General features: G+C 39.4%; 1 protein-coding gene across 1 annotated transcript; it reads left to right on the top strand.

Moving 5' to 3' along the window:
- The first annotated feature begins 4,741 nt into the window (after positions 1 to 4,741).
- LOC111153385 (defensin beta 134) lies at positions 4,742 to 7,735 on the top strand. Its single transcript, XM_022512383.1, has 2 exons — positions 4,742 to 4,799; positions 7,593 to 7,735. Exons 1-2 carry the CDS (start codon positions 4,742 to 4,744, stop codon positions 7,733 to 7,735), a joined length of 201 nt encoding a protein of 66 aa, XP_022368091.1.
- The last annotated feature ends 53,213 nt before the right edge of the window (positions 7,736 to 60,948 follow it).

Here is a 60,948-nt window from a genome sequence, read left to right as displayed (position 1 = left end):
GTAAACATGAATTTTATAAAGGCTTACACTTTTTTCACGTGTGTGCTTTTACATTAACTTCCTTCCTTTATCTCCACCACCATGTGCTGTTCATCTATAATACCATATCCCAGCCCCATGAAGTACTGCCTGACCTTGGGCAAGTTCTATAGTCTCTCTCTATATCAGTTTTCTTGTCTACAAAATGAGATAACAATAGTACCTATATCATGGTGTTAGAAGAATTATACTAGGATATGTGAAGTTCTTAAGCAGTGCCTGACCCCAGTGTTAGCTCCATGTTAACTGTAATTTCATGGGACCACAGAATGTGATCTGTTCTCTAGTTTTTTGGAATTTATTGAATCATTCCTTGCAATCTAAGTTAAAATTGATATTTGCTAAAATTCCATGTGATCTTGAAAATAAGGTATATTTTCTATTTGTGAGATATATAATCTTATATAAAGAATATGTTTATTCAACACTATTATATTTCAATAATCAAGGACTTCAACACTGGTAGTGAGGACTAAGAAGAAGGAAGAGATTCAGGATGCATTTCAGAAGTAGGGTTGACAGAATTTAGTGGCCATAGGACATAATGAGAAGAAGGTATGAAAGATCATACTGTGATTTCAAAGCTTGCAAAGAGATGGTTAGCAATACAGCTCACTAAACTAGATAGGCCAGAAGAGAAAGTAGGTTAGGAGAAGGGAGAAAGTCAATAAGGAGATGTTTCAGCATAATGGAGTTATGCAAGGGATATGAATATCAGATCACTGGACACATTTGCAAAAGTGTAACTTTGTTTTTTTTAATAAATGAACATAATTCCTATTATGAGCCTCATTCCTCCTGGTCATAGAACTTTAAACTTGGTGTATTCAGAATTGCTTCTTTTCTCTAAATTATTTGTAAGTTCAAGAAGACTTAAGCAGTGGTGAGGCATCTGGGAGAGCCTTGATTATGTTAACATTACAAAGATAATCATCATTCCTGCTTGGTCTTCAGTCACTAGCCAAAGTATAACTGCTAAGTTACTTCTTGTTCTTAATAGAATTCTTAACCTCTGGGTGAGTGAATGGGATAATTCTGCCACTGAAGCATCCTTCTAGTTTACCATAAATTCCAGTGGGAATATCTATTGCTCCACCACATCCATGTGATCTCAATCATACAAGGATTCTACTATTACTTTCTTCCCATGCTGGGAGAACCTGTGTGAGGGAAGGGGGACCAATGCCATGAGATGACTTCAGATCTATCTACCAAAGAAAACCAGTCAATCAGTGCTATGCTATGTATGATCTTGCCCCCGCCCTGAGCTCCATTCACATGAGGAAACACCAGTGCACCAAGCCACCAGACTTTAACCAGAGTTTCTATCCTCCATTACTTCCTCCCATTTCCCTTCTCTCCCACTATATGAAACCCAGGACTAGAGATAAAAAAAAAAAAAAAAAAAAAACAGTGATACCCCTCCCCATACTATCTGTACTGTTCATCTTCCTTTACTCCTATTCTATCCCTCTTCCTCTTATTCAAGACTTGGTTTAGGGAAGGAATAAACTCTTAATTTATCTGTACTCTCCAAAATCTATTTTAAAATCTGAATCCAAGTGTTCCTTTCAGTGCCCTAAAGAATGTAGTCTTCTTTTTTTTAATTCAATTTAGCTAACATGTAGTATATTATTAGGTTCCAGAGTAAAATTTAGTGATTTATCAGTTGCATATAACACCCAGTGCTCATTACATCAAGTGTCCTCCTTAATATTAGCCCATCACCCAGTTGCCCCATCCCCCTTTCTCCTCTCCCCTCCTCTCCAGCAAACCTTTGTTTGTCTCCACCCCATTTGGGACCATCCCCTGCCTGCTCTGTTCTCACAGGTCTGTGCCACATCTGTAATTTTTTCATGCTTCCAAAATGTACTGAACTGCTGTGCAGATTGCTCACAGCACAACCCTAGGAAGCACCATTCACAGAGGCAATGAGGTGCATTGCACATCGGTACATAACAGCTCAGTGGGCCCCTTCCATATTTCATACACTTTCTTTGTCATGTCAGAGTCCCTCAGAGACTTCCCTGAGTTGGCACCTCTGATTTCCTTTCTCCGTTTGTGAGAGAGTCTTGCACAGAGATATATTTCTCAATTATAAGAAAAAAAGTTCCTTATGACAAATGTATGTCTCAGTATTTAGAGAGAAGCTTGAGGAATGGTGAGGAGAGGGGAGCCATGGAGTATACAGGCCTTACATGAAAGGTAACTTCTACTCAGTTCTAGCAGATTCTTGCCATGCAAGGGATGCCAAAGGAATGTTGCTGATTATACATCTATATATCTATATATCAGATTTATCTATAAGTATATATATGAGATATATATCAGATTTTAGTATATATAAGAAATATATATTTATATTTCATATATGAAATATAATGGGTAAATATAATGGGTATATATGAAATATAATGGGAAATATATATTTCATATATTATATTTCATAAATGAAATATAAATATATATTATATATAAATATATATTCATATATTTCATATATCTATATATACATATATCAGATTTTCTTTACCCATTCATCTGTCCACGGATATCTGGGCTCTTTCTATATTTTAGCTATTGTGAACATAGTCTTTTGACATGCAGAAGTCTGCTCTTTGTTTCTCTCTTTTCAATGGGAAATAGTACACATTGTTCAGAATATGATAATGATGAATTGTTTTAGACTTTTGAAAACAGGATAAAAAGAAGATGAAGTATGTTTTTTTTTAAATATTCTCAAAATCAAAATCTAATAAATTAGTAAGAAATTCCCAAATAAAATCCAGGTGTAAGGTAGGCAACTTCTAAGATGGCTTCCAATGATTCCTGGGTCCTGGTATCCACGCTTTTCTATAATCCTTTCCTGTTGAGCCAGTCACTTCTAATGGATCATACAGCATTGACTCTTGACAACATGGGTTTGAACTACATGGCTCCACTTAACACACAGATTTTTTTTTTCAATAAATATATTGGACGGGCACCTAGGTGACATAGTCTGTTAAGCATCCAACTCTTGGTTACAGTTCAGGTCATGATCTCAGGGTGGTGAGATCTAGTCCTCATGGGGCTCTGTACTCAGTGGGGACTCTGCTTGGGATTCTCTCTCTCTCCCCTTCTTCATACCCCTCCCCATGCTCTCTCTCAAATAAAAACAAATCTTTAAAAAAAAATGTGGTATATATACATTAAATATTATTCAGCCATAAAAAGGAAGGAAACCCTGCCATTTGTAACAACATTGGTAAACCTAGAAGATATTATGCTAAGTGAAAAAGCCATATATAGACAAATACTGTATGATCTCACTTATGTGTGATATCTCAAGGAAGTCAAATTCACAGAACTAGAAGGTAAAGTGGTAATTGCCAGAATTTGGAAAGTAAGGGAAATGGGGAGATGTTAGCCAAATCAAACTTTCAGTTATAAGATGAATAAGTTCTGATGCTCTAATGTATGGTATGGTGACTCTAATTAATAAAACACCGTATATTTGAAATTTGCTATGAAAGTAAATCTTACATATTCTCACCACAAAAAAATAATTAGAACTATTTGAGGTGATGGATATGTTAATTAGTTTGATTGTGGTAATCATTTCACAATGTATATGTACTTCAAATCATCACATTTGACTGCTTAAACATAAGCAGTTTTTACTTTTTAATTATACCTAGGGGCACCTGGGTGGCTCAGTCATTAAGCATCTGCCTTCAGGTCAGGTCATGATCCCAGAGCCCTGGGATTGAGCCTTATATTGGGCTTCTTGCTCAGCAGGGAGCCTGCTTCTCCTTCTTCCACTCCCCCTGCTTGTGTTCCCTCTCTCACTGTCTCTCTGTCAAATAAATAAAATCTTTTTAAAAATTTTTTAAAATTATACCTCAATAAACCTGGGGAATAAAAGTCATAAAGAATGGTTGGGGTAACAGATATGTTCACTATCTTGAATGTGATGATGGTTTCATAAAAGTATATGTGTCACAACTTATCAAATGCTTTAATGCTTTAATATTTAAATTTTTATGTCATTTATATCTCAATAGTTTTTTTTAATAGTGATAGTTACAAAAAATTACCTTGATGGGATATTATGCAGCTTTGAAAAATATCACTTATGAAGAGTCTTAATGAGACAAAAAATACTTATGGTATATATCATGTTACAAAAGCAGGACATCTGAGTACAAGTATATGGTTCAGAACTACTCATAGCAAAATATTAAATAATAAACTAGGTACACATAAATTTTTCTTAAGAAATACACTGATTGCTTCTGAGAAATGGAGCTCGTGTTAACTCTTCCTTCTTTGCAATTTTTAATAGTTTATAAATTGCCTAAAATTAGCATTTAATTTTCATAGTAACATAAAACAAAACAAAAAAGTTTTATTTACTTAAGAAAAGAAAAAGTATAGTTCTCAGTTCTCCATTAGTACCTTTGGAAAATTCAGGTTGGGGAGCAGTGCCTCTGTCAATAGGAAAAGCTGTCAAACAGGAAAGGGCTGTCAGTTTTTTCCTCACATAAGCATTGCCAGCTCCTTGGCCTCAGGGAAGATCAGTGTAACGTATCTACCTGGAGCAGGGCATACCCCAGACCTGAGAGGTTTGCATGGGAGGGTGTGCTCAACCTTCCCTTGCTGCCCTCTGACAGCCAGAGTCAGACACTGCCACCAGCCTCCTCAACCGAGGCTCCCAGCCATGAAGCTGCTCTTTGTCATGCTTGCCTTGCTCTTCTTTTGGGACCCAACGCTGGCAGGTAAAATGGGAATTTGGGGGGGAGGGGAGTCATTTGTCTAGAAAAGCAATTCCACTAAGCAAACCTATAAATGTCTTACCACCGCGGACCCTTCTATTTTCAAAGTGGAAACAGCATCAACTGGTCTGACGTTAGCAAGACCTGAGCTTGAATTTTGGCTCTCCAATTTGTGTTAACTGTGCAGCTTTAGGCAAAAGTCTAATCTTCCCTGAATCTTAGTTTCTTCATTCACAAAGTGGCAATAATACTAACCTCAGTCTTGCAAGGATTAAGTGTGATAATATATAGAATAGACCTGTACACCACACATATGGTACCTGACTCATGAGAGTTATCATTATATAATCATTAGTAATACCCCAACCTCTTTTGGCACTATTGTTTTGTCCCTAAGTGAGGAACATGTCCAGCCATAATAGTCAAAACCAGCAAATAGTGATAACTCAATTTGTTAAGCTTTCTAATTTGCTGAAATTGCTTATAGTTAATTTGTTATTCGTAGATGTCTTAGATACATGGAGAAACAGATTTGGAACGGCACGTTCCAAGAGAATTAATAAGCTTTATGTGCTAAAAGAAATGTCTGATCAGATGAGATAGCAGATAGGGAGACATGAGAGAGAGTACTGACTGGTCTCATAGTTTAGCTTACCCATATTCATTACTGACTTTAAAAACTCCTTCTTGAATATTCTCTTCACTCAGGGCTATTAAAGCAGCTCAAATTCAGATATTATAGGATCTCATTTAATTTCTCATCCTCCCTCAAGTAATCCCTAGGTAGATGAACCACATTTTGGAGTCATGTGACTCAGTAGGCTGGATTTAAGAATCCATACAATCCAGGCCTCTTGAAGCTGTTGATGGGACCAATCCCACTTTGTTTTATGGCAATAGTTTCATGGCCCCTAGATCGCCAACAAAATAGTATACAATATTGCCTTTAGTGTCTTATACCTTCCCAAAGCTCATCATTTCCATAGGAATTCCTTATCTTATTATGTAGACCACTACACTTCATCTTCTCAGGCTTTCATCCTTTTTTTTTTTTTTTTTTTGCATGTTAGGAACACCTTTCATATTTTCATACTGCCTTGCTTTTTTTTTATTATTAACATATAATGTATTATTTGTTTAAAGGGTATGGGTCTATGATTCATCAGTCTTACAAAATACACAGTGCTCATCTCAATACATACCCTCCCCAATGTCCATCACCCAGTCACCCCATCCCTCCCACACCCTCCACTGTAGCAACCCTCAGTTTATTTCCTGAGATTAAGAGTCTCTTACAGTTTGTCTCCTCTCTGGTTTCATCTTGTTTCATTTTTTCCTCTCTTCCCCTATAATCCTCTGCCTTATTTCTCAAATTCCACATATCAGTGAGATTATATGATAATTGTCTTTCTCTAATTGACTTATCTCACTTAAGATAATACCTTCTAGTTCCATCCACATTGTTGCAAATGGCAAGATTTCATTTTTGATGGCTGCATAATATTCCATTGTAGATATACACATCTTCTTTATCCATTCATCTGTTGATGGACATCTGGGCTCTTTCCATGGTTTGGCTATTGTGGACATTGCTTCTATAAACATTGGGGTGCAGTTGCCTCTTCAGATCACTACATTTATATATTTGGTGTAAACACCCAGTAATGCAATTGCTGGTCATAGGGTAGCTCTATTTTCAACTTTTTGAGGACTTTCCATTTTCCAGAGTAGCTGCACAAGCTTGCATTACCACCAAGAGGGCTCCCCTTTCTCCGCATCCTTGCTCAGCTTTTATCTTGCCAGCTAAGTAACCCTGATCCTTTTCTCTCCTTATAGGATAATTATCTTCCAAAGCATGATAACTTGAACAGGATGTGGTGGCTCAAAATTTCTACAGATGACCAAGTATTTGACACTCTTTTCCTTTTAAGACCTACTTATGAATATAAATTTAAAATATTCATATTTTGATAATTCTACAGAATAGCTTATCTATAAAAGTGTAAGTTTGAAATACCTTGGACCCCAATAAGACATATTAAATCTTCAAAATAGATTTCATCCTCCTCTAAACTCATAACACCATTCTATGCTGCAAATGCTTCACTGCACTTGTCATCTTTTCTCCTCTCTCACAGATATTTTGTGTTTCTTCTCTTTTTTTGTCTAGACTGAAAATCCTTAAAGTCTATATCATACTCAAATCTGTACCCCAACAGCACCTGGATTTATGAAAACTGGTTTGGGAATGAATACAGAATTAAATAATGAGCAAATGACTACATGCATAGGTAATCTGGTTGTTCCAAGTATATTAACTGACCAGTTTGGGCAGACTTCCAAGTTATTAATTGTCATAGTTCAGACTAACAAAACAAAATACTGAAGATTGTGTGGTTTAAATAAAATGTATTTCATCACAGTTCCGGAGGCTGGAGAGTCCAAGAGCAACTGCAGGCTGATTCAGTCTCTGATGAGAGCTATCTTCCTGGCTTTTAAACAGTCAACCTCTCCACCAGTCCTACAATATCAAGACCCCACACTAACAACCTCAATTAACTGTAATTACATCTCAGAGTCCCTTTCCCCAAATAGAGTCACATTGGAGTTTAGAGTTTCAACCTATGAATGGAGGGGGAGAGGGAGGAAAGTTGTATTTATTTTTTTTTTTTCAATTACAGAACCAAACATTATAATCAAGTCTCCTTGGAATGCAGTTTGATAAAAATGGAAGTACCAATTCTATAGTCCAAAAAGACCCATAATGAATTATTTATTCATTCATTTTCTTTCTAGGCTTGAATCCACTGGCAGCAGAAATACACAAAAAATGCTACAGGAATGGTATCTGCAGACTTGAGTGCTACACAAGCGAAATGTTAGTTGCTAACTGTGGGTTTCAGCTGGAATGCTGTGTCAAAGGAAACCCAGACCCCTGACAAGAGAAGCCAGAGAACACCAATGAACTTCAAAGTCTTTGACACCCTCTCCACTGTCTTTCACACAGCGAGGGAATTTCAATTACACTGTGACCCTGTCGTGTGTCCATGGCTGTGGGTTTTTAGCATTTTTTAAAAGTCATCAGAATCAGGATTTTGTATTTGAAAAGCTGAGCTGCTGCCTTCCTAAAGACAGCTAAGCTTCTCATGAAAACTTAGGATGTATTTTATCATTTCAAAATGATATCCATGTTCTTCTCAGTGCTGATTTCTCTCTTTCCTCATAGAAAGGAAGTTTTAAGTATTTATCAAGGCCTCAAGTTACAGAAACATCTTTTTACACTTGGGCTTTACCCTACCATCCCTTTGGCTCCCTGTTTACTGTCTCTTTGGACTGTGCATCTTAGAGAAACACATCTGCTCTAGCCCCCTGATGACCCTGTATGCTTCTCACATAGACTGCATAGACAAGGCATAACTGCAGGCTGGCCCAAGTCTTGACTGAGTCTGACCACACAGTTCTTCTTGAAACACAGCGAAATATCATGTTGTAATGGGCAGTCTTTAGCAGGTTCTCAGCCACCTCCTTTCAGGAAGTGAAAGCACGGAACTTTCCATCTCAATCACCTTAGGTTCAGCTACAGTTATCAGACCACTTGGCTATCGTTTACAGCTGACTCCTCAGCAGCACAGTGGCCCAACATCTCTGCTACCCATCATCTGGTCCCTTTGGTTGGGTTCATCTGTAGCCCTAGGAGCTAACACCAAGCTGATCTTTCTTTGATGTGTAAGTAAGCAATACATTTTCTCAGCTCATTTAGACTCACCATTTTCTTTACTGGTCAACATTATGAAGGTGTGGTAGGCAAACCTACAACTTTTCTTGTGGTGCTCATTATCCTACTGACTACAGCGATGCTGCTGCATGTCTGCCTAACTTCTCAATACCATCAACCCACATACAGTTGCATGAGTGTGGCGTTCTGCACATGCAGTTCAGCATGAGGGTGCGGTAGCAAAGGGGGTAGATTCTGGGCGTGGAGCAATTCTCTTTAACCTTAGTGTTGAATCCAGCTTGGACTCTGGCAATTCTGAAAAGGTGGAGCTCTAGCTGCAAATAGCTGATTGCTGACCTGGTACATGGCTGAGGAAACAATACCTAAGTCCTGGCTTAAAATGACAGTACCACCTTTGGAAGCAATGAAAAGAGAACAGTAAATGAGAAAGATGAGGGGTTGTGAGAGGTCCTATCCACTCAGATGCTCTTCAGCCTTTGATTAAACCCAGTGTTGGAATCTTTAGGGAGGAAGATGTTAAAAACACAGTAGAGTGTGTCCTCCCCTCAGAGACCCGAACTTTCCTGTGGAGTCAGTAGGAGATGGTTTAAATGGAATGGCATTAAAGATGGTCTGGAATGGCAGTCATGGTTATTAAGCATCCAAAGTAAGGAATACATCCACACAGGTCCCAGGAAAATTCTCAGACTTTGAAGGAGGTGGGAGAGTCCTTCCATGAATGGCACTGAATCTTACGGAGCTGTGACCTTATAGCATCCAGGGAGGCTTAGGCTTGCTTCTCATTTGACTCTTTCACTTCAGATGTACATTCTCTATACACACAGATAAAATAAAATCTGAAAGCAATTCAGTCTGCTGACTATCTGAAGAGCCTCTTTTTCCAAATGGGTAAAAGGACACTGTTCTCCCATCAGAGAAGTGATCTCCAAAACAATGGAAAAAAACTTGAGTTCTCTCTGCTGAAACAAAATAAACTCTCTGGAATCTGGTTAAGTCTTGGACAAACAGAACTTCCCACTACTACAAAAAAACAAAGATGGATGTAGGCCAACACTACACTTTCCTTATCTTACTGTTCATAAACCCAAAACTCTATATCCATATACCATGTGAGGAAATGAATTCTGTTATTAACAATGGTAGCTGCAAACTGTTTTATTCTTTTGATGCAAAGTGTTTATGTAACACAAGCAACCTGTAGCTTTTCTGGGCTTCTGTAAATATGGAACCTGAAAGGAAATTGGCTAACTATAGCTAGTCTCTGTACCTGGAGACATCCAAAAGAATCTTAATTCTAAAATCAAAAGCCTTCTTTAAAATAATGTACTTACCAAATATCTCAGTAAAGCAACAAAACATGGAAGGGCATTTTCACAATTTAGAGCTAACTTCCTTCAGAATTCTTTTTGGATATCACTCCCTGACATCCCACCTATCCAGTGACAAAGTTGCACTCTAAAAATAATACATGGTTGGGACGCCTGGGTGGCTCAGTTGGTTGGACGACTGCCTTCGGCTCAGGTCATGATCCCGGGGTCCCGGGATCGAGTCCCACATCGGGCTCCCAGCTCCATGGGGAGTCTGCTTCTCCCTCTGACCTTCTCCTCGCTCATGCTCTCTCTCACTGTCTCTCTCTCAAATAAATAAATAAAATCTTTAAAAAAAATAAAAATTAAAAAAAAAATAAAAATAATACATGGTTTCCATCAATAAATGAATGGATAAAGAAGATGTGGTGTGTGTGTATAAAAATGTATATATTATTATATATTATAAATAAATAGTGTATATAATATATATAATGTATATACCATTTCCTATATATATAAAAATATAATAATTACACTATATATGTTATATATGCACTATATATATATATATATATATGTATACACACACACAACAGAATATTAGTCATAAAAAAGAATAAAATCCTGCCATTTGTGGCAACAAGGTCGACCCTAGAGAGTATTATCCTAACTAAAATAAATCAGGCAGAGAAAGAGAAATACCATATGATTTTACTTATATGTGGAATCTAAAAAACAAAACAAATGAACAAACAAACAAAACAGACTCTTAAGTACACAGAACAAACTGGTTGCCAGATGGGAGGTAGGTTGGAGGATGGGTGAAATAGAGGAAAGTAATTAAGAGATACAACTTCCAGTTAGGGGCCCCTGGGTGGCTCAGTTGGTTAACCACCTGCCTTCAGCTTAGGTCATGATCCCTGGAATCAAGTCCCACATTAGGCTCCCTGCTCAGCAGGAAGTCTGCTTCTCCCTCTCTCTCTGCCTGCTGTTCCCCCTGCTTGTGTGCTGTCTCTCTCTCTCTGTCAAATAAATAAATAAAATATTTTAAAAAGAGAGATATAAATTTCAGTTATAAAAGAACCAGAATAGTGGAACAAATTAAAAATAAAAGTTGTGGGACGCCTGGGTGGCTCAGTTGGTTAAGCAGCTGCCTTCGGCTCAGGTCATGATCCCAGCGTCCTGGGATCGAGTCCCACATTGGGCTCCTTGCTCATCAGGGAGCCTGCTTCTTCCTCTGCCTCTGCCTGCCATTCTGTCTGCCTGTGCTTGCTCTCTCTCCCTCTCTCTCTCTAATAAATAAATAAAATCTTTAAAAAAAAAAATAAAAGTTGTTTCTTTGAATTGGGGTGGGTTTCCCTCCTTTTTTTTTTTTTTTTTTTTTTTCCAGTTGGCTTTCTGGGGGAGGGACCTGCCCTGCGGGTTTTCAGGCAATAACAGTCCTAGAGTTAAGTCCTCCTGTCCCCATCAAGGGGTGGGCTCTGAGGAAACTGTTTTTCAGCCTTTTGTTCTCTGGAGGTTTTTTTTTGTTTGTTTGTTTGTTTTCTCTCCCCTTGGTGGCTTTTGATAGTTTTTGGAGGTTTAGAGTAAAGCAAACTGCACCCAGAACTCCCTTTCAGAGAGAAGCCTCAGTTTCTTCCCCTCTGTGTGCTCCAGAGCACAGAAATTCCCCATCACAACATAAGTTGCAGAGATGAAAAATTCAACAGAGGGAATATAATCAAAACATTGTAATAATGTTGCAAGATATCTGGTGACTACACTTATCATGGTGAGCACTGCGCAATATACAGAATTTTTTAATCAATATGTTGTACACCTGAAGCTAATATAACATTGTATGTCAATTACACTTCAATAATAAATAAGAAAAAATAAAATAAAGAATAAAAATGACACTTTTATTCTAGAAGCTGGAATAGAGATTCTGAGAAGACTTGAGAGCAAGTAAAAGCTCTGTTTTTAAGGAAATTTGACAAGATACAATGTCGTTCCTGATTAAAACACTTCAAAGTAGAGGAATAGAGGGAACATTCCTGAACTTCATAAAACCTATCTATGAAAAACCCACAGCGAATATCATCCTCAATGGGAAAAAGCTGACAGCCTTCCCTCTGAGATCAGGAACACAGCAAGGATGCCCACTCTCGCCATTCTTGTTCAACATGGTACTAGAAGTCCTAGCAACTGCTATCAGACAACAAAGAGAAATAAAAGGTATCCAAATTGGCAATGAAGAAGTCAAACTCTCTCACTTCACAGATGATATGATACTTTATATGGAAAACCCAAAAGACTCCACCCCCCAAACTACCAGAACTCATACAGAAATTCAGTAATGTGGCAGGATACAAAATCAATGTACAGAAATCAGTTGCTTTCTTATACACTAACAGTGAAAATATAGAATGGATGGGAAATTAGATAATCGATTCCATTTACTACAGCACTAAGAACCATAAGATACCTGGGAATAAGCCTAACCAAAGAGGTAAAGGATCTGTATTTGAGGAACTACAGAACACTTATGGAAGAAATTGGAGAAGACACAAAAAGATGGAAAACCATTCCATGTTCATGGATCAGAAAAATAAACTTGTTAAAATGTCTATACTGCCTAGAGCAATCTATACTTTCATTGCCATCACGATCAAAATTCCACCAGCATTTTTCAAAGAGATGGAACAAACAATCCTAAAATTTGTATGAAACCAGAAGAGACACCAAATTGCTAAGGAAATGTGAAAAAGAAAAACAAAACTAGGGCCATCAAGTTGCCTGATTTCAAGCTTTACTACAAAGCTGTGATCACCAAGACAGCATGGTACTGACACAAAAACAGACACATAGACCAGTGGAACAGAGTAGAGAGCCCAGATATGGACCTTCAACTCTATGGTCAAATAATCTTTGACAAAGCAGGAAAAAATATACAGTGGAAAAAAGACAGTCTCTTCAATAAATGGTGCTGGGAAAATTGGACAGCTGTGTGTAAAAGAATGAAACTCAACCATTCTCTTACACCATATACAAAGATAAACTTGAAATGGAAAAAAAAACCTCAATGTGAGGCAGGAATCTTTCAAAATCCTAGAGGAGAACATAGGCAATAACCTCTTTGACATCGGCCACAGCAACTTCTTTCAAGATATGTCTCCAAAGGCAAAGGAAACAAAAGTGAAAATGAATTTTTGGGACTTCATCAAGATCAAAAGCTTCTGCACAGCAAAGGAAACAGTCAACAAAACAAAGAGGCAACCCACAGAATGGGAAAAGATATTCGCAAATGACACTACGGACAAAGGGCTGATACCCAAGATCTATAAAGAACTTCTCAAACTCAACACACACAAAACAGAGAATCACATCAATAAATGGGCAGAAGACATGAACAGACACTTCTCCAATGAAGACATACAAATGGCTCTCAGACCCATGAAAAAATGTTTATCATTAGCCATCAGGGAGATTCAAATCAAAACCACATTGAGGGGGCACCTGGGTGGCTCAGTGGATTAAGCCGCTGCCTTCGGCTCAGGTCATGATCTCAGGGTCCTGGGATTGAGTCCTGCATCGGGCTCTCTGCTCAGCCTGCTTCCCTCTCTCTCTCTCTGCCTGCCTCTCCATCTACTTGTGATCTCTCTTTGTCAAATAAATAAATAAAATCTTTAAAAAAAAAAAAACCACATTGAGATACCACCTTACACCAGTTAGAATGGCCAAAATTAACAAGACAGTAAACAACAAGTGTTGGAGAGGATGTGGAGAAAGGGGAACCCTCTTACACTGTTGGTGGGAATGCAAGTTGGTGCAGCCACTTCTTTGGAAAACAGCATGGAGATTCCTTAAGAATTAAAAATAGAGCTACCTATGATCCTGCAATTGCACTACTGGGTATTTACCCCAAAGATACAGATGTAGTGAAAAGAAGGGCCACCTGTACTCCAATGTTCATAGCAGCAATGGTCACAGTCGCCAAACTGTGGAAAGAACCAAGATGCCCTTCAGCAGATGAATGGATAAAGATATGGTCCATATATACAATGGAATATTATACCTCCATCAGAAAGGATGAATACCCAACTTTTGTAAACATGGATGGGACTGGAGCAGATTATGCTGAGTGAAATAAGTCAAGCAGAGATAGTCAATTATCATATGGTTTCACTTACTTGTGGAGCATAAGGAATAACATGAAGAACATTGGGAGATGGAGAGAAGTGAGTTGGGGGAAACTGGAGGGGGAGACAAACCATGAGAGACTGTGGACTCTGAGAAACAAACTGAGGGTTTTGGAGGGGAGGAGGTGGGGGGTTGGGTGAGCCCAGTGGTGGGTATTAAGGAGGGCACGTATTGCATGGAGCACTGGGTGAGGTGCATAAACAATGAATTTTGGAACACACATACAAAAAAATTTTAATTTAATTTAAAAATATAAGTAACAAAAGAAGAAGAAGAAGAGCAATTATGAAGGCCCTGAATCAGGAATCAGTGTGGCATATGTAAGAAAACAAACCACTGTGGCCAAATTACAGAGGAAGGGGACGACAGAGAAGAGAGTCTCGGGGAGATGGGCAAGGGATACCACCAATTTTGTGATTCTGTGTTACAGCAACCATGGGAAACCAATTCACCAAATTAAACTACCTCTAGAGGCCTCTTAACATCTCTCTAAAATTTGCTTGTCATTGTTACTGCCCCTAGAGAGTTGAGCAAAGACACTGGTATGGACCTGCTTGCCTTTGTCTTTGTGTTGAGATAAAGCTTGAACTCCCCACTAAATTAAATATCACTCTCACTGCTGGGTTAGGAAAATGGCGGTGACTTTTTCACTAGATATTGTGACTGATTAAAGAGATTAAAGAAATTAAAGACTTTGTACAGTGAAAGGTCAGGTCACAGTCCTGGAAAAGGATGAGCTAAAGAGGAATCATAGTTGCCGTAAGGAAATAATAAGAGCAGGAGCCGATGCTAATGAGATGTTGTGGACTAACCGCACTGAAGTGATGACTCCTTTGTGGATGGTTTAAGAGAATTTGTAGGAATAGTTTAGGCAGCGAGAATAGATATTATGAGAATAGCCCGTGCTGGTTGAGAGAAGTGAACAGACTTAATGAATGTGCAAATATCCCATTAAGTCTCTAAGTCCTTGACAGCAGTATCTTTCATCTGTTCTCAAAGGTAAAATGCTGCTGTGTCAGTGTGAGTAGTAGGTACTTAAGTAACAATAACTTGAAGTGCATGAAATTATAGCTAAGAAGGTTTAGGCAGATGAAGCCTTGAAAGAAAAAAAAAAGCAATTTCTTTCATTTTGTTACCAAACATAGTATATATTGCCCAAGAAGAGCTAAAAAGTACATTTTTATTGTTCCCATAAAAATTAAAGGAATTTTTTGGGCACCTGTGTGGCTCAGAGGGTTAAGCCTCTGCCTTCGGTGCAGGTCATGATCTCAGTGTCCTGGGATGGAGGCCCAGCTAGGGCTCTCTGCTCAGCAGGGAGCCTGCTTCCCCCTCTCTCTCTGCCTGCCTCTCTGCCTACTTGTAATTTCTCTGTCAAATAAATAAATAAAATCTTAAGAAAAAAAAGAAATTAAAGGAACTTTTTTGGAAACATCATTAGTATATAACTATGGGCTTTTGGCAAAAAGAAAAATAAATATAATTGAATACCAAACATTTCCTTGATACTATACAAATCAATTATATAACAATATGCACTGAGTCCAAATATTCATAAATTTCATATGCATTCATTTTCTGCTCTATGACTATAAAACACACTGAGCTAGAAATACTTAAAATAATTAACCAACCGCTATAATTAAGAAACACTGAATATCATAAAACCAGAAATCATAAGTGTAATAAAGAAAGCTTGACCCCTACCTGTGTTGTAATGTTTAGTGCAGTATCGTAGATCTTTCTCTTCTTTCAGCAGAAATTGGGGCAAATTGAGTCCTTCAGCTACTTGTACAGGTGCCTCATTTTGCCATTCAAAAATGAGATCATTCATTGTGTACCCAACTAGGCAAAACATAATAAAAATATTTATAGCAAAAAGGGCATTCAAAGAAATCAAATTTCTTTTAAAAAGCTGGTACATTTCACATAGGGCAGGATGACCAGCGTCATCTTAACTCAAAATATTGAGTTATGCATTGCACAATTCCATCTCACCAAAGTCTACTGAACTCTATTCACATAGAATACTCATCAAATAATGTAAGAAAATGTAGTAGGTTAATAAAAAGCATAACATGGCATACAGAAACTTCAAAGGACAGGCATATACATTCTTTCCTCGGAATGGGCAGCTCCTGAATTAGTTCAACAATTCATTTTGGTTCCACTCCATTAGATATCCCCTCACCTTCTCTCAAATCATTCAGGGCTCTTTCAACAAAAAGTAAAATTGTCACTGGTTAGGAAAAGACCTAAACTACAATATCTGTGGGGGAAAGCACCAAGGCTTTTATCTTGCTTGATTTCATCATTAACTGTTTTAGTTTATGGCATCTGCTTCTATGTTCCATATCCTAAAATGAACAAAATGATATTTTAAATAGAAATGTTAACTACTCAGCGGAAATCAGAGTACAAAGAAAAAACCATGTGGAACCATTTGTGGAGGAGGAAACTCTTACACATACTATCAGTGAATTCAGGATAGAACTAGCTAACATATTTTGTAATAAAAAATCAGCATCTTTTAGTAAATGGAAAATTCATGTTTATACAGGAGAGGTATCTAAGAAAAGCAAGATTTCATCTTTTTTTTTTTTCCCTCCTCTGAATGAGAAGCTATTGAAATGTACACCCAAAGGCTGCCAGAGGGGAGACAAAAGCAAATGGTACTTGAGGGGGAAGACTATTGTTACAATGTACAACTACCCTGGAGGTAGAGAGAGAGGATACAGGACTGGCTTTTGATCTAAGTCAACTGGGCCGATTAAGGAAGCAGAAGCTCTAGACTCCTGAAGAAACAAACAAGGGAAATTGTCCCAAACATGTTATCCTGGAGGGAACTTGGTATTGTTGGAAAGAGGCTGTTTAATGTCTAGAAACAGCTGGCGTAGAGCAGATATGGCTGGACAGAGCTATGTGTAGGGAAGGCATGATATGTGAAATTTCATCCCAATTTAGACAGACCAATAGAGAAACTTCATTTTGCTTTTATATTCTAAGGTTTTTTCAGTCTTCTGTGAAAAGAAATGAGCTCTCTGAGATTCCCTCAAAGACAAGCTTTAGTCTCTAATGCTAGCTATAAGCAGTATATTTAGCTTCCTTGCTGCTAAATAATCATCCACAGTAAGTGATTTAGGTACGGGAAACTCTTAATCACACTAGGCTACTTCCTTACGGTCCCTAAAATAGTTGTTTAAAATCAGAAAGAAGGTAGTGAGTTGGCATGGGTAGGGGGTCTTTTGTTCTGAGTAATTTACTTGAACGGTCAAAAAAATAACTAAAAAGAACTAAATAACTAAATAGAATATATTTAATTAATTAATAATTAGTAATTAGTAACTAATTATAATAAATAATTTATTAATAAATAACTAAAAAGAGACTTGTGGACTCTGAGAAACAAACTGAGGGTTTTGGAGGGAAGGGTGGTGGGGGATGAGGTGAGCCTGGTGGTGGGTATTATGGAGCACGTATTGCATGCAGCACTGGGTGTGGTGCATAAACAATGAATTCTGGAACACTGAAAAGAAATAAAATAAAATAAAAAAGAAGAAACAAAACAGATGAACATAGGGGAAAGGAAGGAAAAATGAAGTAAGATAAAGAAAAGGAGGCAAACCATAAGAGACTCTTTAGAGAACAAACAGGGTTTTTGGAGGGGAGGTGCGTGAGGGGTGGGGTAAATAGCTGATGGGCATTAAAGAGAGCACTTGTGATGACCACCGGGTGTTATATGCAAATGATGAATCACTACATGCTACTCCTGAAACTAATAATACACTATATGTTAACTAAATTGAATTTAAAATAAAAATAAATAAGTGCCTTTATATACATGTAATTAATTAATTAATTAATTAATTAATTTAAAAATGGGAAAAAAAGAATATTCAAATATTCCCCAATATAATACTATACAGCATTAAGAATGAATAAACTATAATTGCTTCAAACAATATCAATTAATGTCATAAAATAATGTAAATTAGAAGAAGCCAGGGGCACCTGCGTGGCTCAGTGGGTTAAAGCCTCTGCCTCCGTCTCAGGTCATGATCCCAGAGTCCTGGGATCGAGCCCCGCATTGGGCTTCCTGCTCAAATGGGGAGTGTGCTTCCCCTCTCTCTCTGCCTGCCTCTCTGCCTACTTGTGATCTCTGTCTGTCAAATAAATTTAAAAATAAATCTTTAGAAGAAGCCAGACACAAAGGAGTACCTAGTATATGATTCCACTTATATAAAGTTCAAAAATAGGTGCCAGGGTTTATGGTATTAGAAGCCAGGCTAGGGATTAACCTTTGTGAAACAGGGACCAGTAGTGACCAAGGTGTTGTAATATTCTCTTTTCCATCTGGATGCAGGTTACGTGGATGCATTAAAGTCGTGAAATTATTAATTGATGATCAGTGTATGATCAGTATACTTCTCTGGTTGTATCATACACTTGAAAAAAGTTTTTAGGGCATGTTTAATAAGGAATAAATTAATGAAAAGAAAAATCGTGCAGACAAAGAATTTAACCATGAGATTATTTCCATAGAAGAGACACTAAATTGCTTCTAAATAAAGAGAAACAATGCAGACACAGAAACACAGGCTAAACCATCATTTTAATGGGTTAGTACAACTGAGAAAGATCTGGGTCCCCAGAGCAAATTATCAGGAGCCCCAGATACTCAGATACCTATTTTCCAATTTCTATAGGTATTTTTTTGTCAATGCAGCACAGATATGCACTACTACAAAAAATATTATATTCTTCTTTTTTTCCACATGATTTCCTGCAAACTCTTTTGGTTCCCCAGCATATAGAAAAGACTCTTCTTAAATACATATTCAGTCTACTTCTAACTGTCAACAGAAACAAGGGTCAATGCACAGAGTTCTGCAGGGTCGTGATACCATGGATAAATCATAACGAATCAGATTATGTTTTGTTACTTTTTAATGGTAAATTGGATGAGATCAAAACATCCCAGTCATGTTATAGCTGAGTGCGTGCTTCTCAGTGGCTCTTACTTTCCAAAGCACCTATTTATTATAAGTCATCAGTTCCCATGGTCCCCACTTACTTGAATCACTAATCAACTATATGCAGGTACCAGGGCCCAGCACATTCAGCTTGGGACTCTTTGCCATGGAAAGAACATTAGAGTAGTCCCAGGGATCTGCAGAGGTCCTATACCAGGAAGCATGCCAGAATCTGTTACATAGTACCAAGGCAGTTTGAAATCACCAAAGTATCAGCTTGAAGAAGAAAAAGATCACTGACCTGGAATTAGAGAAGCCCATGCTTCTAGCCCTGCATCCCAACAGCATTCTGTGTGATTTTTAGCCAAGTACCTTATTACCTGCCTTGGCTTTGCCACTGGGTACTTGAAAGCATGACATGGGATAATGAGTGTGAAATGGTGTGCAATACCTGAAACCCATTCTTAAATCTTTTGCTAGTGTTTTCCCCAACCCTAAGACTGGGGTACCTCCGGAAGCTAAGGGGTGGAAAGGGTTAGTAAGAAGGTCTCTCCACTCAGCAGGTTCATGGAATCATCCATTGGGCCTTTGCAGTATGAGAATAATCCATGCAGTATGACCAAAGTCCACTGGCAAGCAAACTTGCCTGCCATGTGCCCGTTAGTCCTGAGGCACCCTTCTGGGCACAGAAAAGTCCAGCAGCAATACAGTGCACCATGTCCTCCTACCCAGGACAGCAGCAGTCTCAACACAATCCTCATCTGGGCCTGTCTTTTGAGTATTTCACACTTGACCTTTAAGTGATAGCTTTTGAATATGAAGGTCTGGGCAGCTTTCTGCAGACCCCAGCAAATGACGAGCAAAAAGTGTTTGCGAACCTCCACTTCAGTGACTTCAGTAGACCTTCTTAGTATTACCAAGTTGCTAGTTTCTGTCCAGAGGGTGTAAATTCAGACCCCTCCCACGGATGTTCCCAAGGATCCCATCATGCTGTAAGTTAAAACTTTGGAGCAACCAGCTTGGTTTGTTAATTCTGCTCCGTATCAAATCTGCTTAGGCTTCTCAGTGTGAGAAAAGTAATTCAGGTAACGGACTTAGGAGTGCAAATTCTAAGAGTCCTGAAGGAATGGTCTCCCTCAGACTCCCAAATCCTACCTGTCTTCTAAAAGTCTTGTGCTTTTTCTCTGCCCCACTTCTGCCAATATCATAGGTCCAACTTTCCTCTCAAACTTCACAGACTCCCCAGACCAAAATCCAGAACCATCTTCTTCACTGGAGAGAATTACCTTTGCCATGTGTCCTTTAAGGGTGTCTTCTCTCTATTTTCTGGAACAGCCCAAAGTGTCCATCTCTGTTCGCATGCCTTCCTGTTTCAGCTTCCTTCATCCAAGTCCTGCTTTCTTCTCATCCCCTCTCCTTTCATTGTTTGTAACTGCACAGGGAGAATATTTCATTTTACCTGGTAGAACACAGGAAAGCAAGACAAGGACCACAAGGACCATGAGTAAGCTCTTCATAGCTAAACCAATCAGGAAAGAGAAAACTGGAAGGTAAGAGAGAGTCACTCTATATGTAGCTCTCTAGACATGGGGACCTGCATGGCTAGTGAACCTTTCAGGAATAAGAACATCTCACCATTAAAATCTACTTCCTTAGTGCCACTTACATGCTGGCAACGGAACGCACACTGTGTGAATAGTCCTAGTGTAGCCCTGGTAGGATGCTGTGTGAGTATCTTTGTATCTTCACTGTACATCCATTTAATAAGCACCTGTAATGTGTAAGAACTGTAAGGCTGCAAAACAAAATGTTTTGCAAAACAAAATGAAAACAAAATGTTTTCAGAGGTTGTTTTTAATCTCTCTCTCTCTATCTCTTTCTCTCTCTCTCTCTCACACACACACACACAAGTAGCTATTATTTTCCCATTTTATTTTTTTTAAGATTTTATTTATTTTATTTGACAGGCAGAGATTACAAGTAGGCAGAGAGGCAGGCAGAGAAAGAGAGGAGGAAGCAGTCTCCCTGCTGAGCAGAGAGCCCGATGCGGGGCTCAATCCCAGGACCCTGGGATCATGACCTGAGCCAAAGGCAGAGGATTTAACCCACTGAGCCACCCAGGCACCCTATTTTCCCATTTTAAAAGCAAATAACATGCGTTTCAGGTAGAATAAATGACTTTCCCCAGTTGACACAGATTGTATATGGCAACAACATAATTTTTCCTGACTCCTGTCTACAGAAGAATTAAAGTATTGCCCAGCCCACTTCTACTGTAACATTATCTATTTAGAGAATATAAGAGCTTCCCAGAGAGCATGGGCAAATCCCTCTAACACCACCAACATGAATCTAGAGAGTACACTGCATGCTACGGCTCCCAGTGAGCACACCCTTTGTCCTGGGCAACGTGAGATACACAACGTGAGATTTTAATAGAATTCCTGCTTTAAGATACTGAAGGTCAAGAGTGCTTGACAGTTCACAAAGCGTTTTAAGCTTTACAAAAGCTCTATCAGATATTATACAAAGAGTACAGAACCCAGAATCAGAAATTCGAGTTCTGATCTGGACTCAGATTCATGAGTTTCTAATAAGGCACCTGCTTTACCTCTTCAAATGGCAGTTTTCTCACCTGTAAAATAGATCTTACACCGTCGGTGCTACCTATCCCGAAGGCTTGCTAAGAGGTCAGACGAGGCAATTCTTGTGAAAAGTCCTTTATAAAATGTACATTTCTGGTACAGTTAGATCCATATAACAGAAGAAGACATTTGAAACTGGAGATAGTAGAGATAGTGCTCCTCCAACTAGTGAGCAGAAGAGCCAGAACAAGAACCAAGTTTTCTGTTACTCTCATGGTTTTTCACCATAGTGCGTGTGTGTGTGTGTGCGTGTGTGTGTGTGTGTTTGTGTGTGTGTGCGTGTGCGCGCGTGCGTGTGTGTGTGTTTGTGTGCGTGTGTGCGCGTGTGTGTGTGTGCGTGTGTGTGTGTGTGTGTGTGTGTGTGAGAATCACTTCACTTCAAAAAGTTTCTGATGTGATTAAGATCATAGATCTGTGGAGGACTCCTAAAAGAATTACAAAGCAAAAAATCAATAAGTACAGAAAGAATAGAAAACAGGAAACCCCACAGGGGAATGATCAAGCGAGCATAAAACTACTAAAGGACACTCTCCCAAGAATCACCTTCTAACCTGGAGCATTAGCTACGCTAGACCTACATTCTCTCACACCATCCTCCCGTTACCTCCTCTTATCCAACCAACCTACCCACCATCTAACTTCACTCTTTCCACGGTGCCCTCCAGAATCTCAGTTTCTTCTACTTTACATCTTTTCCCCCAACATACCTGTCCACCTTTGGGTCCCAGTAAAATGCTGGGCTCTCCTCTGAGGACACTACTTACTAGTAGCCTTGGTAAAGGGAGGCAGTTCATCTGCTGAGGCTCCACATACCATAAGACAGGCAAGCAGCATTTCACAATCTCCTAAGAGCCCCATGTTCTTTCCAGAACAATAACAGGCATGCCCCTGACACCTCCTTTCCCTCACCCCACCCACACCAAATCTTACCAATTCTATTCTGACACACAGCTCACACCCAACTATTTCACTCCATCTCCACTACCGCCATCAATTCAAGGCACCACCATGATTAAACTAACTAAATTAATTAAATCCCCCTAACTGGTCTCCCATATTATTTTTACATATTTACTATTCAGCATTCCTGCAGTAGCCAGAATAACCTTTATAAAGGGTCATGAAATTGGGTCATGCATTTGCCGTGCCTAAAACCTTTTATTGGCTTCCAGTTGGGCTAAAATAGAAAGTGCTTACATGGAGGACAAGGTCCACCCTGATCTGGACCCTGGTTGCCTCTCCCAGCCCAACTCCTTTCATTTATCCACTCCCTCACTATCTTCCAAGCTAAAGGACTGTGCTTTTTTTCAAATATGTCTACCTAACACTTTTCATGCATGTTATTCATACATCCTAAAAATATGCATCAGCCTCTCCTCCTACCAATTTTCACCCAGCATTTATTCAATTAAAGGGATGGCTTCAGCCTCTTCCACAGAATGAACTTTCTTCTACTTGACTACAAGCTCAGTAAGAGCATGGACCATGTATATCACATATATATGACATTACATCCACCAAACCCAATTTTTTTTTCTAGGATGCTGTATTAATTTCCAAGGACTGTCACAACAAATTACTGTGAACTGTGTGGCTTAAACAACAGAAATGTATTGTCTCACAGTTCTGGAGGCTAGATGTCTAAAATCAAGACGCATGCAGGATTGGTTCTTTCTGAGGACCCTGACAGAAGGATCTGTTCCAGGCCCCTCTCCTAACTTTAGGTAGTCTCAGGCATTCCAGGCTGTGTGAGTGGATAGTGTAGATAGTGTTCTCTGTGTCTTCACATTGTCTTCCCATTGTATGTGTCTATGCCTGTGTCCAATTTTGCCCTTCTTCCTTCTTAGAAGGATACAGTCATACTGGATTAGGGTCCACCCCAATGACCTCATCTTGACTTGATCATCTGCTGAGACCCTACTTCCAAATAAGGTCACACTCATAGGTGGAGTGGAGGTTGGAATTTCAACATCTTTTGGAGGAACACAGTTCAATCCATAGTAAGTCTTAATCTTCCATCTTTCTGGGTAATATCTATGACCCAAGTGATATCATATCAAATAATTTTTTTGAACACTAATTCTCATTTTTCTTCCAACACACTACACAGATGAAAAGTCCTCCATAAAACTGCTTCTACTCCTGGATTTCTGAAAGCCGTTGGAGAACATCACACAATCCTGCACTCAGGTCGAGTTTAGAAATTAGGTTATTCCTTTTATGTATCCTAGTCAAACTTAGATGTTAATTGCTCTCACCACCCACCAGAGGCCGTCCTACCCTCAGCAGATGATTTTTCTTTGTATTTCAGAAAAAAATAGATGTCAGAGGGTTTAAATCACCAAACTTTACACTCTTTTCCTACCCAACTCACCCAACAAGCAAGCATCTACCCATAAATGCATATGTACTTTCCTTTTTTCTTTCCACTTCCAAGGAATAAGTATTGATTCTCTTCCCCAAATCTTATCCTCCCCTCCATGTTGTTAACACACTCCCCCCCATCTCTTAAGGTATATTGCTTTGTAATTAATCCCCTCTTAAAAAATAAAAATAAATATGTTTGTTGTAAAATATACAACACATTTACAAAAACACAAAACAAATTTGATGTTTCACAAATTATTTTAAATTAACCCCACAATAAATACCACCAAGATCATAAAACAGAACTTTGCAGCCACCCCAAAAACCACTTCCATATTCCCATCCCAATCATAATCCCCCCAAGTTACTATTTTTTAAAAGACTTTTTTATTTGTCAGAGAGAGCAAACAAGCCCAGTAGGAGAAGCATCAGGCAGAGGGAGGAGCAGGCTCCCTGCTAAGCAAGGAGCCTGATGAGATACTTGATCCCAGGCCCCTGGGATCATGACCTGAGTTCATGAGTTCTCATGACCTGAGCTGAAGGCAGATGCTTAACTGACTGAGCTACCTAGGCATCCCTCCCAAGTTACCATTACTCTGATTTCACCAAATTTTTTAATAGTTTTTTCAGCCAATTATGTCTCCTTGCAAGCTAAAATTTCATCTTGCCCATTTTTTTTATTTAATTTGGTGGGGGGATATCTTTTTATCTATATGTTCTCCCTCCTAATTTCTTAAAATTTATCAGTTGATAAGCTTTGGACATTTAACCTGCAGAGTCACCCACAACCTGGATTTTGCTGATTTTACACTCACTTATGGTACAGTTTCACTTGTATGTCTGTCCTAATATTTTCTGAAAATTGGCAGCTAGTTCCTGAGGTTTCATCAGATTCAGGTTTAATCAGTTTAGCAGGACTATAGGTTTTCTTGTGTGTTTTCGTCAGAAGGCTCATAATACCTTGTCTCTCTTTTTGTGCTTTCAGTAACCATTGCTACCCAAAGCCTAGATCCATTCATTCATCAAGAGTTGCAAAAGGGTGGTATTCTTTTTTTTTAAATTTCTTTCCAGTGTTTCAGAATTCATTGAAAAGGGTGGTATTCTAATTCTCAATGGTATTTTTACAGAAATAGAAAAAATAATACTAAAATGTATATGAAACTGCAAAAGACATCCAATAGCCAAAGGAATGCTGAAAAAGCACAAAGCTAGGAGCATGTCACTTAGTGATTTCAAACTCTTACAAAGCTATAGTAATCAAAACAACATGGTACTGGTATAAAAACAGACACATGGACCAATGGAACAAGTTCAAAATCCCAGAAATAAACCCAGACATTCATGTTCAACTAATATTTGACAAGGAAGTCAAAACATTAAATTGAGAAAGGACAGTCTCCATTATATGTTAATAAAAAAAATAAAATTTAAAAAAAGAGAGAGAAAGGACAGTCTCTTCATTAAATAGTAGTGGGGAAAAAATGTATATTCACATGTAAAAGAATGAAACTAGACCCTTATGCCACTGACACAAAATTAATAGGAAATGGATTAAAGACTTAAATGTAAGGCCTGGAACCATAAAACTCCTAGAAAAAAAAAATAATAAAAGAGCTTCTTCACACAGGTCTTGTCAATGATTTTTTGGCTATGACACCTAAATCACAAGCAAAAAAAAATAGATAAATAAAAATAAAAAAACATGTGGAACTACTTCAAACTAAAAAGCTTCTGAAAACGAAATAATAAATATTTAGATCCTGGGTGCCTTCAACAGCAAGACATGAGTTCCCTGGCCCACCAGCCCAGGTCCAGGTGCCCTCATCTCCACAGCCCATGGAGGAGAGCACGTGGCACCCACACAAAAGCAGTGGGGAAGCCCACTCAGCAGTCAGACCTGACTCTACTTGAGACTCACCTGGTGGCTGTCCTGCCTCTTCCCCTGTCCTCTCCCACTTTGGAGTTCTAGCCCCTCACTGCACAATGTCTTACTCCCCCAAACCCATCTCCAGTTCCTGTGACCTCAGCGTCCCCGCTTCATACTCATCTGCCACTACCATTTCTTGAGGCTTCTGGTCCCTTTGGGCCTCATTTGCCTCAAGGTCCCATCTCTTTGTGCCTCAGCCCCCCATTCTCTCCAGACCTTGTGTCTCAGGACTTGTGTGTCTCAGGGTTCCCCTCTGCTCACAGCATCCTTCACCCTGCTGCCTCCTTGCTTTCTCCTCTCTCCCTGGGTTTCTCACCTCCTCAGTGGCCATTCTCCACCTCTATCTCAGGTGGCTTTGTCCCACTTCCTCCTAACCGGGACACCTCCTTTCTACCCACCCCCCTGCTTCCTGCCACCTTTCTTGGTGGCCCATTGTTCCCCCATGGGAGGCAGTGCTGGTTGCAGGCAGTCTGTGAGGGAGGGCTGGAGCCAGACCCAAAGGCTGGCCCTCTCAGGAAGCACAGGAGGTCTAGGCTGGCCCTCTCAGGAAGCACAGGAGGTCTAGGGTGGGCCTCTGGCTGAGGGCAGTGGGTGGGAGCGCAAAGAACCCCTGAAGGGTTACCCTGCCATCTCTGCAAATGTGATTCTGTCCATTTCGGTGTTAACAATAAAACACAATACACAAAACAAAAAAGAAGTAAGAGCCGCATTTCCCCAACTTCTGTATTTACTTCAACATGCTTGGAATTGAGGCATCATGCCAGTTCTTCCCACATCCCCACTTTCTCCTCCTTTTTAAATTAAAAGCAGGGGCACCTGGGAGGCTCAGTGTGCGAAGCATCCGAGTCTTGATTTCAGCTCAGGTCATGATCTCAGGACCAAAAGGTCGGCCCCAGATGGGGCTCCACACTCAGGCAAGAGTCTGTTTGTCCCTCTCCCTGTGCCAGCCACCCTCCTCCTTTCTCAAATAAATAAATAAAATCTGAAATAAATAAATAAATAAATAAATAAATAAAATGAAAAGCACACCCAAAAGCACTTATCCTGAATCTTGCTCTGATGCAACAGCTTAAGATGTAAAATCTCCTAGGCAACAGAATGTTAATTGAAACTTGTTTTGGGAAAGTGTCTTCAGTCTAAGGCAAAATGCTTTGGGTCCCATTGATATGTTTCAAATTCAAATATATTTATATATAAGTTGGCAAGATTATTGGCAATTTTCCACCCTGTCATCTAATAGTAAAACTTACAATTCTTAGTGACAAAGAGAAAATCCTGAAGGCAACTCAGGACAAGAAGTCTGTAACATACAATGGTAGAAATATTAGATTGGCAGCAGACCTATCCACAGAGGCCTGGTAGGCCAGAAAGGACTGGCATTGATATATTCAGAGCACTAAATGAGAAAAATATGCAACCAAGAATACTATATCAGCTAGGCTGCCATTGAAAATAGGAGGAAAGATAAAAAGCTTACAGGACAAATAAAAATTAAAAGAATTTGCAAACACGAAACCAGCCCTACAAGGGAATATTGAAAGGGGTCCTCTAAGCAAAGAGAGAGCCTAAAAGTAGTAGACCAGAAAGGAACAGAGACAATATACAGTCACAGTCACCTTGCAGGCAATACAATGGCACTAAATTCATATCTTTCAATAGTTACACTGAACATAAATGTTCTAAATGCCCCAACCAAAAGACACAGGTTATCAGAATGGATAAAAAACAAGACCCATCGAGGGTACCTGGGTGGCTCAGTAGGTTAAAGCCTCTGCCTTTGGCTCAGGTCATGATCCCAGGTCCTAGGATCGAGCCCCGAATTGGGCTCTCTGCTCAGCAGGGAGCCTGCTTCCCTTCCTCTCTCTCTCTCTGTCTGCCTCTCTGCATACTTGTGATCTCTGTCTGTTAAATAAATAAATAATTTTTAAAAAAGAAAAAAACAAGACTTATCAATATGCTGTCTACAAGAAACTCATTTTAGACCCAAAGACACCTCCAGATTTAAAGTGAGGGGGTGGAAAACAATTTACCATGCTAATGGACATCAAAAGAAAGCTGGGGTGGCAATCCTTATAACAGATAAATTAGATTTTAAGCCAAAGACTATAATAAGAGATGAGGAAGGACACTGTATCATACTTAAAAGTCCTGTCCAACAGGAAGATCTAAAAATTTTAAATATCTATGCCCCTAACATGGGAGCAGCCAATTATATAAACCAATTAATAACAAAGTCAAAGAAACACCTTGACAGTAATACAATAATAGTAGGGTCTTTAACACCCCCTCACTGAAATGGACAGATCATCCAAGCAAAGATCAACAAGGAAATAAAGGCTTTAAATGACACACTGGACCAGATGGACATCACAGATATATTCAGAACATTCCATCCCAAAGCAACAGAATACACATTCTTCTCTAGTGCACATGGAACATTCTCCAGAATAGATTACATCCTGGGTCACAAATCAGGTCTCAACCAATACCAAAAGATTGGGATATTTTCTGCATATTTTCAGACCACAATGCTCTGAAGCTAGAACTCAATCAGGAGAGGAAATTTGGAAAGAACCCAAATGCATGGAGGCTAAAGAGCATCCTTCTAAAGAATGAATGGGTCAACCAGGAAATTAAAGAAGAATTGAAAAAATTCATGGAAACAAATGAAAATGAAAACACAACTGTTCAAATTCTGTGGGACACAGAAAGACAGTCCTGAGAGGAAAGTATATAGAGATATAAGCCTTTCTCAAGAAACAAGAAAGGTCTCAAATACACAAGCTAACCCTACACCTAAAGGAGTTTGAGAAAGAAGAGCAAATAAAGTCTAAACCCAGCAGGAGAAGAGAAATCATAAAGATCAGAGCAGAAATCAATGAATAGAAACCAAAAAACAGTAGAACAAATCAACAAAACTAGGAGATTGTTCTTCGAAAGAATTAATAAGATTGATAAGTCCCTGGCCAGACTTATCAAAAAGAAAAGAGAAAGGACGCAAATTAACAAAATCATGAATGAAAGGGAGAGATCACAACCAACACCAAAGAAATACAAACAATTATAGGGACATATAATGAGCAACTATACGCCAGCAAATTTGACAATGTGGAAGAAATGGATGCATTCTTAGAGATGTATAAACTACCAAAACTGAACCAGGAAGAAATAAAAAACCTAAGCAGACCCATAACCAGTAAGGAGACTGAAGTAGTCATCAAAAATCTCCCAATAAACAAGAGTCCAGGGACAGACGGCTTCCCAGGGGAATTCTACCAAACATTTAAAGAAGAATTAATACCTATTCTCCTGAAACTGTTCCAAAAAGTAGAAATGAAAGGAAAACTTCCAAACTCATTTTATGAGGCCGGCATTAACTTGATCCCAAAACCAAACAAAGACACCATCAAAAAGGAGAATTATAGGCCTATACCCTTGATGAACACGGATGCAAAAATTCTCACCACAGGAGTAGCCAATAGTATCCAACAGTTCACCACAACCAAGTGGGATTTATTCGTGGGCTGCAAGGTTGGTTCAACATCTGCAAAATCAATCAATGTGATACAACACATTAATAAAAGAAAGAACAAGAAACATATGATACTCTCAATAGATGCTGAAAAAGCATTTGACAATGTACAGCATCCCTTCCTGATCAAAACTCTTCAAAGGGTAGGGATAGAGGGTACATACTTCAATATCAACAAAGCCATCTATGAAAAATCCACAGTGAATATCATTCTCAATAGGGAAAAACTGAGAGCTTTTCTGCTAAGGTCAGGAACATGGCAGAGATGTCCACTATCACCACCACTATTCAACATAGTACTAGAAGTCCTAGCCTCAGCAATCAGACAACAAAAAGAAATAAAAGGCATCCAAACTGGCAAAGAAGAAGCCTAATTCTCACTCTTTGCAGATGGCATGATACTTTGTGTGGAAAACCCAAAAGACTCCACTCCAAAACTGCTAGAACTTATACAGGAATTCAGTAAAGTGTCAGGATATAAAATCAATGCTCAGAAATCAGTTGCATTTCTATACACCAACAACAAGACAGAAGAAAGAGAAATTAAGGAGACAATCCAATTTATAATTGCACCCAAAATCATGAGATACCTAGGAATAAACTAACCAAAGAGGTAAAAAATCTGTACTTTGAAAACTATAAAGTACTCATGAAAGAAATCGAGGAAGACACAAAGAAATGGAAAAACGTTCCATGCTCATGGATTGGAAGAAAAAATATTGTGAAAATGTCTACGCTACCTAAAACAATCTGCACATTTAGTGCAATCCCTATCAAAATCCCATCCATTTTTTTCCAAAGAAATGGAACAAATAATCCTAAAATTTATATGGAACCAGAAAAGACCCCAAATAGCCAAAGGAATGTTGAAAAAGAAAGCCAAAGTTGGTGGCATCACAATTCCAGACTTCAAGCTCTATTACAAAGCTGTAATCATCAAGACAGCATGGTACTGGCACAAAAACAGACATGTAGATCAATGGAACACAATAGAGAACCCAGAAATGGACCCTCAACTCTATGGTCAACTAATCTTTGACAAAGGAGGAAGGAATGTCTAATGGAAAAAAGACAATCTCTTCAACAAATGGTGTTGGTAGGGTGCCTGGGTGGCTCAGGTCACAATCCCAGGGTCATGGGATCAAACCCCACATCAGGCTCTCTGCTCAGATGGAGGCTGCTTCCTCCTCTCTCTCTGCCTGCCTCTCTGCCTGCTTGTGATATCTGTCTGCTAAATAAAATCTTTTAAAAAATCATAAGAAAAATACATTTATTTTTAAAAATGATGTTGGTAAAATTGGACAGCCACATGCAAAAAAATGAAACTGGAAAATTTCCTTACACCACACAAAAAAATAGACTCAAAATGGATGAAAGACCTCAGTGTGAGACAGGAATCCATCAAAATCCTTGTGGATAACACAAGCAGCAACCTCTTTGACCTCAGCCACAGCAACATCTTCCTAGAAACATTGCCAAAGACAAGGGAAGCAAGGGCAGAAATGAACTATTGGGACTTCATCAAGGTCAAAAGCTTTTGCACAGCAAAGGAAACAGTCAACAAAACCAAAAGACAACTGACAGAATGGGAGAAGATATTTGCAAATGACATATCAGATAAAGGGCTAGTATCCAAAATCTATAAAGAACTTATCAAACTGAACACCCACATAACAAATAATCCAATCAAGAAATGGGCAGAGGACATGAATAGACATTTATAAAAAGATATTCAGATGGCCAACAGACACATGAAAGAGTGCTCCACATCACTCGGCATCAGAGAAATACAAATCAAAACCACCAGTCAAGGGGTACCTGGGTGCCTCAGTGGGTAAGCGTCTGCCTTCAGCTCTGGTCATGATCTCAGGGTCCTGGGATCAAGCCCCGCATCGGGCTCTCTGCTCGGCCAGGAGCCTGCTTCCCCCCGACCCTGCCTGCCTCTCTGCCTACTTCTGATTTCTCTCTCTCTGTGCCAAATAAATAAACAAAATCTTAAAAAAAAAAACCCACCTGTCAGAATGGCTAAAAATTAACAAATCAGGAAATGACAGATGTTGGTGAGGATGCGGAGAAAGGGGAACCCTCCTACACTGTTGGTGGTAAGCAAGTTGGTGCAGCCGCTCTGGAAAACAGGATGGAGGTTCCTCAAAAAGTGGAAAATAGAGCTACCCTATGACCCAGCAATTGCACTACTGGGTATTTATCCTAAAGATACAAATGTAGGGATCCGAAGGGGCATGTACATCCAAATGTTTATAGCATTTATAGCCAATGTTTATGTAATGTTTATAGCCAAACTATGGAAAGAACCCTTGATGTCCATCAACAGATGAATGGATAAAGAAGAGTGGTATACACACACACACACACACACACACACACACACACACACACACACACTGGAATACTATGCAGCCATCAAAAGAAATTAAATCTTCCCACTTGCAACAATGTAGATGGAACTGGAGGGTATTAAGCTGAGCAAAATAAATTAATCATAGAAAGACAATTATCATATGATCTCTCTGATATGAGGAATTTGAGAGGCAGGGTGGGGGGTTGTGGGGGTAGGGAAGGGAAAAATGAAACAAGATGGGATAGGGAGGGAGACAAAGCATAAGAGACTATTAATTTCATATAAAAAACTGAAGGTTGCTGGGGGGTGGGGGGAGGGATAGGATGGCTGGGTTATGGACATTGGGTAGGGTATGGGCTATGATGAGTGCTGTGAAATGTGTAAGCCTGTTGATTCACAGACCTGTACCCCTGGTGCAAATAATACATTGTATGTTAATAAAAAAAATTTTTTTTTAAAGAAGTAACAACTGTGACAGAGGTCACAAATTAACTTGCTCATTTGAGTGAAAAAATAAAATCAGATCTTTTTTTTGAAGGAAAGTAAGGTTAATTAAGCTGATTCATTTGATTACTTTCTTTTTTTAATTTAAATTCAATTAGCCAACATATAGTACATTATTAGTTTCAGATGTTGTGTTCAATGATTTGATTAGTCTCTATGGTAGATATCCTCCATGGATAAATGAGCTAAAGCTGAAGTTCTGAGTTTCAATGAAATGCATTTAAATCACATGATAAGCTAAAAGCAGCTATCAAAAAATCATATTGGCAAACATATATAGAAGTTAACAGTATTTTAATTTCCCAACTCTTTATGAAAACAGAGGGTTAAATGGGATGACTCTAAGTAATTCAAAGCCTTTTTGGTAAACTTAGAAATTAAGAAAGCAATGACTCTAAGGCCTGAATAATAAATTTGTTCGTAAGTCAGTTGTTTGTAATTCTTTCATTTCAGCAAAATTGAGCAGAGACATAATTACTTGTCAACTGATATGGCATTTTTAAAAATTTTAGATCACTAATAATTTTTTGGCAGATAACTCAGAATTCAAAGAATTGAAAGACAGTGCTATCACAAGACTCCTATATCCATCCACTCATTTTTCAAGCAAGATTTTTTAATGAACTTCATCTAAAAACAGGAATGGAACTCATTGTAAAATCTTACTCTAGTAATAAGAAATATTTATCTAAAGATATGTGAACCAATTGAAAAAAAAAGTTTATCCATCTTATTGGATATACATTTCCAATCAAGTTTTACTTTTAACTTTAATCACCTATCAAAATCAATTTTATATTTATATTATTTTCAGTTGAACACAAACAATAATGATAATGACCACTTGGTCCAGAAAACATTTTTTTTTTTTCAGAAAACATTTCTAACACTAGAGCCAGACACAAGAAAGATAAAACATTTCTGTCCTAGCTCACCTTTCCTTTTCACAGGCCAGTTTCTGAAAAGAACTGTGTCCATTTGTTCTTTACTTTTTCACTTCCCACTTACTACCATCTGTTCTTTGCATCATCACAAAAAAAAAAAAAGTCACCAATATCCTCTTTCTACCAACTTCAATAAACATTTTCTCCAACCTCATAGCAGTATTTACCAATATTGATTATCCTTTCTAACTACCTTATCTTGATCTTTGATTACTGAAACTACACTTATGGTTTTTCTCCTGCCTCTCAACAATCTGTCTTAGATCCCACTGCAGACTCCTCTGCTGCTGCTTGTCCTTTAACTGTCAGAATTCCTCAAAATTGTCTTCGAGGCCTTGATTCTAATTTCACTCAAGAGAATTTCCACCCTCATCTTTTGCCCCACAACTTCCAAAGTCATACCACATATCCCAGTGTCGTTCCTGATTGTCAGCCGGCCCATCTGCTCCCTGCCTTTTGTGAAGAGTCTGGGCATTAAACAGGCTATGTTGAGGGTAAGACTTACCCCCAAAATAATGTTTGTGTCCCAGATAAAACCACTTTATCCTTCGGTACTTTCAGGTATTTTTATTTTATCATTTAGAGAGGATTATTTTTTAATTCACATATAATGTATTATTTGCCCCAGGGGTACAGGTCTGTGAATCATCAGGCTTACACATTTCAGAGCACATACCCTCCCCAATGTCCATAACCCAGCCAAACTATCCCTCCCCCTCATCCCCCAGCAACCCCCAGTTTGTTTCGTGAGATTAAGAGTTTGGGGGGAGGATTATTAAAGGATTACATAAGATGATGTTGTTGAGGCAAAACTGCTAGCACCATGGTCAGTGTCCTTAACATTAGCTATTATGATAACCATGGTTTGTATGAAGTCCAAAACAGAACTAACTTCTCCCTGTTGAAAACTTTTGCTCCCCTGCCTCCAATCAATGAATGAACCATTATCCATCCACTCAATCACCCATGCTGGAAACTTGAACACTGTTCCCAAGTTTGCCCTTTTCCTCACTCTTCCCATTTTAAGTCAAAACCCAAGCCCTTAAATGTCTCTGGACATTGTCCACTTGGGGTTTTTTATTTCCACTGTGCCCTACCCTAGCCCAAGCCATGAGATCTGCTTCCTGGATTACTGCAGCAGACTCTAATGAGTTTTCTTAACTCCAACCTTGACCTCCGCAGCACAGTCTCCAGCCACAGTGATCCCTTTAATACATCCAAATACTTTGCTTCTTGGTCCAAAGCCTTCAATTGTGTCCTACTGTCTGTATGACAGAGCAAAATTCCTTCTTTAGAAAGATGAACAAGAGCTCTACCTGACCTCCCTTCACCTTCGCTCACCCAAATACTCCATACCTTCTTCCTTCTCTGAGTTTACACATACAATGCCTCTGGGTGCAAGTGGTTTTCTCCCTACCCTCACAATCATCATTTTGCTTGTCCAAAATTTACCTTAAAACTCAAATTTGAGTAGCAGGTTGGTGATGCTTTTTTAAGACTCTCCCGCCCCTTCCAGACTCTATCACCCACATGGTTAGACAATGATCCTTTATATTTCTGAAGCAGTCATATAAACCTCAAACAATGTACTTACCCATCGTATTTTAATTTATTCTGTCCCTATCAGCCTGATAGCTCTGAACCATTCCTTACCCATGATAAAAGCTCAAGAAATAGTTGAAAAATGAATAGGTAGAAACTTTTTGTACTATTTTTGCAACTTTCTCATACATCTAAAATATTCTAAAGATTGATACTGGAAAAAAAATTAATTAAAAAAAAAAACTTTTTTCTTGGGCTGCTTGGCTGCCTCAGTCCCTAGAGCATGTGACTCTTGACCTCAGGGTTGTAAGTTTGAGCCCCATGCTGGGCATGGAACCTACTTTAAAAAAAATTGTTGGATCTTTACATATTACATTACGTGCATTTAGAAAGAGACAGAGCAATACTGATTCCATGACTATAATGAACTTATTATCTAGTAAGGGAGATAAAATAAATGGAAATCATTCCTCCAGAGTTATATGAAGTCATAGACTTTAGGAGGTGTAATGTGGTAATCTGTATGGGACCTGGAATGATAAAGAGGCCAGGAGGAAGGGAAGACAGAAGGCAGTAAGCTGAAAATTTTCCATACTGTTAGGTAGATTGTTGAGGTGACTAAGAATTGAAATGCAAACCAGACTGACAAAACATACCCTGACTCACAAAGCACATAAGTGAGAGTGAACTCAGCAAGATGGGGGAATTGGAGCTCCCCTGCCACAGTCATCCCACAGCAACAACAATTTGGCAGGCAGGCAGTCACAGAGAAAAGTACCTTTGTGGGAGCTCTGGGATCCAAGTGGTAGACTGTGAAACCCCAGTGGAGCCCTAGACCAGGGAGGGCTATATTTGTGAAAGCAGGCCCATGCCTCACTGACTGCAGTCCCAGCTACAGACCTGGAAATGACCCCGTACCCCTGGGATCTCAGCTACAGCTCCATCTGACTTTGGTCCTGCCACCAACATCATTACCAAGGGGCCCTTCAGGAGTCATGCATACCCATGCCCCAAGTTACAGGTCCACTGACCTCAATCCCAACTGTGAAACCTGAAGTGACTCATGACTCACCGCCAATCCCTCTTGGCCACAAGTCCTGCCTTCACAGGCATCCATCCATGTCCCAAGGTGAGCTTCCCAATGTCTATCCAACTATAGATCCTGAAACAAGTTATGGCACTGTAACTCAGCTCCAGCCTCCCACAGAAGTGGGCTGGGAACCCTTCTGCTAGCCCACTAGGAACCCACCAGGGGATACATTCATCTGTGCCCTGGGAGATAGGCTGATGAATCAGTCTCACTGTGGATTTTAAAGGAGCCCTATAAGCCAGATCCAGTCACTCTCAGACATGGTCCAAGAGTGATTCTGCCTGCACAGGGACCCAGAGGGAGACACGCCCATATGTGTCCCAAGTAGCCAGGCCTACCAACATCAGTCTGACTGCATATCCAGAAGGAGCCATGTCACCAGGTTCCAGAACCACTTACTGAGTTGAAGGGCAGTTTTGTCTACCCAGAAACCTAGTAGGAGGCATGCCAGTTTATGGCCTGGACACAGGCCTACAGACTTGGGTCCCAGCTATCAACCATGAAGCAGCCCTGTTACTCAGTTCAGACCCTCTAAGCCATGGTCCACAACAAATTCTTCCCATGCAGTGACCCACTCAGTGACCTACCAGGAGCTCCCCTCAGGAGCCATAAGGGAGCCACACCATCTGTATACTTGATAACATCCCACCATCTGTGGACCTTGAAGTTGACCCTTGGATCAGCACAAGCCCACTGATTAAATTCCTGTAGGCAGACCTGTCCATCAGGGGACCAGACATAATCCATGTCCATCTAAGCACCAGGTAACAGGCCTGCCAACTATGCATCTCACTATACACCCAAGAGCAATCATGTAAACTGGTTCCAACTCTGCTTGGTGCTCAACTTTGACCCTGAAGACAATACCACCACCCTGAGGCTCCAAATGAGAAAATCTTTATCCACCAAAAACGGTCTATAAAGACTTGAAGAGATGTTTGCTCCTTCAAAGGCACAAATACAAATGCAAGTCTACATGGATCACAAAGAACCAGGTCACCACCAAAGATACTAACACAGCTTTAGTAACTAACCCCAAGGAAATGGAGGTCTACAAATTACCTTACAAAAAATTCAAAGTAATCATCTTGAAGAAGCTCAATGAGTCACAAAAAAAAAAAAACCTCAGACAACTAAATGAAAACAGAAAAATAATGCATGAGCGAATTCAGAAGTTTAATACAGAAATAAAAACCATAAAACAGCAACCATTGAGTGGTCATAAGTTGCTCTTCCACAAAGACAAACAAAATGGAAATAAGGTTGATGGAAAGTAAACAGTTTCTAAGAAGAAAAAGAAAGAAATAGAAACCATGAAAAGAGCCAAACAGAACTCTTGGACCTGAAGAATACAGTGACAGAAATGCAAAATTCAATAGAGAGATTCAAAAGGAGACTCAACCATGCAAAAGAAAGAATGAGTGAACTTGAACATAGGTCATTTGAAATTAGAGAAATAAAAAGAAAGAAATGAAAAACAATGAATAAACATATGGGACATATGAAGCACTATTAAGGGAACATGAGAGTCTCAGAAGAAGAGAAAGAGAAAGGCGTAAAAAGTTTATTTAAAGAAATAAAGGCTAAAAATTTCACAAATCTTGAAAGGGATATGAAAATTCAGCTGGATGAGGCTTATAATGCCCAAAACAAAATCAACCTAAAGAAAATTACCCCAACATATGTAATCAAATTTTAAAAAGTCAAAGACAAGGAGAGAATTTTTTAAGCAGCAAGAGAAAAATGACTTGTGACTTACAAGAGAATTCCCATAAGACTTTCACCAGATTCACACCAAAAACCTTCCAGGCCAAGAGGAAGTGGAATATCATATTCAAAGGGCAGAAAGGAAACAAAAACACCTAACCAATATTATAACCAGCAAAGCTTCCTTTTAGAAATGAAGAAGACATCACCAAACAAAGTCTGAGGGAGTCTATCACCACTAGATTTGCCTTGCAAAATATGCTAAAAAGTTTTTTTAAGTAAGCAAAAGATCATTAAGTAATAATATGAACAAGCAACCGAACTTTACACCTCACGGGGTTAGAAAAAGAATAACAAAGTAAGCCCAAAGCCAGCAGGAGGAAGGAAATTATAAATATTAAAGTATTAGTAGAGACTAGAAAAACAATAGAAAAGATAACAAAACTAAGAGTTGGTCTTTTGAAAAGATAGACAAAATTGACCATTACCTAGAATAATCAAGAAAATAGGCAAAGAACTCAAAATTATAAATGAAAGAGGAGACGTCACAGCTGATGTCACGGAAATACAAAGAATAATAAAAGACTGCTATGAAATCACAAAGCATGGTCAGCTCAGCCTGGGAGGAGATCATCCACATCCCATAGCACCCTACAATAAAGACATTGTTGGGTATCATGAGGAGCTTTCCTGACTTAAAGAGTAATAAGATATATCACCAGAGAAGTGCACTCCATCCACCAGATAAGCCTCAACATTAATATTATTTCAACTTTGGGAAACATGTATTAGGACATAAACCAAGGGAAATCAATGTAAGATGTGTGGACTTCAAGCTCATATCAATTGGAAACACTATTCTCTGGACGAACCCTCACTAGTATAATTATCAGCATAGAATACTCCAACTGTGTATACACTCCAGCAGGGTATGAGAGGCTCCCACCGAGTCACCGTTGCTGCAACCAAGCTGACATAGGATATTCCAAACCCAGAGGAGGAGTTAAGATGGTGGAAAAGTTGGGGAACCTTAAGTTTGTCTCATCCCTTGAATACAACTAGATAGTGGTCAAATCGTTCTGAACACCTGAGAAATCAATCAGAGATTTGAGCAAACAAATGCTGCAAGTCTACAAGTAGAAAAGTGGCCACAGTTTGGAAGGTAGGAGTTTCAGGAGCTTGAATCTGGTGTGATAGAACTTAGGATGTGGCAGAGAGAAGATAGCCTGCTTTAGGACGCTACTGCAAAGCATTGTAAGCAGCAGAGTGTAGAACTGGAACTTTTAGAAGTCTGCTACAGTGGGGGTCATGCCTGGTTTAAAGGTGCTTAGGTGGTAAAGAGGGTGGAATCCCAGGTATACATGTGGGATCTTTCTGGTGGCAAGAAGAACGGGTGGTGCCTGAGTGCAGCAGGGCTCTCAGGCGTAGGAGCAAGGAAGCCAGATGAGAATCAGCGAGTCTAGGTGCCTGCTTTCTGCTCGGTGTTGCCATAAACTGTGAACCACTGCACATTTGTGTGACAGCTATCCTGGGATGGGTCCAGCAGAAGGCAGAAGCTTGGGGAGATTCCCCCCCAACCCCACCCGCAGTAACAGTGCCAGTCCACACTGCTCCAAAAATTTGGAGTTTTGAAACTCAGTCACATGCCCAAGATTAGAAAGAAAAAAAAAAAAAAGTTCTGTCACAGGCTGGGTGAACACAGATTTCTGAGAGAAACCAGGGACACAAGAGTGATTGATTACTTTTGTAAAGGCCTATTCAGCCAGAGCAGCCCCACCCCAGTTGAACTGCCATTTTGCTGTAAAGCTTAAATTGACCTTGCCTCCCCACGCCCCCACCAGGGGAACTTATTTAAAAGCAAGTCCAGGAAACCAGTCCCAGGTAACAAAGTCCAAATACAAGGGTGGGTCAGGCCAGGTGGAGGTATTCAATCAATGGGGGTACATACTGTCTCCTAGCTACCAAGGAGTATGGGCCCCCACCCTTTGGGAGCCTTTTGGCGCCAATCCTAACCAAGGTGTGATAGGCTAAATCAAATGTCTACTAGAGTAAATTGTAATTCATTTGGTCACCTAGCATCACTGTGGAGTTTCCTGTGTGTGTTACAATCTCATTGGCCACCTGTGTGTGGCCAGGCCCAACCACATGGCCTTTGCTGTATAAAAGTTAGTCTGGAAAGCAGGGAGGGGTCGTCCTCTCTGTAGGGGCGGCCCCGACCCGTCTGTTTGAGGGTCGGTCTGATTCCTGATGCTTGGCGCGAAATAAAGCTTTGCTTGACCTTTGCTTTGTATCAGTCTCACTCCTTTAATCACGGACCCATTATTGGGGTACCCAATTTTGGGGGGACCAACACTTTTCTGTGAGAGCTCACCGAGGAGTTGTGGGGTGCAAATTTTTAGCTCTGGGTCTAGAGATCGGGGCTCTGCCATATTCTTCCCACCCACCAGTGCTGAAAGCCTTCAGAGAGCAAAACAGTGCCACCTAGTGAAGTCCAGAGCTGCTTACACCAAGCCCTGCTTCCTTGTACCCTGGAGAAGCATTGCCATTAGGCAAGTCTACCTGAGAATCAGTTTAACAGACCCCACCCCCAGAAGACCAGCACAAACAACTCCTTCACACCAAGTTTACTGATCATAGAGGGCTGCAAAGCTTCAGCTCTAGGGGGAAACAGTGTGTAGCATTCTTTGTATTTTTATTCTTTACTCTTTCTGTATTATTTTTTTCAATTATTTTATTTTTATTTTGTATTTTTATATATACTTTACATTTTTTTTCTTTCCTTTCATTTTATTTTACATACATGTTTTTCTTTCTTATTTGGGGTTCTAGTTTCTTTTAACAAGCAAACCAAAACATACCCAGGATCTAGTCTTTTTTTAGTTTTGTTGTTGTTGTTATTGTTTTTGTTGTTTTTCTTTTTCTATTCTGGACAAAATAACAAGATGGAGAAATTCACCCCAAAAGAGAGGATGGGAGATAGTACTCCCAGCCAGGGATTTAATCAATACAAATGTAAGTTAACATGTCTGAACTAGAATTTAAACAATGATTATACAGATACTAGCTGAGCTTGGAAAAAAGCATAGAAGACACTAGAGAATCCCTTTACTGCAGAGACAAAAGAACTAAAATCTAGCCAGGCACAAATTATAAGTGCTGTTACTGAGATGCAATCCTAAGTGGAGGCCATTAAAATGAGAAGATATCAAACAGAAAAGCAAATCAGTGGTATAGAAGATAAAATGGTAGAAAATAAGAAAGCTGAAAAGAGAGGGAAAGAAAACTATTAGATCATAATGGTAGACTTAGGGAACTTAGCAAAGCGAAATAATATCCATATTATAGGGGTCCCAGAAGATGAAGAACAAGGAAAAAGAGGCAGAAGTTTTATTTGAGCAAATTATAGCTGAAGTTCCCTAATCTAGGGAAGGAAATAGGCATTCGAGTCCAAGAGGCACGGAGAACTTACCTCAAAATCAACAAAAACAGGTCAACACCTAAACATATTATAATGAAACTTGAAAATTACAAAGCTAAAGAGAAAATCCTGAAAGCAACTCGGAACAAGAGGTTCTTAACCTATGAGGGTAGACAGGTAAGGCATCAGCAGACCTGTCCACAGAGACCTGGCAGGCCAGAAAGGAATGGGATGATATATTTGACATGCTAACTGGGAAAAATATGCAGCCAAGAAAACTTTATCCAGTAAGGCTGTCATTCAGAATAGGAGAGATAGTTTCCTAGACAAACAAAAACTAAAGGAGTTTGGTTTACTAAGCAAGCCACGCAAGAAATTTTAAACTCTACCTCTGAAACTACTCTGAGTGGAGAGAGAGACAAAAAGTAATAAAGACCAGAAAGAAATGAGACAATCTATAGGAACAGGGCCTTTACAGGTAACACAATGTCACTAAATTCATACCTTTCAATAATTGCTCCAAAAGTAAATGGACTAAATGCTCCAATCAAAAGACATAAGGTATCAGAATGGATTAAAAAAACAAGACCCATAAATATGCTGCTTACAAGAGACTCATTTTAGACCCAAAGACACCTCCAGATTGAAAGTGAGGGCATAGAGAACAGTTTATCATGCTAATGGATATCAAAAGAAAGCTGGAGTAGCCATCCTTACATCGTTCAAACTAGATTTTAAACCAAAGAGCATACATAGGAGATGAAGAAGGACACTATATCATAATAAAGATAAAAAATAAAAAAATAATAATTTTTTTTAAAAAGCTGTAATCATCAAGACAGTATGGTACTGGCACAAAAACAGACACATAGATCCATGGAACACAATAGAGAACCCAGATATGGACCCTCAACTCTATAGTCAACTAATCTTCATCAAAGCAGAAAAAGAGTATCCAATGGAAAAAAGACAGTCTCTTCAACAAATGGTTTTGAGAAAATTGGATCACCACATGCAGAAGAATGAAGCCATTTTCTTACACTATACACAAAATAAACTCAAAATGGATGAAAGACCTAAATGTGAGACAGGAATCCATCAAAATCTTAGAAGAGAGCACAGGCAGCAACCTCTTTGACCTCGGCCACAACTTCTTGCTAAACACATCCTCAAGTGCAAGGGAAACAAAAACAAAAACAAGTTATTGGGACTTCATCGAGATCAAAAGCTTTTGCACAGCAAAGGAAACAGTCAACAAAACCAAAAGACAACTGACAGAATGGGAGAAGATATTTGCAAATGACATATCAGATAAAGGGCTAGTATCCAAAATCTATAAAGAACTTATCAAACTGAACACCCAAAGAACAAATAATCCAATCAAGAAATGGGCAGAAGACATGAGCAGATATTTCTCCAAAGAAAACATACAAATGGCCAACAGACACATGAACAAATGCTCAACATCATTCAGCATCAGGGAAATACAAATCAGAACCACAATGACATAACACCTAAAACCAGTCATATTGGCTAAAATTAACAAGTCAAGAAACAACAAATGTTGGTGAAGATGCAGAGAAAGAGAATCCTTTTACCCTGCTGGTAGGAATGCAAGCTGATGCAGCTACTCTGGAAAACAGTGTGGAGGTTTCTCAAAAAGTTAAAAATAAAGCTACCTTTTTTTGCACTACTAGGTTTTTACCCCAAAGATACAAATGTAGTGATCGGAAGGGACACATGCAACCCAATGTTTATAACAGCAATGTCCTCGATAGCCAAACTACAGAAAGAGCCCAGATGTCCATCAACCAATGAATGGATAAAGAAGAGGTGGTATGTGTATATACATATGTATATACACATACAAACAATGGAATATTATTCAGCCATCAAAAAATGAAATCTTACAATGATCTGGATAGAAGCAAAAAAATGAAATCTTACAATGATGTGGATAGAAGTAAAGGGTATTATGCTAAGCAAAATAAGTCAGTCAGAGATAATTATATGATTTCACTCCTATGAGGAATTTAAGAAACAAATCGGAGGAGCATAGAGGAGGGGAGGGAAAAATAAAACAAGATGAAATCAGAGTGGGAGATAAGCCATAAGAGACTCTTAGCTATAGGAAACAAACTGGGGATTGCTGGAGGGGAGGTGGATGGGGGAATGGGATAACTGGGTGATGGGCATTAAAGTAATGTGATATGATGGGCATGATGTAATGAGCATTGTGTGTTATATACAACTGATGAATCACAGAACTCTACCTCTGAAACTAAAAATATACTATATGTTAATTAATTGAATTAAAGTTATATTAAATTTTTTAAAAAAATGAAATCTTGCCATGTACAATGATGTGAGTGGAACTAGAGGGTATTATGCTAAGTGAAATAAGTTAGTCAGAGAAAGACAAATACCATATGAATTCAACTCATATGTGGAATTTAAGAAACAAAACAGATGAACATAGGGGAAGAGAAGGAAAAATGAAGTAAGATGAAAACAGAGAGGGAGGCAAACCATGAAAGACTCTTAACTATAGGAAACAAACTGAGGGTTGCTGGAAGGGAGGTGGGTGGGGAGACAGAGTAATTGGGTGATGGGCATTAAGGAGGGCACATATGTAATGAGCACTGTGTGTTATATGCCACTGATGAATCACTAAATTATACCTCTAAAACTAATAATACACTGTATGTTGACTAAATTGAATTTAGATTTAAAAAATTTTTAAAGAGTATTTCAAACCCATGGCGACCTTTTCATCACAAATTAATATATTGTGACAGTTGTTTTTTAGATAAATCTTATGAGCATGTTTTATTTGAATCTGACCCTGGGGAATGGATATGCTTTTGGAAACTGGAAAACCAAGAAATCGACATTAGATTATGGTAATTCCACTGGATTAATGACAACCCCAGAGTCAGACCACTCTTCTTCAGATAGTAACATTACCTCTCCCTTCAACCTCTACATAGCTTTGCTTGTATATCATTTTCTTATTAATAATTCTATACTGAGCACTACCTGCTTGAGTGATGTTTTAGTGTAAGAGGTAAGCCAAAAGAGGTGTCGCCTAAAGAGCTGACTGTCCCAGGTTAAATCCTTCTAACTTCCTTACCTCTAATCTTGCCCCTTAAATCCCCTGCACAAGGCTGCTTGGTGATCTATCCAAAAGGCATATCAGACCATATCATTTCCTTGTACTCCCTTCAGTAGTGCTTCTAGAACATATTGAGTCTACACTGATTAAAATTTCATTCATGGTCTTTCATAACTTGGCTCCTCCTCCCTCTCCAGCTCCATGTTAAGCACACCCACATTTTAGCACTACTTAAATATGTGTTGATATCTGCACACACCATATTCTTCTATACCTTTGTGCGATCCTGTGAATTCTATACGAATTCACAGGATCTATGTATATAGAATGCGATTCTATACCTATACCGATCCTGTGAATCTCCTGAGTTTTCCTGGAGCCCCTTTTCTTGTAGTTCTTGGTTAAATCCCGCTTATCCTTAAAGATTCTACTCAAGGGTATCATCTCCTCCAGGAATCCTTTCTCTGTTTCCCCCAAAATTCAAATTGGTCCTTGTTTCCAAAACATCCTGTACATCAAACTATTGTAGCTTTTATCTCATTATATTAAAATTATAACCTAATGACCTGTATAACTGTGAGGGCAAAAATCTGACCTCTACTGTGAGTCCCTGGAATACCTCACTGGGTCTGGCATGAAGTAGTAGTGCCACAAATGTTGACCACACTGAACTGAACTGAATTTCCCCTTTTCTGCTCTCTGGAGCCCTCTATTTCCATGCTGTAAAGAGATGGACGTACTGGGTTTCTCCTTCTCACTCACAGTGATGGCCCTTGCTTGTTTCCCCATATTGGGTTTGTGCCTCACTTCTTACAGATGTAAGTGAGAAAAGGAAAAGTGTTATAAGTAAGGCTGAATATTTGTCACATACCAGATTCTGGCCCAGTGTTGCTGAAGTGCCTTTCTCCACAGTGCTTTACAGAAACCCATGGAGATAAGGACAGCCCAGATTGTTACAATGGTGCCAAGAAATTTGAGGAGGAAGAGATTTAATTGTCCAAGAGGTTTTGTAGACCATCTGGCAGAGACTAAGGAAGAATTCAAACTATCACTGGGGACTTCTGGGCACTAGTCCCAATGGCATAAAGGCCTGTGATTGAAAGCAAGCACTAGTGGCATAAAGGCCTCCCATTGAAAGCAAGCACTGAAGTTTTTCTTCCTTGTGTGTGGCCAGGGACCAGTTCCAAGCCAACATCTTCTCACAGAATGTCCTAAGACTCCAAGCATAATCAAATTTTGCTGAAGGTAACAAATGGATTCATCTGATCACACAGCCCCTTCCAGGCAGATGTGTCTCTTGATCACTTGGAACAACCAGATCTCATTTTCCTTTCTGAACTTCTGCAAGTGAAGAGAGTGATTTCTTTATTATCCTTATGTTGAAGGAGCTGTTATATGTAACCAGATACATTCTTCCTGCTTAGGTTGGAAGTTGGGTTTGGTCTGAAGTCATCTCTCAGAGCCTGTAGAGTCTCAGAGAAACTGAAACTATAATCTTACCTTCACTCTATACCCTGCTCCAATATACAATTAGGAAAACACAGTGACAGGGTAAAGAGTTCTGGACCATGCTCTAGAAGATCCAAAATTTAAGTCCAGTTTTGCCAGTCACAGAGGCGTTGTTGTGCTCAGGCCCTTCATTGCTCTGGTCTGAAGTCCTCCAGTTGTTAAGGAGCAGGCGGCAATGTACTCTCATTCTCTAACGTCAGTGGGTTCCACCATCAGCTCTATAGGGATGATCCAATTTAATAAAGGCCAATGAATGGCCATTAATGGCACAGTGAGTTGTTTTCAACATTAAATCGTAAAAATAGAACACCACAGTTGATTAAAATGCTGTCTGAAGACTACTCAGCAAAATACTACTTCTAAATCATTCATGTTAGACTATGGGATGGTTGGGAATCTGGAACAGGGGTATAAAGTGCCTAATGGGAGGATCAAAACAGGAGCTGTCAGTTGATATGGAAGTATTTCAACATTTTAGTAACCTAGTGCATACTGGCATATCCATATCCAAATCTTATCTGAAATTTCACCAAAGGAAAAGTGATATGTCTGCTAGAAACATCAGGTTCTTGGTAATTCTATCAGGATTTGGGAAGTACAGGCCAAAGGGGCATTGGGAGAGAAGGAAATTGGCAAAGGGGCCCACCGTCTATAAGTCAGATTGAAGAAAAACAATAGTAAATTAGGGAAACACCAATATGCCTGAGTCTCTCCTGTTCTTTTCCTGTCCTCCTCCTCACACACTTCTTTTGACTTATAGGAGTATACCAATATGGTCAAGCCCCTTCTCTTTTCATGATAAAGAGGAAAAAGCAGAACTAACAATTACCAAGAGCCCATGGTCCTTTTTTTTTCAATTTGTCATTTCTCCATATGATAATCTTATAACAAGGTACATTTATTTTTATTTTACAGATAAATAAAACTAGATGCAGAGAACTAGGTAATTTATCTAATAACATGTAACTCACAAGTAGCAGAGCCTAGAGGCCCATTCAAATCTAACAGAAGTCAAGATTTATGTTCTTTCCACTGTATCAGATGGCCTCCTTCAATGGAACATTGTTAGAAAAGTTTTGGCGTTTATAAAAAAGACCATCCTATCTCATTTATTTCCATTTGGATTGCCTCATTTAAGTGTCTGAGCATGGACTTTATACAGAGTGAATATTCTTTGAACTTTTCTACTGAATGAAACTTGGTTTCCACATGTCTCTGCACCTGGAAGTCAAGCACTGGTATAGCACAGCCTTTATGCTTCTGGTGCAAAGTTTATAATTCTTTATTATTTTACCTTTTTCATCCCTATTTGTCTTGAAAACCTTTTTTTCTTGGGTAAGTTGAAGACCCTGACAGATATTTCTAAAAGAAGGCCAACCTGTGTGGCCAACAATAATAGTAATTAATGGATAAGAATGTTAAATTTGGAGTCAGGTCACTTTGGTTCAAATCACAGCTCTTTTGATTGCATCTCCTCTCCCCAAGCATCAATTTCCTCAACTTTAAATTATGGATTAAAATATACTTACCATATATAAATATGGCAAGAGGAAAACTAGAATGAACACTAGGACTGTTGCATTAGAATTGAATATAATATAAATAAAAAGTGGTATGTATGTATGGTGTGTGTTTGTGTTATATATGTGTGATATATAGCTCAGTCCACTGAGAGGGTCTGGACAAAGAGCACTCTAATAATAACGAACACATCTAGAACCCAGATCTTGGCTTCTAAATACCAGTCTCCACCAAACAAAAGGAGAGAATCTTAAGTAGTTGGCTGATTACAAATCTAGGACAGGGAAAGAAAAAGATAATATAAGCCTGGGAAAAATATGTTGTGCCAGAAAGTAATAAAATGCTAAAAAAATAATAGAGACATGTCAAAAGGAAACAGGGACTAGCTGAACTGGGAAAATGTAAACATCAAAATAAATAGTGATAAAAATAGATTAAGCCCCATTGAGTAAAATAGCAATTCATGATACAAACATATGGAAAAGACAATGCCTTTCTCATAATAGAATTCCAATAAATGTAGACAAAATAATAGAATTTTAAAATCACCATTTAGTAACCATTCTATAATAATTCATGCAAAAAAAATCAATGGATGTGCAAGCTAGTGACTAAAAGTGGAATAAGAACAGTATTTTACATTGCCCCAAAGTGCATTTAACATTTCTCCACCCACAAAATACTTAATTATGAAAAAGAAAAAAGTAACTTTAGAATAGAAAACTTGCAAGACACAGCCTTAACAAGGGAGCAAAATTAATGCCACTAGTGATGGGACAAATCACCTGACAATAAGAACACAATTTCATTTCTACGATATTCTGACAAAAAAAGGGGTGGTTTGTTGGGGAGAATGCATCAACATGATCCAATCATGAAGAAAATTCAAACAAACTCAAATTGATTGATGTTCTACAAAATGACCAATACTCTTCAAAAAATACCAGGGCCGTGAAAATCAAGGAACAGTTGAAGAACTATTTCAGATTAAAAGAGATAAAATAACATGAAAACAATGTAATGCGTGGTCTTATAGTTTCTTCTGCTACAAATGACATTATTTGGGCATCTGGAGACTCTTGAACAGGGGCTCTGAGTGAAGGATAAATAAACACTCTTTCTACTATGCTCGAAGTTCTTCTGTAAGTTAGAAATTATCTCAAAATTAAAAGTTTATAAAATGACCCACCTCAGAGCATTAGGAAGATTAAAGGAGCACCTATATAAAAACACTTAGCACAGTGCCAAATGCACAGTAACCCTCAACAATGGCAGCAAGAAAGAAAAGGAATGTTAACTTCCAATTCCAGAACACATACTAAATTTAAGTGAATAAATATGTTTTGAACTACATTAATAGCACTACACTGAAACTAGAGAGCACCTACTTAAGTGGAAGACTAGACCTAACCCTATCTAACTTTACACACTGCTTAAGAAAATAGGACTTACAGGAGGTTGCAGAATAGTGCCAAAATGAAAGGCAATAATTAATTAAATGGGAGAATAATTATAACAATATAATCACTACAGGCCACCAAGGCAGGAAACTGACTTTTGTCTTCTCTACTATGTGCCAGGAAATCACTACTCATTTTATAACTTTCTCTCCTTGTATCTCCTTACAGATGACATTCTTTGATTTTTTTAGATGAAGACTTTGAGGTCAGGGAAGTATGACAACAAATTCTAAATTCCACTTGAGAACCTATGGCTTGAAAATGCAATAGAATGATTCAAAAGAGATTGTTCTGACAAATTCAAGATTTCTGGTTGGCAGTTTGACAGATTTGCTATACCCAGTGACCTTTTGTTGATGGTCTTTTCTTAAATCGATTAAAAAAGAAATATAAACTGAGTGAATACAAAAGATTTAGTGATAAAAAAAGGAACTGTAACTGGACCTTGAATGTAGTTCTTGGTGGGAGGAAGCATGCATAAAGATGTGGTAAAAAAGTTCTACTGTGTCCCTGGAGAAACTAAGTTTCTTGTCTAAGGAACACTGAAAGGCATGACATAAAAGAATACAATCAGGAATGCCTTTCAACAAAAGTCACTTAGCTTTTATTTTGTACCATACTAGGAAAGTAATAAGAGGTCCCTGCTCCTCTGGGAAGTCTTTGTAAAGAATACTACTAACAACATTGATACCAGCATCAATGATGGATGACTTTTTACCAAGCTTTTAGTTAAAGCCCACTAAGACTCCAAGTGGTAGCACAGGGGCCTGGTTAGCCAGAGGGAGCCATTTGATTGTAAACTTAGATTGACCCTGCCCCTCCCAGAGGAACTTACTTGCAAACCCTGGATATAGGGGTGGGCCAGGCGGGATGGAGACATCCAATCAGTGGGACGTGCATATATTTACTGTGGTGAGTTGAAATCTCATTGGCCACCTGTGTGTGGGCCGGGCTCAACCACCTCTATGAAGGTTAGTCTGTGAGGCTGGGGTGGGGGGGGAGTAGTAGGAGGAGTTAGAATAGCAGTTGTGGGGGCGCCTGGGTGGCTCAGTGGGTTAAAGCCTCTGCCTTCAGCTCGGGTCATGATCTCAGGGTCCTGGGATCGAGCCCCACATCCGGCTTTCTGCTCAGCAGGGAGCCTGCTTTCCTTCCTCTCTCTGCCTGCCTCTCTGCCTACTTGTGATCTCTGTCTCTGTCAAATAAATAAATAAATAAATAAATAAATAAATAAATAAAAGAATAACAGTTGGAGTAGCCGTTAGAATAGCCATTAAGGTAGTTGCCGGAGTAATAGTCGTCTGGAGCAGCGCCGCCATGAGTGGCTTCGCTGCCATGAGTGGCCTCGCTGCCCGGAGCTGCGAGCGGCCTCGCCTCCCAGAACCGGGCCCCGCCGCCAGCGGCCTCGCCTGAGCGGCGTCATTCCGGGGAGCGGCCTCGTGGTCCAGCGGCCTCCTCCGGATCGGCCTCATCTGGAGCGGCCTTGTCTGCGGAGCAGCCTTGTCGGAGTGGCATCATGGGGAGCAGAGTCTGTGTCATCAGGGTTGTCGTCCTCGTTTGTCTTCATCGTTGCCTCTTTGTCGTCGGGAGCGGCCTTGTCCGGGGAGCGGCTTCGTCCGGGGAGCTGCCTCACAGAGGAGAGGCCTCGCTAGAGCGGCGTTATCGTCCTCGTTGTCATCGCCTCTTCGTTGTCGGGAGTGGTGTCCTCATTTGTCGTCACATCTTCGTAAGAGATGGCCCCGACCAGTCAGTTTGATTTTCAATGCTTGGCGTGAAATAAAGCTTTGTTTGATTTTCGCTTTGTGTCAGTCTCGTTCCTTTGATCACGGACCCTAACAGTAGAAAACACAGTGTATTACAAAGAGTACTTAAATGGAAATCTCCACTTCTGGAATATGGTGGACCAATTATTCTGAAACATTGTCTATCCACAGACAAAAAAAATTAGATGCTACATTAATTACACAAATAATATTTAAATGCATATTACCCTCACAGAAAGAAAATAATGGAAATTACCAAGGAGCAACAAAAACAAAAATAAAATAAGGAAGAATGAATAAATTGGATCTAGAGTGACAAATAAACACAGAAGCTGAGATTGCCTTGGTACCAAATGCTGATGTCAGGAACCAACAGCTTTGAGTACTAACACCAGTTGAGGAGGGACAGGAGACTAAGCTTTGGGTCTGAGGAAAGTGGAGGAACTGATGCTAAAACCCTTGATAGAGTTGGAACACCCAGAGTTTATACCCTCAGGGCAAGTTTAGGACAGAGGTGTTAGGGGGGATCCATCTAGCAAAAGCAACCAATAAGATATTTGTCTATCTCTTCCATTTTCCCTCAAGAATTTGCAACCAAAGGCCTGATATTCAGCCAACATCCACCTGATTGCTAGAATGCTGAAATACTTCCATGTAGGTTGACAATTAGCTACTGCTTTGATCTTCCCATTAGGCAATTTTTGCCCCTGTTCCAGATCTCCAGCTTTCCTAATGTGGCATTAATCATTTAGAAGTAGCATTTTTACTGCTAAGTTGTTTTCAGCACGGAAAGTGCTTCCTTTAGACCAAGTTTTAACCAACCATGATATTTTACTTTTAGGATTTACAGTTGAAAACAACTCACTACATCATTGATGGTCACTTGTTGGTTTCTATAAAATTGTATCTGCTTAACCAATTTGATGTCTAATTCTTTGTAACCAGAATGATCTTTCCTGGGAAGTGACATCAACAAAATGATGGAATAGGAATCTCCAGACCCTCCTGCCTCCACAGAGACTCTGACTCAACAATAATACACAAACCAGTTCCCTTTGTGATAAATCCAGAAACCAGTTAAAAGCCTCCTGCAACCCAGGTGAGCATGAAAATAGCTACATCAAACCTGCTGGAAAATTTGTAACACTCACTCAACATTGTCCCTTCCCACAGTCTAGCATGGCACAATCAGGGGAAAACTCCCAGATCCTGGCTTCTCCCTGATGCAAGAAAGAGAAAACTGAAACATACATACAATATTCAAAATTTGGGGGGACTACCCAAGGAACTAGCTTTTGTCTTGTCTGAATCTAAGCACTGAAAGGAAAAGGTGCCAGGTTGGGGGCCACTGAGAACAAAGGCAATGATTTGGAGCACTCAGTCAACGCAGTCCCTCTTCCCCACTCAGCACTGGATAAGTGAGAGAAAATTCCCAACTCCCAATTTCTTCCTGGGTAGGAAAAGAGTTGGAGCATGCATCCAATGTTCTGACCTTTCAGGGGGATGCCTGAAGGACTGATTTTGTCTTATTTGTCTCAGATTACTGAAAGGGACCCACATATTCCAAATAGCTATGTGTTACTGAGAACAAGATAGCTAGGAGTCTTGATGCTGGTCCAGGAGACTGAAGGTAAAGCAGACAGAGGCCAGTACAGCTCAGCAAACTCTTCCTCAATGGGGGAAGAATGGTGGAGCATGCATCCAACATTCTACTTCACATGGGAGTTATTTTTGTCTTACCTGACACAGAAAGTTAATAGAATCTGGCATCATCTAGAAGCCTGGAGGCTACTGAAAACAGAGAGCTGGGCAATTTGTGGTAGCCCCAAAGAATCTGCAGTGCTGCAGATAAAAACCACAGGGACCAGAAAATGTAAAGCTCCTGAAAAAAGATGCCAGCAAGTACCTTTAACTGTAAATCTGACTGTGCAGGTCAACAGAAGATGTATCCACAGAAAAGGATCTGGAGTCCCGAGAATCTCTAGCAAGGCTGTTTGAAAAGATATTTTCCTGTATAAAGCTGGTCCAGGTAGACTGGAAGAGGTGGTCACTTTTCAAACATGCAGACCTGAAACAAAGTTACAAACTACATGAAGAAACAGGAAAACATGATTCAATCAAAGAAACAAAACAAATCTCCAGAAAATAGTCCTAATGTAACAGAGGTATATGACTTATCTCACAAAGAATACAAACTACCATAAAGATGGACAGTGAGTACAGAAAACAGTCCATTTACAAAATGAGACTATCAACAAAGATATAGAAAATATGTCAAAAGAACGAAACTGGGGGCACCTGGGTTGCTCAGTCATTAAGCATCTGTCTTTAGCTTAGGTCATGATCCCAGGGTCCTGCGTTCGAGCCCCACATCAGGCACCCTGATCGGCAAGAAGCCTACTTCTGCATCTTCCACTCCCCCTGCTTGTGTTTCCTCTCTTGCTGTGTCTCTCTCTGTCAAATAAATAAATAAAATATTTTAAAATAAAAAAAAGGAACAAAGTGAAATTTTAGAACAAAATTTTAGAACAAAACAACTGAATAGAAAAATTCAATAGAGATGTTAGAAAGGAGACTGGATTAAGAATTAGAAAGAATCAGCAAATGTGAGAATAGGTTATTTGAAATTATCCAGTCAGAAGAGGAAAAATAAAAATCAATGAGAAAGGAAGAAAGAAAAGGAGGAAGGGAGAGGAAGAAAAGAAAGAAGAAGAAGAAAGAAAGAAAGAGAGAGAGAGAGAGAAAGAAATGACAGGAAGGAGGAAGGGAGAGAGGAAGGAAGGAAGAAAAAAGAGAGAAAAAGAGAGGAAGGAAGGAAGAGAGGAAGGGAGAAAGAAAGGGAGGGAGGGAGGGAGAGAGAGGAAGGAAGGAAGGAGAGAAGGTAGGAAGGAAGGAAGAAATAAAGAAGAAGGAAGGAAGGAGAGAAAGAGAGGGAGGAAGGAAGGAAGGGAGGGAGGGAGGAAGGGAGAAAGGAAAGAAGGAAGGAAAGAAAGAAAGAAAAAGAATTATAGGGCATCATAAAGCCAAACAATATAAGCATTATTGGAGTCTCAGACAAACAGGGAAAGAAAGAAACAGATTGCTTATTTGAAGAAACAATGGCTAAAACTTCTCAAATCTGAAGAAAATAAATGAATTTCCAGATTATTGGAGCCTAATGGAACCCAAGAAGGAAGAATCCGAAGTCCAGCCAAGACATATTATAATCATGTTGTCATAAGTCAACAATAAAGAATTTTGAAAGCAGCAAGAGAAGAGATTTGTCACATATAAAGGAGCCCCCATAAGAACATCACCAAATTTCTCCACAGAAACTTTAAAAGCCAGAAGAAAATGAGATAATATATTCAAACTGCTGAAAGAAGCAGGGGAAATGGTTGATGAAGTAGAAGGATTCTGAGCCCACCTTCTCCCACAGACACCAAGGCAACAGCTACGTGTAATGCAACTCACTCTGAAAACAACCGGAAGATTGGTAGAGCTAAAGACAGAAAGAGAAACCCACATCAAGGAGAGTACTGGGGCACCTGGGTGGCTCAGTTGTTGAGACTCTGCCTTTGGCTCAGGCATGATCTCAAGGTTCTGGAATGGAGCCCCACGCTGGGTTGCCTGCTCAGTGGGGAGCCTACTTTTCCCTCCCTCCCTCCCTCCCTCCCTCCCTCTCTCTCTCTCTCTCTGCCTCTCCCCTGCTTGTGTACTTTCTCTCTCTCTGTCAAATAAATAAATAAATAATCTCTTTTTTTTTAAAAAAAAAAAAAAAGGAAGGGTATCTGGGTGGCTCAATCAGTTAAGCTTCTGTCTTCATCTCAGGTCATTGTCCCAGGGTCCTGGGATCCAACCCTATATCAGGCTCCCTGCTAGGTGGGGGACCTGTTTCTTCCTCTCACTCTGCCTGCAGTTCCCCTTGCTTGTGCTGTTTCTCTCTCTCTCTCTCTCTCTCTCTCTCTCTTTCTCTCTCTCTCTCTCTCTCTCTCTCTCGCCTCTGTCAAATAAACAAATAAAGTCTTTAAAAAAAAGAAAGAGGAGGGACGCCTGGGTGGCTCAGTTGGTTAAGCAGCTGCCTTCGGCTCAGGTCATGATCCCAGCGTCCTGGGATCGAGTCCCACATCGGGCTTCTTGCTCATCAGGGAGACTGCTTCTTCCTCTGCCTCTGCCTGCCATTCTGTCTGCCTGTGCTTGCTCTCTCTCCCTCTCTTTCTCTGACAAATAATTAAATAAAATCTTTGAAGAAAAAAAAAAAGAAAAAGAGGAGAAGGAGGAGGGAGGGATAGGAAGGGCAGAGATGCAGTTGGGAACCCAGTCCCCCACACAGTGACCTAGAATCAGGACAATACCACAGGCATGAAGGAATGGGGAGATCAACCCACAGAGGCAGGCCCAGCCCTAGAGATCTGCACCAGGAAGACAAGCTCCCATAACATCTCCCTTTGAACATCTTTGGGGCTTAACTCTGGAAGAGTCAAAGGACTGTAGGAAACCATCTCTACTCTTGAAAGGCCAGCAAACTGTATCATTCAGCATGATACTTAGCATTGAAGCAGTATTTTTTAAAGGGCCTGGGTATATGTGAAGGAGATTAATTGACCAATTTCAGGACATGTGCCAAAGGGGCAGGAATCTGCAGGAGCTTTCCCTGGGAACAGAAGTGGTGGTGAGTCCTCATTTAGTCTAGCTGCAGGAGCCAGTTCTGACACTTTCCATCTACGTTGCTAGCACCACTTGCTCCATCCAACCCGCTCACCCCAACAGGCTCCCCTCCAAAGAAGCTCCCACTGCATGACCTCTGGTATCTCTCCAGAAAGACTCCTGCCATTAGGGGACATACAATATGATATAATAAACATAAAACATGGAAGAAGAAGTAAAAATGTAGTGCTTTCACAATGTGTTCAAACTTAAGAGACCATCAACTCGGTATTAATTGCTACATAGGTAGAATATTATATATGGACCTCATGGTAATCACAAACCAAAAACATATATTAGATACATAAAAAATAAAATATAACACTAAAAAAATTGAAAAATCACAAGAGAAGAGAGCAAGAAAAGAATAAAGTAGCAAAGAAGAACTACAAAAACAATTAGAAGACAACAAAATGGCAATAAGTACATATCTATCAATAATTATTTTAACATAAATTAACCAAATGCTCTAATCAAAAGACATAAGGTGGATGAATAGTTAAAACAAAGCAAAACAAAACAAGAACCAATACATGCTCCCTACAAGAGCCTCCGTTCAAATCTCAAGACACACACAGACTGAAAGTGAAGAAATGGAAAAAGATATTTCATGCAAATGGAAACAGAAAGACATTTAGGATAACAATACTTATATAAGACAAAATAGACTTTAAAATAAAGACTGTGGGCGCCTGGGTGGCTCAGTTGGTTAGGTGACTGCCTTTGGCTCAGGTCATGATCCTAGACTTCCAGGATCAAGTCCCGCATCAGGCTCCCAGCTCTTTGGGGAGTCTGCTTCTCCCTCTGAACTTCTCCTCTCTCATGCTCTCTCTCACTCATTCTCTCTCAAATAAAAAAAAAATCTAAAAAAAATAAAAATAAAAATAAAATAAAATAAAGACTGTAATAAGAGACAAAGAAGAGTATTGCGTAATGATAAAGGAATCAATCCAACAAAGAGGATAAAACAATTGTAAATATCTATGCACTCAACACAATAGCACCTAAATATATAAAGCAAATATAACCAGACATGAAGGGAGAATTTGAAAGCAACACAATAATAGTAGGGGAATTTAACACCATATTTACATCAGTAGATAGATAATCCAGACAGGAAATTAATAAGGAAACAGTGGTTTTGAACAACACATTAGACAAGATGGACTTAACAGATATATAGAGAACGTTCCATCTAAAAACCTCAAAAATACATTCTTTTCAAGTGCACATGGAACATTCTCTAAGACACATCATATGTTGGGCCACAAAACAAGTCTCAATAAATTTAGGATTGAAATCATATCAATATCTTTTCTTTCTTTTTTTTTTTTAAGAGATTTTATCTTATGCTTTTTTTTTTTTTTTAAGTAAACTCTATGCCATACATAGGTCTTGAACTCATGACCCTGAGATCAAGAGTTGCATGCTCTACCAACTGAACCAGCCAGGTGCCCCTCAGGTATCTTTTCTGATCACAACAGTGTAAACTAGAAAAGGGGAAAAAGGGAAAAAACTGGAAAAAAAAAAAAAAACACATGTAGGCTAAACAAGATGCTATTAAACAACAAAAGTCAACAAGGAATTTCAAAAGGAATCAAAAAATATATAGAGAGGGGCTCCTGGGTGGCTCAGTGGGTTAAAGCCTCTGCCTTCGGCTCAGGTCATGATCCCAGGGTCCTGGGATGGAGCCCCATATCAGGCTCTCTGCTCAGCAGGGAGCCTCCCTCCCCCCTCTCTCTGCCTGCCTCTCTGCCTACTTGTGATTTCTGTCTGTCAAATAAATAAACAAAATCTTTAAAAAAAAATACATGGAGACAAATGAAAATGGAAACACAACAGTTCAAAATCTTTGAGATGCGGCAAAAGCAGTTCTAAGAGAGAATTACAGCAATACAGGCTTCACTCAAGAAACAAAACAAAACAAAACCCTCAAATAAATGATCTAACCTTACACCTAAAGGAGCTAAAAAAAAAGAACAAAGCCCAAAGTTAGTGGAAGGAAGGAAATAATAAAAATCAAAGCAGAAATAAATGATATAGAAACTAAAAACAAAACAAAACAATAAAAAAAAAAGAAAGAAAAAACACAACAGCAATAGAAAAGACAAAGGAAACTAAGAACTGGTTCTTTGAAAAGATAAACAAAATTGATAAGGCTTTAGCCACACTCATCAGGGGGTAAAAAAAGGAGAGAAGAGTGAAATAAATAAGAAATGAAGGAAAAGAAGTTACAAATGAATGAATGAGCACGGGGTGTGGGCCATTCCCTTGGCTTTAAGGTGGTTGTGTCTTCACATGCCCACTTCCACTAGCAAGGTAAAGAAGAGCACAAAAGAAGGCACACTCCAACACTTCTGTCCCAAGACAAATCTCAACAAACGCCTGCCCCTCCAGCACTCTTTAATACTGAATCACCATCACATAAAATCCTCTTAATCTGCTGCCTTTGCACTGGTTCCTGAGACATGTGAGTCCATGCACTAGCCTCTCAAAAGAATTATCTCAGATCCCATAGTCTACCAGGCTCCCTGGATGTAAACCCCGTTGGTTTTCAAAGTCAGACATTTTGAGGGTATGGTCTCTCTGGTGCAGGTCTCAAGGACTGGGATGCCCAGTGTGGGGCACAAATCCCTCACTTCTCAGGGAAAGTCTTAGGAGTGAGGTACTTCCCTATTGTGTGTCACAGAGCCAGAGACAGGGTTTTGGTGAGACTGTGTCTCTGCCTCTCTTGCCCAATCTAGATATGGTCCTTTTATCCCTCATGAAGATATCCCAAGTTTCAGCTAGTTTTCAGTTCTTTTTCAACAGGAATTATTCTATATGTTATTGTAGATTTGATACGTCTATAGAAGAAGGTGAGTTCAGGATCTTTCTAGCTGCCATCTTGAACCACTGCATAATTTACAAGTTATTCTTCTTTTTCCTAGAAAATAAAACACAGTAGTTTTACAATTCATTCAATGGCAGCTGGTAATCATCAAATTAGCAATGGTTATCTTCAGAAGTTTTTACACTAGCTATGCCATCATTTCTAGAGGATGAGCAAATACCTAGAGTCACAGGCATTTCCCATATAAGATGCATCATATAAATCAGACTTGATTTATCACCAGAATTGATAAAACCATACCTAGGGAAATAACTAGGCCTGGGGATACATGCATGGTCTTAATATAGTGAATGCTGAACCTGCCCTGATTATTAAAAAATCAGAATAGCAAAAATAGTCACAATATAAATTATTATTAGTGAACAAACCAATAGGGAAAAAAGGACAAATGACTTAACTAGACTCTTATCAAAAGAGAAAATCCAAATAACTAATAAACATATGAAAAGATACCCCAACTTAGTTGTGATCAGGGAAATTGAATTAATCCTCCGTGAGGGAACACTAGATAACCACCAAGTTGTCTAAAGTGTAAGGTCTGACAGTACCAAGTAGTGCTAAGGATGTGGAATAACCAAAATCCTTATACATTGCTGAGGGATGTACAAGTTAGTAAAAAGCACTTCAGTAAACAATTTGGCATTTAGGATAAATTGATGTTATGTGTGCCCTGTGACTTAGCAATTCCACTCCAAGTTATCTCTTCTCCAAAAACCAAGCCTGGGTGCACAGAATGTAAGTAACAAAAATGTCCACAGCAGTGCTCTTTATAACCCATGGAAACAATTCAAATGCTTGTCAGCAGTCACAAATACATTAAGTAGCCAATACACTGAGGTAAACAGTAATGCTGCACGAGAAACACAGACAAATCTTAAAAACATAATAAAGAAGGAAGCCAGCCACAAATAAAATTTTTGTGCTGCCATTTATAAATAGGTCAAAAAGAAGCAAATTAAACCACCCTGTTTGGGGTGCCTGGGTGGCTCAGTCAGTTAAGCCTCTGCCTTGCTCGGTCATGATCTCAGGGTCCTGGGATCAAGCCCCACATCAGGCTCCCCCGTCAGTGGGGAGTCTACTTCTCCCTCTGTCCTTCCGCCCACTTCTGCACTCTCTCTCTCCCTCTTTTTCTAATGAATAGATAAAACCTTAAAAAAAAAAAAACCCCTATTTAGTGATGCTTACTGAAGGAAAAACCACAAAACAAAGCAAGAAATTGATGATTATCCAAGTCAGAGCACCAGTGCCTTGTGAAGGTACATAGTGGGCTGTGGTCACTTAAGGGTTCCCTGGGACATTCTGTGATGCTGGAAAAGGTATGTTTTCTTGATCTAAGTGCTGGCTACAATGTTTGCTATATATTCCATCACTAAGTTTTGGATGTGATTTGCTTATTTTTCCTTATGTGTATTAAATTTCATCATTTAACAGTGGTCTGTTTTTTTAAATTTAAAAATAAGAGCAATGGGTGTATATAAACTTTTACATCGAGAAAAAAATGCAGTGAAGTCATTCACTCAGGAACTGTGTGACTAGTGAATGAGGCAGCTGGGAAAGAGGTTTGCTCCTTCAATAGGTTAATTATTAATGTAGCATAAATTGTGTAGTCATTGTGTTTGGTTTTCTCTCTCTCTCTCTCTCTCTTTTTTTTTTAAGTCAGACATGATACGGAGAGCACAAAAATTCTAGGAAACTAAAAAAAGAAGAAAGTACCAACAGGGCAAACAATAAAGCTGTTTGTGTTTCCCTGGCAATTTTCCCCAACAAGACCTTAGGCAGGAGGTGGGAATACTCAGCACAGTTAGGAAAAGCTCCTGCCCAGAGGTTGGGATGGTGATTTAATCAGGACATGCACAGGTGGAGAGGAAAGTGTCCATCCTGCGCACATGCTAATCTCCAAATGCATTGTAGATTTGCTTTTCCAGAAACAGATATAGGAGGGGTTCAGAAGTATTTGGAAAATGTTAGGTCCATTCTTTCCAAATTCCCAAATGCACGATTTATCAACTTAAAATACATGGAGAAGGACAGAGTCTGAACTGAGAATCAAAAGAGCTGAATATTTTATGCCAGCACAGCTCACCACTTGCTTCTTTTCTTGTGGAAGCCCATTCACCCATTCACCCATTCAAGCCCTATGGCCTCCATCTCTGAAAGAATGAGAAGGTACCACTGAGTCTGCGCTGTATCTTAGCAGCAGATGGTCAGCCTATGGCTTGCATTCTGTGACAGGAATTGTATGCCCTGTGCAGAGTCTCCTGGGAGTCTTCCACGGTGCCATGAAAGGGAACCTTCAGCCCTGATCTAGTATTGAACTACTTATTTCTAGTCCACTAGCCCCCCTCCTCTTCCCCACTCCATGCTCTCAGCAACACACATTGTTGGAACCCAGAATAAAACTTGCCCGGCTGTTTTATGCTTTCGCTAAGAGATCTTTTGGAGAGAGTGTGCAAAAAAAGAAAGAAACACAGCTATAATGGTGGAATTTAATAATGAAGGAGGAGGAGGAGGAAAAGGGGAAGGAGGAGCAGGTGGTGGTCTTAGGTGAGGGGGGCGGGGGGAGGAAGAGAAGGAAATGAATAACCTAATTTCTACCAGAATGAGTGCAATGCACTTTGTAATTTGTCATCATCAGAAAACCCTTTTATAATACCCTTTTGAGAAGAGGAAGTTCAAGCTCAGAGATGCTAAATAATTTATCCAAGGGTATATGACTGCAAAATGGAGTATAACAAATTATGCTCTACTGCCACTTTACAAACTCAATCCTGTAGTCATGGGCTACTTGGGTACAAGCCTTCCTCAAAGAGCAAGAATATAACTAAAGTAAGTGTCTCTTGAACTTCTGGTCCTCCACCCACCACTCCAGGGAAGACAGACCTAATGACTCTTCCCCAGAGCTATGTCCCTATAGCTCCAGAAAAGTGGTGTCCTACTCTACTCTGAACACTGGGCATCCAACCTTGAACACCGCA

The sequence above is a fragment of the Enhydra lutris genome, unplaced genomic scaffold (genome assembly GCF_002288905.1).
Source record: "Enhydra lutris kenyoni isolate GAN:26980312 unplaced genomic scaffold, ASM228890v2 scaffoldscaffold3, whole genome shotgun sequence".
Taxonomy (NCBI): Eukaryota; Metazoa; Chordata; class Mammalia; order Carnivora; family Mustelidae; genus Enhydra; species Enhydra lutris.
This window is presented reverse-complemented; position numbering and strand designations above follow the sequence as displayed.

Coding starts and splice junctions, on each gene's coding strand:
- LOC111153385 (XM_022512383.1), top strand. CDS start 4,742: ATGAAGCTGCTCTTTGTCATGCTTGCCTTGCTCTTCTTTTGGGACCCA. Junction 4,800..7,592: donor TTGGGACCCAACGCTGGCAG/GTAAAATGGGAA, acceptor TTTTCTTTCTAG/GCTTGAATCCACTGGCAGCA.